Here is a 71,482-nt window from a genome sequence, read left to right on the forward strand (position 1 = left end):
GGAATTTCTGGATAAATTGGTCGTAAAATGTAGTCTCCATTTCTAGAAAATTTGTCTAACTGTGGACTGATGAACGTAAAGATTCTTAGAGATATTTTTATAACCTTTTCCAGCTTTATACAAGTAAAGAATTCTTAATCCAAGATCTTCTGAGAGCTCCTTTGACAAGAGGCAATTCTAAACTGGTGTGTGTTTTCTCGTAGCCAGAGCAGCTTTAAGCCACACCTCCAATCTTGTCTCATTGATTGGCATCCAGGTAGGCTCACACCTGACTGATTAACTGATCCATAGCCTAGAGGTTCACTTCCTTTTTCCCCCCTGTCCTTTGAATGTTTACATTTTATTTTCTTTAAAAATATGAAAACATAATGGTTTGTGAGGTATTCATTTAACCAGACTGTTTGTTTATGCTTGTGATTCAGATGAAGATCATACTACATTTTATGACCACTTTATGCAGAAACTTCATAAATTCCAAAGGGTTCAAATACTTTTTCCTGCCACTGTAATTATCTGACTGAATTATACTGTTTCTCTGTGTGAAAAGGGCTACTCTACTCAACTGAGAAGCATAGGAACAAGGTGCTAAAATTATAAAACATTACATTAAAAAATATTTTATAAATTACCGTACTCACATCCAAATGTTATGTTCTTTCTCCAAGACAGACGTTTGCCAAAAACTAGACTTTTGACACATTAGATTGAGTTTAGAAAGCTAGCGTCACAACGTCAAAAACATTTAGCACGAACCAGTCCACAGTCTCCTTGCTAATCCTCGTACCCTGACTGCCTAACCCAGCCCTGACCAAGAAGCTGTGGCGATCCAGTTTGGCTTAAGTGACCCGGAGCAGAAGTAAAAAAGTCTGAGCTGTCCCAAGACCCTTAGCAACTGGGCACACAAAACATCATTACAGTGATGTGGATAATTATGGTGCAAAAGGGTGGCCTCTTAAGCACGTAATACACTCTTTTATCTCCAGAAGTAAATCTTTCCGAGGCTGACAGCTTGCAGCGTATGATCCCCGTAAACAAATACTTTTGTGCGGCACAAAAGTGCCATTAAAGGCCAAAACTGTCAACACAAATTCCATTCTTACTTTGTGAGAGAAGGGGGCAGGGGGGACTCAACGTGATCACTTCTGGTTGCCTTAACATGCATGGAGGTTGTCATAGAAACATTGGTGGGAAGTTAAAAGGGATAAAAGCCGAAGATCTTTCATTTAATTGCCTTTCTGGATTAGCAACAGGGTTGAGTTAGCTTTATTTTTTGTCGATTTTTACAGCTAATGCGCACATGACAGACGTGTTAGGGCAGGGCTGAGCAACCTACGGAGCATGAACTCCAGAGCATATGATCCGGATAACTGTTATTCTAAAAACAAATACGACTGCAGAGGAATTGTTCTAAATAGGCCTAATTAGTATTTGTATATTAGTATGGGCATTGAAGGACTTTTATTTTTAAAAAGTGTCGGTTCCTTCCCCTTGAGTTAAAGGGATGGATAAGTAAATGCATAACTGACCATTTCATCAACTAAACTAGATGTAGCTGATTTTTGGCCATGTCTCTGCTTTTTTGTGTTGTATCTGGCCATTGTCCATCTAAGCTTCCGTGCGCAAAGTTTCCAGGAATGACAAATAAATTGCACGTCTACCTCAGCTCAGTTCGGAAGCAGTGATTCCGACCTTTGAAGATTTTTTTTTTTTTTTTTTTTTTAAACACACGCACACACTCACATCCGGCAGCATTCACAGAGCTTAAAACTGAGACTTGATTTTGATAAATGATTGAAACTTATGACAGGTTACACACATTAATCCAGTGGAGGACATTCATTTTCCTATTACCATAATGTAGAGCACGACCACCCGATGATGAATGCAGCAATCAAAAAATGGATGCCGAGCGGGGAGAGTGGCTTTAATAAGTGCTCCCAACAATGGTCAGGAGACTAATGGCAAATCTTTTTTTTTTTTTTTTTTTTTTTAATATAAAATGAAGTGACCTTTTTTTTTGTGGCACAACAGAGCATAATAAACAAGGGCTGTTTTAAAACTGCTTGAAGAAATGATTACAGGGCCACTCCAACAAAGGGGCTGATTGTGCACTGTCACCGACATATTTCACGAGGGCCGTTTATTGCCGCCTGCACCTTTGAAGCGCCAGAGCTGCTGAGTGAGGCGGGAACGCCGTGGTGCACACCTGCATAACTCGGGAGGGAACACCTGTGCACCCTGCGGCTCCCGCGAGGTGGGTCGCTGCGGCTAACCTCGGGGTGGCGTGGTCACCAAAGAGAAATATTGATTTGTGCCGTACTTGCTAAGGGCGGGACAGTATCGATACAATACAGATGCTACAGTATCGACACAAACGGATAATATGTCGATACTGCCTCATTTTACATGATGCATTTCTGTATTGTAAATTATTGGCCGTCGGAAGCTTTATTGTAAAATTATGAGAGAAAGATGTTTCCTTAACTTTTAGTATGTTTAATGTGAAAGGCATGTTAGTAAGTTCTCCCTTTCATAGTTCAATACCATAATACCATTGACATCACTGGAAAAAAATATTGATAATATCATAGTGTGAGTGATTGCAACCCATGAGAACAGTAACAGGATATCTTACTATCATTTATGACATTTTCATATTTAGTCCAGATTTTAAAAATGTGTCATAGGACTGAGCGGGAGGATCAAACATGGTATTGTTAATTGTGACAGTGATCATGCATACATTCGTGTTGATTCCACATAAAAGAGTGCACTTGTGAGTTTATGGCCAGAATCAATCTTTTCTTAGGAATCCTGTCAAACAAAATACTCTCAAATGTGGACCATTGATTGCAAATGAGATTTGCCATTGCGCACACACAAGTGTCATTTCTCTCACAAATGTAATGTTGCAAAAATGTGTACATAATGATGAATTATTACAATTGTGGCAATTGTTCATTGTGTTCACTGAGAAAATAATTTTTTTAAAAAGATTATTTTTCATTTTTGTTGAGCACTGTTTATGCAGCTTAAATGTAAGATAGACTGTACATAATTCCTACTTTTAATTATACTCTATTTATCGTGGCAAATTGGTAAAATAAATGAGAATACGAGTTGGTCTACAGGTAATAACTATCATTAAAAACAATTTTTGTTCTATTTTAAATATCATCTTGACTTACGTCATTAAACGAAGGTCAAATGTACATTAAGAGTAATAATCCTAATAAAGATTAGAGAAAAAAAAGTGTAAAAAAAATGACAGACACAAATACGAAGCAAACTCAATTTACCAGAGTTAGCTTAATTTAAACATTTTCACCTATGCTACAATAAGCAAAGTGAGGTATCTTTACGTAAACAAACTAAGTCGGACGCGAGTTAGGTCCACTTCCTAAGTTTAAAAACGAAATTAAACGTTTAGCAACTTACCAAAAACAAGTGTCAGGTATATTTTCCTCGCGGTGAAGTTAGCAAAACAAACAAACAAACAAAAGCAAAAAAAAGGGGGGCAGGTAGGTGAATGGGGGAAGTCCTCTGTTGTGGCCAAGCTCTTCACTTGTGACAGTCCGAGCTAGCTGACCATGGCGAGACGAAACGCAACAACAAGCTGCGGCTGAGTAAATAAAGTACAAATTAAAAAAGAAAGAAAAAAAAGAAAGAAAAGAGAGAGAGAAGAGAAAGAGAGAGAAGCACAAATATTCCTGTGTGGGCACCACTGTCTCATACACTCTCGCCAGCCAACGCCGCTGTTATTAGGCTTGCTAGTGCAACCCAGAAGGGGTAAGCGAGTACAACCGAGTCCCGTTTGAATGACGCGTAGTGCGGGCAGCAGGAGAGCGGAGAGAAGGAGAAGGGGAAAAAAAAAAAAAAAAAAAAAACAAGAGGCTGCGTGTGTGCATGTGTGTGTGCGTGTGTGTGTGTGTGTATTTTCTTCGCGTTTCCATTCAAACACACACATCAAGATGTATCCACGCCACGCAATTTGGGACTACACACTAACCTCCTCCTCCTCATCATCATCTTCCTCGTGGCTCCCTTCAGCGCGGAGGTGCGTGTTGTTATTTTTGGGCGTACTGCGACCCCGTGTGACGTCACAGGCCACCTGCTACATAAACCAACAAAATTTGTCAATTTAAAAAAAAAAAAGATTTCGAGTTAAACTGTTGCTCACTTCGCGTAATCAACCTAATAAAACAAAATGGTAACATAAATACAAATAACTAAAATGACAGTGAATATATAACTAAAGAGAGCACTCATTGTCTTTATTTTACAATATACCACGTGTATGTTTATTTTCATACACTGCAGATATAAAAACAACAATTATGCAAATGGATACATCGGGGGGGGGGGGGGGGCAGGAACCAATATTTCATATTGAACACAATTCAAGTCGACGTTATTTAGAATTACTTATTGCAATAGAATTGCAGTGACATATGCAGGTAAGTCACCTATTGCTGCAAAATGATGGCTATATAAAGGTGGGGGGGGGGGGAATTTGATGTCATGAGATACACCGTTTGATTTTTCATAAGATAATTCGGCTTGTTCAATAATTAATAGAAGGCATTTCTGCATAGAGCAGACATAACGGTTCACTTTTTTCCCCCTTGTTCAACCTGTGGAGATGACGAAAATATCACTATTATTCACTGAAATGGAGGAGGAATGACATGCTACCATTCTTTAAATTTAAATATTTCAATTTATACGTGTTACTTTTGCGTGGGTGAGTGTGAACAATTGAATTTGTGAAGCAATCCGCAACAATTTATACTAAACCTCAGTCTTTTAAAAATAATCACGGTACAAGATTTTTAGAGAAAAGGTGTGGTGGTCATGCACAGAACTGACCTGCAGCATCGCTATGCAAATATAGACACAAATATATTCATGATTGATTTGGATTTTTTTTTTTACCATAAACATGTTTGAAAATGTGCTGTAACTTTCTTACTCTGCTTTTAATGGTACAAAAAAATGTTAAAAATGTTAAGGGGAATATTTCAATTAAAAAGTGGAAAACTGCATCCACGAGGGCTGACTCGCTCGTCTTAAAATGTGGTATTTTGCTGCCACCAAGTGGCCATTTGTCAAATAACAGTCAGTAGTGGCCCAAACGTTTCTATTGGAAGTTTCCATTTTCTTGCAACAATCAGCTCAATGATTTCATACCACACCAATCGTTGGAGATTATTATGAAATCCATGCCCGGTGTCATGTTTTGTTTGATTCGACTATTTATATGACGTCAAAATAAAAAAATAACCTTCGTGATTTTGTATTGTAGCACCCCTGGAACAGACTGTATTGCATTGTGATCAAACAGCGCCATCTATGCATCGTGCAATGCAATTACAAGCCGTGTGGATTCAATGGGACAAGATGGAAAACGTCCTTTTCTTAATTAAAACGGCACATTCTCGACATAAGTAGTGATTTCAGACCACTTTCACTCGGGTAGTGAACATTGGTGGCTATATTAGTCCACTCAAGGGAAAAAGGAATGATGATGCCTAATAATAGCTGAAGTGCAAATAGGCCATTAAAAGTCATTAGAGGGAAACATTTGGCTCCAGAACAAAGTCTTCTTTTGTGGACAGAGGCCACCTGTGAGGGATTGTGTGACTCGCATTGAAGTCAACTGACAAGATTTACTGTAACCCTAAAGGTGGGGGGGATGACGGTCGCACTGCATATCGAGGATTAGTTGAATTAAACTTCACATGGTTGAACGCGTTCGGGACTTAATCTGGTGTACAAAGAACAAAACTAATCTCTCCTTTTTGGTCCAAAAAGGAGGTGATGCACTGTCACTCGAGAGAAGAACAGTAAAGTGTGTGCATTTGTAGTTTGAAGGCTACCCTGCCATACAAATAATGCATCATGGGAAATGTAGGATCTTGTGATTTGGGGTGACTCGAGGACAAAAATGTCTTACTAATAATAGGACGGAAAGTTGTCATTTTGTTTGGATTTTAATGGAATGCTCGCATCAGCCCCGCGGGCGTCAGCTTTGTCACGTCCAGAGCGGCGTTATATAAGATGTGTTCGGATTTATTTATTCTTGTCGCTAGCAAAACACATTGTGACGGGATAAAGGAGCGAATGGCCAATGGGGGCCCCGGGTCGGCTTGAGCTGCATGTGTCCTATTAATAGGCCTGGCCCGGACTCAGCTGCAACCCAACTCCATCTGTCCAGTCACGTCCCCTCTCCTTTGCTCGCCCCTTCTCCAGCGTCCCCTGCGCCACCCTCCAAGGCAGACGGACGGCGGGACAGGCCGACAACCGGCTCCCAGACACTCGCGCGCCATGGAGGCTCTGTCCATTCAACTCCTGGAGGAGGACAGGGTGTCTTTAGGAAGGCAGGAACGCAAAGAAGAGGCCAGGATGGAGGCCTTCTCTCCTTGGGGCTGCACAACGGATGAGGAAGAACCCGAATGGGAACCCCCGCCCGTTGTCCGGAGGAAGGTGTCGTTCGCGGACGCGTTCGGCCTTGACCTGGTGTCCGTCAAGGAGTACGACGAGGTCAACGCCGCCGAGGACGGGGAGGACACCGTGAGTGAGGCTCCACCGCTTGAGGAGTTCTACCTGTCGTGTCTCTTTGCGGCACCTTCGTCCGAGGAGGAGCTGGAGAGGCGGTTGGAGACGCAGATGGTGGAGCTGGAGAAAGTGGAGCTCCTCCCGGGAACCACCACACTCCGAGGCAGCGTCCGGGTCATCAACCTCTGCTTCAGCAAATCCGTCTATGCCAGGATCACCCTGGACCGCTGGAAAAGCTACTTTGACCTGCTGGCCGACTACGTACCTGGATCGAGTGATAGGAAAACAGATCGGTTTACGTTCCGGTACACCGTGGTTCCTCCATTGGAGAAAGAGGGGACCAGAGTGGAGCTTTGCCTGCGCTACGAGACGTCGGCGGGAACATTTTGGGCTAACAACCAGGAGATGAACTATGTCGTGTTCTGCCACCAGAAGAGTCCTGTGAAGCAACAAGTGCAGGAGGACAACGGCGGCCTGAAGGTGAAGAGGAGCTGCTTCAGAGCCAACAGGTAACACACAAAAGTTTGGGATCGTCCACTTTGGGTGGGCACATTTCAGGAGGAACACATTTTCGAGGTCATTACTGTCAAGTTCCGCTTCATCCCGAAATTTCACCTCAAAGCCGAATATCCCTCACTTTTGGCGTGTCATGTATACGTCTTTACTCGACTTACTGCTTGTGTTTAAAAACGCTTTTTGGGCTAAAAGCCGCAGCTTTTTTTCTGCCTGTCAACTCAAATGCAGTTATATAACTTTGCAGTGGGGGATTATTTTGCCCATATATGGCGTTGTTGTCAGACTCTCTTGACTGTGGATAGAGACAGACATGCACTTCCTGTGTCTACGTGTTAATCCGGACGTATGCAATAAATACAAGTAATAAAAATGGGATCATATGGGGCCATCTTTTTTTTTTTTTTTTTTTGTGCCTGTGACATAACCAGAGCCACTTTATTTAAGTCCTGAAATGTCATCATTGGTGGTTGTCTTCTGTGTTATACCGGAGGAGAAGATGAATACAGAAGGTCATAAACAGCAGACGAACATGTGTGCATGTTTGTGCTATTACAGGAGGGTGAGCGCACAGGAAAAGGAGAGTATGGGCACAGCGACACGTGCCGCAGGTGCGTTTGCATGTGTCACGTTTATAATGCATTTGTCAAAGGACAACCCCCCCCCCCCCCCCCCCCACCGCTAAACTTTGACCCTTGTCGCCCCGCAGAGGTCGAGGCCGCGAGTGAAGCGGAGGAGACGAGGGCAGAGAGTCAGTGGTTATTCTCCCCCGCCGAATGTAAACCTTTGGTAAGTTTAATTTCTGGATTTATGATGAGTTTATGTCTAAATAAACTGTGTTTAATAAAAAAAAAAAAAAAATGATGAACTGGTAAGTTTAGAACTAGTTATACAGAGAAAACAGGCTTAAACACTCACCAAAAGATTAGTTTGACGTTTGCAATATCGTGAGACCAGATAATGTTTTATTAAATTCATGATAAACATGATCTGTGTAAGAGTATTAATCTAACAATACGTTTAGAGGTTAATCAAAATAAGACATTTACAAACATCGGCATTTACTTTGGGAAATAACGATCAACATTTCTGTTATGGACAAAACAAGTAACTGATTCATAATCAAGTTGTATTTTTGCTTTTTCTCCACTGTGATAATAATGTCCTAGTTTTTAATAAAGGGATGGAAATTAAAATGTATTTCATCCGAAACATCAATTTATTGAAAAAAAAAAAAATAATAATAATCCAAAAATTGACCGACTATTAAAACAATGGTTTGTTGCAGCCCTAAATAGGTCCATTTTTGAGAGTGTAGTTTGCAGTGGTTAAAACAGTACTGCATTGTGTACTAACTGAAGAAACCGGATTGTTCATTTAATTTTATTTATGTTATTAAATATATTGTAAATAAATAAATAAATAACAAGCAGTACATCACTGCAAAGTACCACAGCGATGACAGACATATTGTTGTAATAAAAACACGACAACATTGTCAATCGATACAGCATTATTTTTTTGTATGTATTGTGTAGGTGTACCTACAATTGGAAGTATGTTAAGAATAATAAATGGGACATTCATTCCTATAGTAATGTCAAATTCCCCTTGACCCTCACGAGCAAAACAAATCACACGCTGTTGAACTCTTTTGCAGTGCTTGGAGCGTACATGTTTTGCTTAAACTCTGAACTTGTGGCCTCGCCGACAGGTGGCGAGCCTAAAAAGCCGGCAGAGAGCGGCGCGCTTGGCGCACGTGAAGGAAATCTTCTCCCAGAGTTGGGGGCAAGCTTCCTCGTGTGACCCCATGAGCACCCTCCAGCCCTCGGGGGAATTCTTGCTTAAACGGCAAAGGAAACAAGTACTCACCTATCACCAAATTCCACTGATTACACTGGACTGGGACAATGATAAGCAGCAGCAGTGGGTGAGCTCGAACATGGACAATATCTGGAGCGGAAGAGCCAAAGTGACCTTGTCAAAGGCATCAGAGGAAAATGTAAAAGGTGCGCTGTCTGTTAATGATATTTGGGGAACCTTTCTTAATGGGAAAGGTCCTAGCCCTGATAACGAAAGCTCTGTATGTGACGTATGGCAAGCGTTTATTCACGGGCCTCGCTACGAGGACAACTGTGGCGTTCCCGAGTCCGAATGGCTGCAGAACGCGGCCTCGGTCCCCCCGACGAGCGAGAAGCGGCAGGTACCCGCGAATGCACGGCCGGCCACCTCGGCGGCCTCAGCTGTCGGTCAGGCGCCGTCACACGCTTCGCCGGCTCACGTTTCCTCATACGCCGAGGATCGCCAGCCCTCGGAGACACGCGGTGGGAGATCGAGAGGTGAAAACCGAGTCGCTGCCACTCTCGGGGAATGCGGTTCTGCGGGGGCAGTGCTCGCGCCCTGTGGCTCTGTTGACAGTTTAAGTGAGTGTCACAAGCACGGAGAAGAACGGAAAAAAGGAGGAATACAAGGAGACGAAGCCGTAGCAACAAGCCCGAGGGAGTCGACGACAACGGGCATGACAGCAGAGGCTGAGAATGCCGGTCGCGACGGTGATAGGATCTCACGGGAAGACACGGGTGGCGCGCACAATGCGACGGATGACTCGGTGGCATTTTGGGACACGATCGGACACGGCGCAAAGGACGCTGCCAGACGAGGAGCCGAGGACGGAATCATAATGAACTGTATGCGTGCTGTCACATCTACGGAAGAGGAGGAAGTCAAGCCTCAGGAAAACGACGCGAGTGCAAATCAAACGGCGAAGAGCCCAGTTGAGTCAAACGAAAGCCGCGGAATAAAACCTGCAGATGAAATCAATCCAAACCAAATAGGAAGTGTGGAATCAAAGACTGAAGGCGTGGCGTCACGTATGCGCCACAAGGACATTAAACTGGAAGAAACTTTTTATCGCAGTCAAGAATTTGGCCACCTTCCCGAGGAAAAGGCCGCGCTTGGTGACCGTGTCGTCTTGTCCAACTGTTTAGGAGATGACACGAGCTCAATCATTAGAGAAAATCACGAAGGCCTCATAGATCCATCAGCAAAAAAGGTCGATGACAATCTTTTATTGACACATTCGCAAAAACAAGGCTTCAACCCCACAATGGAGAACATCTCAGTAGAGCTTTGGAACCAACCTGAGTCATCAGAGAGAGGCCAAAAGGAGCAAAGTAGCGTGGACATAGTGAACTTCCCTTTAGTGGTAGACCATAATGTGGCGGACACCTGTCTAAGGAGCACTGAATCAGAGCCTATTGTGGCGGAAGCCCTCGCCGTGATTGAGTCTAGATCGGATGGAGGACAAATTGGAGACGATTTGGTCAGGAGGGTTCACGGTCAAACTGGCCGTGATCCAGCAGGAAGCAATCAAATCTCCACAGAAGAAACCGGGCAGCCCACCCGCAGTCCCGCCAGGGGGTCCGGCGCGTTCCTGTGGTGGAGCGTGTTGTACATCCTGAGTCACATCACCAGAATCGTCACCTGCAGCCTGCTCGTCTCCGGGTTCTTCGTCGTCGTCGTCCTGTACGAGTTCCAGGCGTTCTTCGTGCTCTACATGTTTTCAATGGCCTGGTGGTTTTACAAGTGGAGGAGCCCTCGGGGGGCAACAAACAAGGCGATCGTCAGCTAGGTTGGAATAGCGACATAAGATACAGTGTGTGTGAGAATGTGTGTGTGTGAAATATAACACTACAATATATTAATGGTACTTGATCTTCATAGTGTATGATCACACAGCCACATAGTGAAGTAGGAGTAGGTGCAAAAACTCAAAATCTGACCAAGAATATTTGTCTTATTGCTAGGTAAAACTAATCTGATTACACTTAAAATAAGACTCAACACCTAAATAATAACTTTTTTTTTTAAGATGATTTTCACTTGTTTCAAGCTGTTTTACTTGAAATAAAGTAGAACAAAAATTGTCAGCGCGGTACGGTTTTTTTCTTGTTACAATGAAAAAATTTTCTACTTACAGTATTTCAAGTGAAATTTTGCTCAAGTGAAAGTTGTTTAAAAACAAGTTACTTTTTAGGTGTTGGGTCTTATTGAAACTAACTAGAAATAAGACAAAGATTCTCGGTAAGATTTTTGCAGTGGTAGGTGCAATAACACCAATGTTACTATTTGTAACATTTTCTGTGATTTTTATATCTGTATTTTGGTCTTTCCTACTTTTCAACTATTGTAGTGGTTGTCTGGCTTTCCTGAATAAAGTAAATTATTGGTCACACCAACTTTTTGAACCGTTTATAGCCACAACATCCAACACTAAAACCACACTGATGGCAATCAAAACAAATCAAGGATGGACTGAACACTTGAAACTCATTCACTGCCAGCCTTCCCAGTTAACATGGATATTTGACTTCTCAAGCTGTCAATGGCAGTGAATGTGTTTTAATGACACACTAACCGCCATTGACGGCTGTGTTCCGTCTTTGAATGCAGGTTTGCTGATTTACATTTAACCGGCAATTAAGTTTCCCTTGCAACAAAGAAAGGAACATCTTGTGTTCACAACATTGCTGCCCCCCCACCCTCCCGCATTTCACATGAAATAAACTCTATGAACCTCAGTGGCTCACAGAATGAGAAAGCCACTTTCCCTCCTCGCCTTCTGTCCCTGAGGAGCCATCCATCGCTTCGCTTTAAGTGCCTGTCGACGAGACTTGGAAGGAAGTAAAACTTCCCCAGCAAACAGCAGATCATTTTATCACGGCTTCTCGTGGGAGACTCTGCGGATGACACATCGCAGGGCTTAATGACAAAATTGCTTAGAGGTTGCACTTTCCGTTTAATGTCAAAGCACTCCTTTAGCACACCGCGCAAATATTTAGGTTGTCATATTTATAGGAAAACAATTTCTGTCAAACGGATTATAAATGGGCTTAAGCCTCTGTGTCATTTATATATAATAGTGGTAGTGATCAATCTATCTACCTATTTATCAACCTACCTGTCTATGTTTCGTTATGACATCACACACTCAAAATGGACTTGTGTTGCAACTAGTGCGCCATTCCACGACACCGTGGGTGGTAAAGCAGTTGAGCAGCAGTCACTTGATCCAATCTGGGGTATGGGGGCCTTTTGTAAAACGGGCGCCGATCCCACGCTTGGCAGCCTCAAAGCAGCAGATGGCCGCTCGCCAGCGTTGGCACGGATGGCAGAAGGCCACTCCTGAAAGCGCCCGCTCCTGTTTTTCCACAAATCACACGGTATGATGTGCTAGGAGCAGATGTGACAGAGTCCACCACCACATTGGGATTCGAAACTGAGTGATGTCATGATGAAAATCGAACTTATCACGAGCATGGCGAAGTGTGCCAGCGCATGCAAGTGCATTTATACTGGAGTGCTTTGGCATGACGTTTGGTGTTAAAATAGCGGAACAGTATATCAAGGATCACTTAGGTCTCAGAAGTGCAGCTAATGCTTTCAGTATATGCACTGCCCTGACTATAAAATCCAGAATAGAAAAAAACTTTTTTTTTTGGCATGGCTATCAAAATCTGCTAAACTCGATATAAAAAAAATACTTTACGAGCTGATGAAACCAGGGCTGAACTTTTTGGCGGTTTTTCCAAAAGTTATATTTGGTGCAAACACAACACTGCTCATCCCCAATACGGAAGAACAACATTCCTCAAGACCTCCGTTTCAATGGGTTTTTAATTTCTGGCAAAATAAAGGTTTTGATTGCTACTGAGAGTGAAGTATGGTGGTGGCAGCATCATGCTTTGGGGCTGTTTTATTTTAGTCACGATGAAGGGAATTATGAACAGTTCCAGAAACCAGTTAGTGTTAGAACGAGAACTTCAGGCTTCTGCTTCAAAAAAAAAATAAAATGAAATTCCAGACAAGCCTTCTAGAACATCTTTAATTCATTTTCAGTTGCAAAATGACATGTGCAAATAGAGACATTTGCAAATGCTGAACTGCAAATATGAGAGCGTCCACTGTATTATAACTAATAATGTTAAAAAAAGGGGGGTGTTACAACTTCTAGGATCCAGGATCCCTTTATATAGGAGACAATTTTACAAGGAACCCTTAAAATCCTCACGCCAATGCAAAAAGTTGCAATGAGAAGGAAGTCAAGTGGGAAAAAAAAAAAAAAGTTTCAATCTTAACAAAAACAAGGTGTATTTTGTCAGGATAAAAAAAAAAAATGTCATAATCTTACGAGAATTAACATTTTCCAAAATAAGGTAGTACTATTGTGATATCAAAGTCAAAGTTTAACAAGGGAAGTCATTTTTAAGTGAATTTGCAACTGAAATGCAACTTTGCTTTGGTAATATTACGCCTTTTATTCCTTTACTCGCACATCCCCGATAAAAAAAAAAAATATATATATAGGGTTTTTGTTCAAAAGGATTAAAAACGTTGCAACGCCACTATCTTCCTGCAGATGTCCCCGCAGCCTCACTTATCACCCGTCCCACTCAAAGCGAAATGATTTCGAGTGATACAAACAAAAAGCACCTCAAGCAAATATTTGACTCCATCTGCATAATCCTGGATTTGAGATGTCATTTTAAATAATAAACTGTCTTGTGACGCAAAGAGCGACACACGGATAAACAATCTAGTCGCCGCTCCCCCTCCCCTCCGACTCTCGCCCCCTGTGGCTCGGATGGATGGATGGATGGAATCTTCCCCTCACCTGACTGGACTATACTTGGCCGCTCAACGTTGCCCGGATGTCCTCTGGTTCTTTTGCCAGGCAAGCTTCCAGCTGCTGGTGCTCCTGACACTTGGCATTCGGAGGGTGGGACGTAGGTGGGACACCGACACCTCCCAACCAACACTAATTGCAGCCTGTTTGGGGATTTATCAGTGTGCTGCCATATGGCTGCAAATGGCACTACTATGACGTACACTCAGATGCCACAATATTAGTTAGGTACAACCAGTGGCGCTTTTATAAACCAAATAGCGACATAAAGTATCCAGGCTGCATACTAGGAAAATTACAGTAATCTCTCCTAGTGTCTAATATGCTAAATCTATTTTATTACCATGATAAAACATTACAATGGATTTTTTTTTGTCATCAACAGGATGTCACACAAATGGCCAGAATTTATGGGTGCACATTATAAAAATAAATAAATTGATGTACTGTGGTAAGTACCAACTGTCTAAGTTTAAAGGTATCACTGCCTGCCTAACACAAACAAAAAAAGGACAGCAAGGCTCAGCAAAAACAGGAAGGAACAAACACGGACACCTAAATAAATGTTTGAAAACAAACCGTTCTAAACGATTAATTTCAAATATATTGAACTAAAAAGTTCAATACAACTTAAGTGTACTTAACAGATGTACTGTAGACTACTGGATAAAAACCAAACAAAAACAAAAAGTTTAAGCTACTGTAACATTTTGCACAGTTTGAACACTTCATTCAGTGATTCTTTCACATACCACTAGAGGGAGTCTGCGTACCACACTTTGAGAATCACTGAACAAAGGAATTCACTCCGAGCAACTCGTGACAACTGATAGCACCCGCTAAAAACAAACATACAAAAACAAACTACCTAATTATTCATTCAAAAACTGCATACAAATTATGGTTTTTATTTTCTTATTATTTGTATTTGTTGCTTCCTTTGTCTTTTATTGACCTGTGAAAATCCAATTGTAACTACGTATCTAACTTATGGCAGAGGTTACCGCTGCCTCACACGGATTTTTATTTATTTATTGTTTTTTTTGTGTTTTTTTGGGGTGATTCATTGGGGGGGGAGTCTGCTGCCAAGTAAGTGTGTCATGTTCGGTGCGCCATATGCGCACGTGCGCTTGTGACGCCTCGATTCACATGTTGCGAAGTGTAACGAGGCCATGTGGGGGAGGAACACGGCGGTGGAGGGTTATATACAGTACAGTACGTACAGAGGCGTACTGCGTTCTGACACGGAACATATTAGATAAGGAGCAAGAAGTGGAACTGCCTTTCGCTCTCATCTATAAACAAATGCAGTGTGGCTCAGCCTCTGTTCCAGCGGACGTCATGGGTAGTGTGTTATGCTTTGGAACATCATCGACACGAAACATGAATGCAGATGCAGCAGTTGCACTTTCTTAAAAACAAAAGATGTCAGCCGTTTCATGTCATTTATTATTTCCTATTTTATTGGACACATTAGTTCATTTGAGATTCTTATTGGACAATTGCAGTTTAGGATTATTTTCAACATTAATATATCTGCTCCTGCTTTCACAAATGAGAAGCATTTTCCTAGAAAGAAAAACTCTAATCCTCTACAGAATATCTTGTTTTATTAGAATGTATTGCTAGAAACTGAGAAACCTTTTTAAAAATGTGATTTAAATGTTTTTTTTGGGGTTTTTTTTTCATCAGTGATACAATTATCCATTTTATGCCATTTTTATACCCACACACCTAAATTTGGGAGTCCCTGCTGTACACCAATAATGAAATCCGCCATATTGCTGGCAGCTCATAAAGCTTCCTCTCCCTTCCCGTCTGTTTTGCAGCAAAAAGGTCACGCATGGAGCAGATTGTGTCTATCTCATCCGATTCTACTTTCATCTTTTTTTCCCTCGCCTCAACTTGCCTTTTTTCCCCTCTTCCCCTCCTCTTCTCTGTCTCTTGAGTTTCCTCTTCCTTCCAACGTTATCCTCACTTTGCTGTGATGATCTGCATGCTTTTTAAATACGTGTCTTTTTAAAAAAAAATGTTGTTTTTTTTGAGGTGTCAAAACAAATCAAAATGCATTTTAAATCAGGCGCTGATGTTGCTCTCACGTCTGATGAAGAACACAGTCAGTCAGCATTTTAATTAGGAGACGGACCACCGTGGGTACTTATTATTGCATCTATTGGGAACTTAATTCAACTTGTAAAGAGTATGTGCCTCTTTCGTGGCCGTGTTTGCCCACCTTGCAACAGACAATGGATGAGCGGTTATAAAAGGAGGCAAATGGGTGAATGCAAAGCACAAAAGTGCTTGGGGAGCAGATGGACGTCTGCAAAAGACAATGTAAAGAAAAGAAGGAAGACACAGACGAGGTAGCTACACCGCGTGCCTGTGTACGAAGGTGACCTGAATTTAATCGATTTTTACAGCCGTGCCCCTGCAAATCAACAAGTTCATTTCTGCGTTTGTGTGTCTTTGTATGACAAGTATAAATACACACACACACACACACATGATTTTTGCTACTTGAATCAAAGCTTAATGCAACTCCAATGACCTGCATAGAAGCACTCTCCATCCCATCTATGAAAAAAACATGATTACCTTGAATTGAATAGCTTCTTCGTCAATGCTAGGGGGGAGCGGCATTATGCCTTAAGTCCACCTTAAAATATCATTTGGATGCGATGCAAGCTTGTAATAAGAGAAATTGGGTTCCTATTGTGGCAATGGATTACCTACTTTTGCAGTCTCTGAATAATAATAACAATAATAATACTAAGAGTGGATTTGGCCTGCGTGTTTGTTTAGTAAATTACACTCTATGACTGTAGGGGGCGCGCTAGGGCAGAAAAGACAGACATAGCGAGGGAGAGCCAGCAAGTAAGTCGATTGCGAGGTGGTCTCGCATGTACCGTGAGTGAAGTTTCATTGATGGAGGGCAGTTTGTCCGATGTCCTTGACATCAAGTTTGTGGTCTATGTACTGCTGTACCCTTTGTCCTCACTGTTAAGGCAAACTAGCACACTAGTAGAATGAATACGGTGCACTTGTGGCATTATACTTGATGGTGCTTAAGGATCTATCAAATGTGTTCCTTCAACACATCACATCAAAAAATATGCAAAATTACATGATAAAGAAAGTACAAACCTTTCCTAGAGAGTATCACGGGTCACAGTAATGTTCTCTGCGGGACTCCAAAATAGAGCGATACACAGACGGGGACAAACAGCATGGTGGCTGTCAACAGTGTAGCTGCCTCTGGAGCTAACAGGACGACTGGAGAGGACATATGTTACCTCATCAGTGAGCGCGAGAGAGGTTGCACAGCAAGTCATAATGTAGTGTTCTCGAAAGGAATCTTGTCTTTCACCCCCTCAAATGCAATTTCTCAGCTGCTGCATTCGACACTGTATGATACAAGAAAAGAAGAGCATTTGAGACAGAACAGTTGTAATGCGCCACTGGAATGATTTCCTCTCCTTCAGTGTGTCGGTGGCATATGCCGTGCAGAGGTTTGTCTTTCCATGACAGCCCATCTGGCTCCTTCACCATACCCCCATATATATCATATATATATATATATATATATATATATATGTGTGTGTGTATACACCATCCCTGCTAGCTTCTCTTTTTCTCTGCGCTAACAAGGAGAGTGTGAGGGGAGACAGGCCCGTTATGGTACACTGCCTACAAGGCTGGTGAAATGTGAAGACCAGCGTGCGATGTGCTGTAATTGTGTGTCAATGCGTGACAGTAAGTTAGGCTGCGTGTGTGTGTGTGTGTGTGTGTGTGTGATAGACAGAGCAAGTCTACAGTAAGTCCAGTGGCTTGACTTTGAGTGACAGGTGAGGGGAAACAGCACCTCGGCTTGCTGTTGTCAGCTTATGGGAATACTGTTAAGTGCTTCACTACTCTCGCTGACTCTTTATACTAATCTTTTTTTAAACACATCACACTCCAGCTGAACCCCAAACACCCTTTACACATGCTTCCTCTGGTTCATAAGGGAGATTAGAACGATTAAAAGGACAGAAGATAAAGAGGAGTGTCTATTAAAAAGCTCTGAAAGCAGGCAGGTAAAATTTGTGTGCGCTTGAGCGAATTTAGGAGCAATTTATGTGAAAAGTTGAGCACTATTTTATGACTTTTCCTGTTCCTCCAAGCTCAAATGTTGACTGCTGACATTCTCATGTATGTATAAAATTCCTCAATAATATATTTTTATGAATTTGTTTGAAGTCTTGCCAGAATATGCTCTGAAATAATAGTCATACAATTAATTAAAAAATGAAAATCATCTTCATGGCAAACCAACACGTTTGTTTACTTCTATTCCTTTTTTTTTTTATACGCGATTCAACAAAATTCTGTAGTGAATCAGCTCTGAGATTATGCCATAAAACTAATAAAAAAATAAAACTAAAAAAATATGTCCACGTTCTACTAATCACAGTCCAGGTTTTGTAGCAAAGCTAAATACATTCTGGTGACTGCCAACCACTCGGAGACGACAAATTATAATAACTGAGTCTCGGGGGTGGCTGCCTGTATACCTTGTTGGCAAGCAGAGCAGGCAAAGAGAAGGCGTAGAGGGAAAGGCACCTACAGTGGGACTGCTGTGTTGCCATGGCGACTGTCTTTGCATCTCAACCATAGAGAAGAGATGCTGGCATTTTTATATCCTCTTCCTTCCTTCTTTTGTCTGTTTTTCTTTCTACTTTCCACTTGATGTTTTTCTTCCCTGTTTTGGTGACCAAAAGCCCCCCCCCACCCCCCACCCCCGTCTGCGAAACATACACAAACACAACTGCAAGGGTGTGACGTAAATCAGGTGCACCGATCTAAGCAGAATGCTGATGAAGGCACGGCAAGGCGGTGATGATTATTCAACGCCTCGCATCGCAATCATCAAAGACCCCCAGTTCCCTCTCATTTACCGTTCCCGTGAGGAGATAACAAATGTCTCCAAAGATGTGTCAGTCAGTCCAGTTACGCTGTAATCAAATGTGCCTGGGAAACAGAACTAGAATGAATAGATCTCATGATGACTATCAGCTTCCATCGCCCGGGAATGTTTTGTGTGTGTGAACGGCACCCGGAGGCCGTCTCCCATCACTATCAACACAACTTGGCGAAGTCAAACCTTTCGCCATGGTAACGAATCATACCCACTACTTATAACTGTACGCCTATTTCCATGGCAACACTGCGTAACACTCAGTAATTCTGTCTTGCAGTCATTATACAGCATAGTGGTGCCTCTAGATACGAGTGACTAAACTTGCTAGCTTAATGCTAATTAGCATCAATGTTGCGGTGCTATAACCTTTTAAACAATGGCTTGAACACACAAAGTGCAGCAACACATGTAGAAAGACAATATAATAGTACTCACAGTCATATAGTCTTTATCCTCTGTGAAGAAGGACTAATATTAGAGCTGCACTGAAGAGCTGAAGGAGTTAAGATAATAAACAGTATAGCTGTCTGTGCCTTTTTTTTCGGAGTGGGGGCTGCAACGGATGAATGACATTTCAATGGGAAAAATCGATTTGTGATTTTCGTGATCTACAACTGAGCTTCAGTCTTGACATATTTGAGTGGGTTCAAATGAGTGCAGGCGGCAACTGTGTCAGTGGAAATAGAGGGCGAGTGATCACAAGCCTGCACGTTAACACGGGGGCGGGGGGCGGGGTATAAGATGAAACGCCCATTTATTTTCACCACACAGACAAAATTAAATATATTCATATCCCATATCTGTCCCTCCCTCATCTTTCTGTGTGCCCTCATTTAAGAAAAGCAGGGAGGGGGTGAGGGAGAGAGAAGGGGGAGTGTGAGGGGGGCGGGGGGGGGTGGGGGTGAGGGGGGATTCCATTTGAGCACAAGAACATGCGAGGTTTGCATGTCTTCCGCACAGCAAGATGATGAAATCCTTGGCAAGAACACGGTGAGCCAGATGCATTCCAGGGGTTTGCACGGCTACCCCCAACCTTCCTCCCTTCCTCGTCCTCAAACGTAAATGTCAAATGGTTAATGAGCACCAAGGTGGATCAATTTGTTAGCATTTGCCACACAGCGAGGAAAAGAAAATAGCCTATCACTGAAGTCGCGATAGCTGAATAACGATGAAAACCGATTGGCTTTTTTGGTACAAATGTAGAGCAGCGTGGATTACATATTGTGCTGAAAAGGTCCTTAAAATGTCATTCAAGTGCGTTTACGCTGTGTTATGTCAGACTGGCCCGCTGCACTGTTGGACTGAGGCCATCCCACTCCCCCACCATTTTGCTCTCCAGCTGCACCCGCCAAGTCAATGCTCCTGACTCAAAGGGATTGGATGCTCACTGTCTTCTGTCATTAGGCAGCATTTGCGGCCGCATAATGAATTCTGGAAATACCTCTCAGTAAACAATTCATCTAATTGAAATGAAAATCAATTGAGTCTTTTTTTTTTTTTTTTTTTTGCCAGCTCACTGTCTCTGTCCTTGGTGCTGAATTCCAGTTTATTCGAATGGCAACGAGCGAGCGTGAGAGCAATCAAAGCAAACGTTATGCGAACATATGTCAAACGTGACGGGCCCGAGGCAGCACATCCCTGCATGCGATGGCTCGATGGAGCTACCATTCGCACGTATTCCTTGTCCTCACTCGTAAGACAATTCAGCACCTAGTAGAATGACGAAGGTGCACTAGTAGAATGACTGTCTTCCACTACTGAATCACTTTTCAGCACACGAGTAGGACAACTTTGTCATACTAGTAGAACAAAGACATGTTATTAGTGAAGCAAAACCACAAGTGGGCATTTTTGTACTAGTAGTAGGATCCAGAAGGCTACCCAGTGTGACACTTATTTGTTAGGCCTGGTAGTGTTGCTAGTGCAGCGCAATAGTTTCATAATGAGGTTTAATTACATCCTGGTAGGCCAAAGGTGGCAGCGTAAAAAAAATCATTACGAGTAATGTGCAGTCATTCTCCTAGTGCGACCTAGTCATTCTACTCGACAAGAGCGTACTATGCCCCGAAAGCTGAATATGAAAGATATCTAATAAATGCTCAAACAGGTTTCCATATGCGTCATTTATCACCAAATTTCAGCACACTAACATTATTTCTTCTCCTTTTAATTTTTTCTTTTTTCAAAACATCATTTGCTGCATTGATTTCTTTCAGTCAGAGCCAAAATTGAGATTTTTACCTTGATGTTAGAGCAGGCAGGCGGGCCCACTCGGCTGCCACGAGAAGTGGTGCGCTCAGATCATTAATCAGGCTCGACGGCACAGCGGGTAACGGGCGAGCCACGGGAGAGCGCTAATGCATGCAAATGTATACTCGTTTTGGGGGCAGGTTGAGCCAAGGACAGGACCTAGCCGGCAACACGGAGAGTGAGAGCATATCACATCCCGCCACGGTCCAATACACCTGAAGCAGGAGTTGGCTCTACATCAACGTGGCAGTGGAGAAAAAGATTGCAGGATGTGCAACTATGCTATACCGTCCACTGGGGAGTGTTCCATTTTCTTGATCAGATGCCCTACTTAAAGCTAGGATTGTCAAACAAGCTTCTTAAGCGGCAGCAAATGTAGGAGTCGGAGCTGATTTGCTGCCAAATGAGGGTTCAGCTTAAGCCCGCCATCCCTTCTTATTCCGAGGCTCATTACGGCTGGGATTGTGGCTCGCCGGTGATAACCTCGCATGGCTTTCTGAGATGAACCCACCTGTAAAAGGAGCTTAGGAGGTTATGATGTCGATGCTGATGTGCATCGGCATCATCGAACTATCAGCGGTGCTGTTGGAGCCGTCTCGCGGTAGCCTCACTTAAGTTTATAAAACACGCTCGCATTTACGTCCCATATACATGTGTAAAATCCCAATAAAGCAGTTATTCACACCTGCTTGCTTTTATCAGTTGCGCTAAATAATGCAAGTCCTCTATATTGTGTTATGTTAAACACAAGCTATGGTTTAAATAGTTATTATATGACAGTAAACATCTTGAATAGGGTGTTCCTGTCCGCACCACAAACGGAAACAAGGCTGTTATTGGCATTTACTAGCTTGCTGTAACGCCAGTACCCTTTTGGTCATCCTATATATTCAAGCACAATTTGCTTGCAGTGGTAACAATGGGTTGATGTAAATAAATAAATAAATAAATAAATAAATGTAGCCAATTGTTCTATTTGCAGCCATCTTTTATCTATGTCCACGTGAGCATTGAAATCGCGCTCCAAGAGCCAGCTTCTGTAGCCGGGGATCAGATCGCCAAGGTCCCGGCCTTCGGCCACCGCCCAGCTCGCACTGCACCCGACCCCTATGGCCCCTCCCACAGGTGGTGAGCCAATGGGAAGTTATCTATGTCCATATTGGTTTATTCACAAGACTGCAGTTGTACCTAGGGCTGTGAAAGATAAATAAATAAATAACTCGGCTAAGTCGACTTCGAAAAATAGTTTGATGCAGAATGTCTGCCACGAAGCTGTGCTAGGACCAAAAAGAAAAAAAAATGGTTACGTCTGGAACCATGTTTGCACCACCAATGCTTCACACGGACATTTATTGCAGATGGACGCAGTGATGGGTCACTGATAAACTTAGCCAAAAACGACAGAGGAGCACCTGTAAGTGATTTTTAAGACACTTTTAGATGGGTCATGTACATATAACATGATTTATGAATGAGCTGAATGGTAGTTAGCGTTTTTTTTTTTTTAACAATAAAGTGGTAATCGCTGGCACGCTAATGCTAATCACGAATGCTAACCATTTAGTAATGGCTGATTTTGTTGCCTCAAATTCGGTATAGATTATACCATACATCATTATACCATCAGTACCAACATATGCAGTTTAAGGATAGAAGTCCCACCCTCAAAAATGAGAATAAAATGCATGTTAGTAGTTTAAAAAAAAAAAACTAAAATTCATGAATGAATATATATATATATATTATTATTTTATTTTTTTATTTTAATTTTTTTTTGGGTGGGGGTGGCGAATGCTCAACAAAATATCTATAGGATAATCGACTCGAAAAAGATTTGATCGTACTGGTTTGTCTTATCAGCAAAAATAGAGACCAATATTGGTTAGTCAGGAAATGGCTGGGGTTATCAATAATGATCACGAGGACTAAAAGGGAAACACAAAGCCTGACCTCACTCACTCTCTCACCATCACGAACGGCCAACATGGCAGACTAAATGGCTCGTGAACAAACGTTGCTTCCCCCCCCCCCCCCCCCCCTCTACGCAGAGAAAGCAATGAGTGAATGAACGGGCCATTTAGGGAAACCCCCCAAGGGGAACGTGGGGGGTTTTCAAGGTTGAGTCCTCCTCCATTGGCTACTGCTATGTGTGTGATAGAGAAAGAGAGAGAGAGATTGTGTGCGCATGTCGTCCTCCGGGTCTCAGTAACATTCAGGCAGGCCGATATCCCCCCTCACGCTGGGAATTAAAAAAAAGAAAAACATGCTTGAATGTGTGTGTGTGCTGACACTGCCCGAGCGCCGGCGGCTCTCACAAGTCTCTCAGGTCAGATGGGAAGGGGGGATGAGGGAAGGAAAAGAGTAGCGGTGGGGGGGGGGGGGGGGGGCTGTGGTCAACAGCTGTTGGTGAAGAACGTTCTCTGCATAGCTTGGCGTGCGAGCCGAAAGAAGGAAATACATATCATTATTGTTATTTGTGCTTTTATTGTGCAGAAATACAATCTGGTGATTTTGACGCAAACATCCCAAGGTTGTATGCATTCACGCTGTCTGATACCCAAACGAGCCAAGGCTGCTTTTCCGCGATAACTCACTGAAGCTCGGCCACGTTTAATAACTTTTCTTCCCTTTTCTATTCAATTTTCACCACAGCTTTTCCAATTACAAATCTGCAAAGTGCTCCAGTCTCAATTGAGCTTAAAGCAATTTTCCGCCGAGTAATAGCAATCATTTCCAGCGCTGCCATAAGTTAAAAAAAAAAAAAAAGAACAAAAAAACATACAATAAGAGCGACGCAGCAGCAGCTGTGTTAAGACAAATAATTTAGGCAGAGAGGTTAATGCCGAGGACTTGTTTCCAATCCACTCTTCCTCTGCGTGAACAAAACAAAAACAGCCCCTCCCTGACTTGTTTTTATTGCGCAGAACGCCACTCTAATTGAAAAACAAAAATGATTTAAAAGGTTAGTAAATTGCATGCCTAATCAATGCTCCGACTGCAAAGATCAGAATTGTCAAGGCAACAGACCACGCACACACAAAAAAGGTAAGAGCCGTGATTTGCTGATGTTGTTGTCGTTGGACATCTGAGGCGACCTTATGCAGCAGCGTCTTGAGCCAGACCATGTCCACACATCCCCAAGCGAGCGCATTAGCACGCACATGAATTAACACAAAACACACACACCCAGACGACTGCACAAGACCAGTGCGTCCGACGGAGGAACAATTATGTAATCTCTCAGTGAGACTCGTTAACGCAAGGCAGTGACCCTCAATCAATGTTTTTTTTTCATTTTCAGGAAAGAGCGCTACGGTTGCAGCAGTCGGCTTTGTCTACTGCCACGACTTGTTGGGAGCAAAGTCGACAACCATTACGTGCATTGAAAGCGCGCCTCAGAATGTTGTGTCAATTTATAGACTGTAAATGTAAACAAACTCATTTCAACTCAAGCTATGCTTCCATATGCACAATAAGGTCTGTAGAATGGATTTTTAGAATGATTAGGGTCATGATTAGTTGAATGTGTTGATTATTCTTTCTATTAATCGATGAATCAGATTTTAAAAAAACATTCTTTAATTCCCTTCCCTTTATTAAAAAACAGGACATTATTTGAAACTGACATAGTGCTTCTACTAATGATCAAATGGACAATAGATTTCAGTGGAGACCCTAAAACTCACCGTGACCCAAGATGAAAAATCTTACTGGTAGGAAACCAGATTAGCCCTTACGCCAGCTGGTTTTAGGTATCAGTTGCCAAAGCCACTTGACCTAGAAACCTCCAAAAGAAAAAACTTTCAGAGTTGGGGATTGGTTCACGGTTGGTCCAACCCTAAGGCCAATGCCCAAGGGTGACAGATCTTCCAAGGTAAAGACTGGAGTTACTATTCCCATGGATTTGAAGTAGGGGCTAAGTAGAAGGTTGTGGGTACAGCCAGTCGAACCAGAAATCTGAACGACTTCCCTGGTAACGACAACAATCCCTTTTCTGGATTTGAGGTTGGGATTGGTTGACATTTTGTCTCCGTTACCCCAACCCTAAGGCTATGCCTGATGACAATTTTTCCTGGGGGTATTGCTCCAGTGATCTACCGTGGATTTGGGGATTAGTTCAAGGTTGGGTTCGGTTTACTTAACCCTAAACCTCTCTCGGCCTTGAGTCAATACATATTTCCAGGTAATCACCGCAATTCTGCTACTTGAAATGGATTTGGGGATGGGGTTTTGTTGGAGGTTGGGGCTCAAATACCTCAAACCCAAATCTTCCCATCTAAGGACACTCTTCCTCATATCTGCCTTGTATTCCGGGACATAGAGAACCTAAACCTCCCTTTTCCCATCAACTGGGGCAATGGAGAGAGTCCCTAACCATAAACTCTTACACTTTCTCCCTCTAACTATAGTAAACCCTATTGCTAAAACAAATAATCATGCCTGTTGTCACTTCGAATGGGAGCTGACTGTCATGACAAAGTCAAGCGTTCTCCATTGGGCACTAAGTTTTTCGCATAAAGAAGATCAATTGTGTTTTTATGCATGCTAGGAGAACAGGGGACTTGGCTCTTTTCCCTACACTTTCCTCTAAATTGGATTGATGCCGGCTCATTGGTATGTGCGATCGGTCAGCTGGCGGGACGCGAGAGCCGACTTGGCTTCTGTCGTGATGGTTTTACACAACTTCTGGCACAATGTAGGACTAATTTGCAAGAGGTAACTCTTATCTGTATCCACTGTGTGGCCAGCAGAGAGAGCGTCCTCTGCTGAGAATTCCTTGACCTGGCTGAGGGGAAGAAAATATGGACGCAAGCTCGAAAATATCTCCAAGGCTTGACAGCGCACCTCCTGCTGCAATCTGTAATTACCAACAGTGCAATCAGCGGCCTCGTTAATTTCTCCTGACTGGCAGCAGCTGACGGCTCAATTGCAGAGAATGCACTGGTACAACTTCCTAGTTAAATGGAACTGACGTCGTGGAGCAGTCTTTGGCCTCAGACACTGCACAGAGAAAAGGGCATCATCTACTTATTATACGTGCTTTCGATGCACTGTCTGGCATTATCCAAATGTTCAGGACTTGTCCTTGATGGGTCTGTGGAAGCTCAAGAAAAGACAAAAGCCAATGGGCCATCCCCGACAAAAATGGCCCAGATAGTTACTTAATAGGTTGTTTACATCATATATAGAGTTACAGTACATGACACAAAGTTGCCCTTTGCCCTAAGAGTCCAAATCCACTGCGGGTTCTCCTTTCGAAAGATTTCACTTCCACCCAAAAGTTTCCTCATACTACACGATTCATACACGATTGACAGGCTAAATGAAAAGGACGACGAGCACACTCGTGGTAAAGCGCTTGAAATCACAGCGCAGGCGAAACGAGGGCTTTTAGTACCACCGGTGAGGTTAACATCTATCTTATCCTATTTACGGAAATAATACGGTCTAGGCAACGCTGAAAATATCAAGCAACTGTATGTATAGTGTGGCGCGATAGCCACCGCAGCACATACACAAAGCCCACATACGCAAAGAAGAAAAAAGGCATCTCGCATCCTATCTGTAAAAGTGAAATTGCTTTCCATTTATTTTTTATTTTTTTACCTGTGACCTTTGGATGGGTGTGTGTGTGTTGCGCAATTCCATAGAACTGTGCAGTGCAGATGATAAACCGACCACATGATTGTGTTCATCATAGCAAGGCACAGGGGTGACATTTACACTATGAAATGAAATGTGATGAGCTATCAATCTCCCGTTGCATATATTGTGCACACACACACACACACACACATGGGCGTAAGTCGCTGTGATGCACTTTGCTGTCAGCTAAACTTGATGCAGGGTACGCATCAGAGTGCATCTGAAGAAAACTTGATCACCTTGAGTAAACGCTCGTTTAGGTCGACTCCGCGGGCGCCCATCAGTTTTGGAAACGCTCCACCGTGAGAGCGGGGCGGCCTAAATGAAATGGAAAAAAAAAAAAAAAAAAAAAAATGGCTGAACCATCACACTTGGAATGCGATGCAAGGAGAGGTAAGTGTATTCTGTGATGAATGGAGGTATGTCCGCACACGCCATAATTACAAATATTACGACCTTGTTCGTGCAAGACAATTGACAATTTCTCGTGAAATGGACGGTAGACAACAGCTGCACAATATTGCCCTACGCAGGGTTACAGTCCCACCAGACGCCCTCATTAAATTTGAGGGATTTAATGACAACATAGTTGCTCTTGAAGTAAACACACCCAGATGGACGGTTACGACTCTGCTGTGCAACACAATGACTTCAAGCACTGATGAGTCACTGCGTGAAATTGTCTTCAAAGTCACATTTAAACAATGAACTGATTAGCATTGGAAGAATCAGACAGCATGCATGCTTGTCAAGCATCCACCTCCAAAACTAGCTCTCTCTGCCTCCGAAATGAACACATAATTACACTGCGAGCACTTTTAACATTGAAAAGCTTGACTATCGGGAATTAACAACGTCATTCTGAGCAGTTGTACATTACATTTTGAACAGTTGACATTTTCATTCAAGATATCCGCAACATAATTGTGACTGGTCAAAACGACAGATAGAAATATCTATAATTCAGTTTTGCCAAGTCAAATCTGGATCACAGATAATCTGCAACGTCAATTGTCCTTGTTGCCATTCACATGTGTAGGGTTTGTCATTACAGCGAGTACAATTCAGCTCTCCAATTCAGTTGCAAATGAATTACGGTTATCTGCAACTGAATTGTAGATATCTGCACTGAAAAAAAAAAAGTCCTATGAAATAATTTAATTCCAACATGTACATTGGTTGCACATGATTAAAATGCGTTGAACTAACATTATTTCATGATTATTTTTGAGAGAAAGAGGTGAAAATTATGTCAGTTTACCATATTTTATTCGCGTGCAACCGAAAACGAAGTGCTTTTTTTTTCAGTGTGCAATTCCAGTTGCAGACACCTGCAACGTCATTTCGCCTGGTTATAACTTTATTTAAAATGTCTGAAATGGGACATGTCGAGTTCTTGAATTGAGATGAATTAAAGTCAAACTGGAGGTACAGATATCAACAGTTCAGTTACACGTGTACTATATCGCACTGATTTACAGTTATATTACTATTTGCAGTCCAGGATTGTCTAAATATATAGTATTCATTTTAGGCATTCATTAAAGCGTGTTACAGAAATGCTACATTGCTATTGGCTGACTCCTACCGGAAGTCCCACCCCTTCTTTGACGCTGCACGCACGGCAGCTTTCCCGGAAGCAGACGTCGCAGCAACTCGAGAGCTCGAAACATGACTCCCAAGCAGCAACTTCCACGCGTTGCGGCGGTGCTTAGCAGCCTGACCTTCCTCCAGACGATCCCCCCCGCGGCCGCGTACGATGCGGGCGACGCGGTGGCTCTGCTGCTGGGAACTGTCGTCGCCATGGTGGGGTTCTGCGCCTGCCTGGGCTGGTACGCACGGAAGCGGAACAGACTGCTTTGAGGAAAGAGCGACCGCGTGCTCCTACGCTTGTCCTTTCTCTTTACCAGTCAACACATTGCTGGGAATACTTTATACATATATGCGACTATAACCTCCGTCCTTTGTGGATGTTTTGGGACAATGTTTGGCTGAAACTGACAGATAAACTCATGAACGGTAGTGAGCACGTGACCGGAAACACGTCGCGGAGAAGAAGCGTAAGTCCGGAAGTAGGACTTAATAACAAGCTGCGCTGCTGTTTAAAAAGGGGACAATCACTGTCGTTGCTTCTATATAAATACATGTATTCTGCTCAAGATGTTTATTTTATATTTTCCTCATCTCCGTTGCTAAATGCTTGGCCAATTGTGAGGACTATCACTAGTCCGGTCAAAATAAAAACATTCAAAAACATGGCGTTCTGACTAAACAACGTTGCGGTGATTGTTTCCAAAGTTACCTGATTTGGAGTTCATGTCAAATGAAAATGCAAACTTTTGAATGTAGCAATCAATATCATAGCATAAAATGGTAAGAAATATGGTGAGGAAGGTCATTGAAGATATTAGAGAGGAAGATATAAGGCAAGCACTCACATTCACAACCTATGGACAGTTTAGTCTTCAATTAACCCAACATAAATGTTTATTTTTTTTTGGGGGGGGGGGGGATGCAGGAGGAAGCTGGAAAAAGATGCAAACTCTACATAAGAAGGACGGGATTGAGATTCAGCGTGCCACCCTGAAGAACTTGCATGTCATAAAATGCGAATGAAGAAAGTCCATTGAAAAATGCCATCGCCCCGCCAACAGTAACACGTTTCACAGTCGAGGTACAAAGAAAAAGCACATTGTCCTACACGCTTGCGACATGACTGCCGCATGCTTGAGAAAACCCAATTCTATGAATTTGTCATGCTCCCAAGGACGACTGAACAACAGTGAGCAAAGTGCTTGTCAATTATGCATTTGCCGTACATGGGATGCCTTCTACCTCAAGTGAACTTGTCGGCCTCACTTAACCCACATAAGTGCCACAGCTACCAACACTATTGTACCATATTTAGTGTCGCTCTTAATAGCAGTAACGTCAATATAATTTTACCATTTTTCACCTTTTTTGTGGATAAATACTGTGTGTATATCTATACAGTGTTGGGGAGTAACATGTAATGAGATCATGTCATTTAATTATAAAATCTATGTAATTGTAGTCCGTTACATTACTTGGAGAAATTGTGTAAGTGTAGCTGCTTTTGGAAATTTCCATTACAAATTTTGTGACATTTGAAACATCGCTTGTGATTGGCTCTTTCTGGTCATGTGCCATTCTGCTGTCGTCTCAAACATGACTTACTTTTCCAAATATGGCCTTGAAGCGCCATCTTGTGGTGCAATGGATTAGTTTGAGATTTTGAAAGGCTCATCGTTACACTTTTGAACATATATATATATATTATATATATAAAAGAATATTGACTTTTGAACAGTTTTATATTTTTAATTTTGGACTTTTTTATGGAACATTCGCTGATCTGGTTTGTCATATGAAGTGATATTGTCTAAATTATGCACTTTTGCCATTAGGTTAACATGGTATCGTGTTCTCCACATGGTGTATATGTATAAATATATGTATAATGCAAACATTTTTGATTATGCATTTATGTTTTATCATGTTTTTATGTCAGTTCATTATTTGTGTAAAGAACAAATATGTGATTGATTCCAAAATAATGGGTAACTGCAAAGCATTCTTCCCAACACTGTTTGTATATACTGTATATATAATACTTTGATTTAAATACATGTTACCGTTTATATTTATCGATGAACTATGTGATGATATTTATGGGTAACATATTAATTAACTGTATGATGTGTGTGTATTTTTTTAAAGCACTTTGAATCCTCTCTGTGAAAAATGCTTTCTTAATAATATGTATTTACTATATTGAATACCAGTAGAATAGTAAATAAGAACATTTGCTCAATAATGACAGTATATTTGATCATTTTAGAGATGTAAATAAACTTTTGTTTTTTTTGCTATCAATTGACTGTAAAAAAAAAAAAAAAAGAAAGTGAATTGTCTGATTATTAACAGGTAGATATCTGTACCTTCATTACAAACACTAACCAAAGATAAACTGGATAATGCAGCTTTTTTAAAATTGAATATACTGCGGGTATGTGTTGTTTTGACGCCCGAATCAGTGTCCAGTATGCATGGCAATGTAATATTTAAGCAGTGGCATGTGCAATGGTTTGTACAGGGCAGCAGAGCCACAGTGTAGTGGATGAGAGCTGCTGCTGCTGCAACAAGAGACAGGACGCGTCTTGGATCACAAATAGGGATGCAGGGCGCATGCGCACTGCTCCCCGTTTACTGTATGATATTCGCCGTGGTGGAAAAAAGGGGAGCAGGCAACAATCGGGATTTTTTTTTTTTTTTTTTTTTTTAAACCAGCGTGGGGCAAAAAACACGACGAAATAATCTCCAGTGGATGTGAAAACGGACCCTTACCAACAGGTACGGTTTGGATCGATCGCCTGTGATCGCCCTCTTTTATTTATTTCTTTTTTCTGCATTTTTTTTTTTCCCTCCTTGGAAGATTTTGACATGATTCTGGTCTCGTCGACGCTGTTGTATTTGATCTAAGCAGTGACAAAACACTGGGATTGCTTCATCGTCCGCTACTGCTGCGTTGCTTCATTTGACAATCGAAGGAGGCTTTTTTTTTTTTGGGGGGGGGTTTTTTTGTTTTGTTTTGTTTGTTTTTTCAATATAAATAAACCGTAAGTACACCGCTCGACAAACGCAACATTGTTATTGAAAACACCGTACGTACATAGAAATACGCAATTATGAGACAACAGACGTGCTTGGTGTGTTTTTGTTGATGCCAGTGATGCTTTTCTCGAGCATTTTTGTGCAAATTGTGTGAAATATGCGCAGGTTGATTTGGGTAATTAAGCAAGATATATGCGTGTCAACACAAACGCAGGTAAAAAGGGAACAAAAACACGAATGCTTCGTGCGACTTTTTATTTTCTGTTTGATTTTTTGATTTTTTGAATCCAGCTTGTGTCTACTGTGCATGCTGTAGCTAGGGTGTGATCGAGAGCATCTTAGTTTATTTGGAGAGGAAGAGGGGGCTTTAAAACGCTCTTGCGTGAATAATATGAATAATAATAATAATAAGGTCGCTTTTGAAGCATTTCCTTCATTGTGCATTCACCTGAAGTGGAAAAAGGATGCATGTAATAGACAAAAGTGTGGCTGTTTAAACGAAATGAATGTGAGACAGTTAAATAGAATGGGACAGTGCTGTTGGAGACATTGCGGTGGATGAGTGGATGATAGGCGGATGATTTTTTTTTTCTTCCCCTCATTTTGCTTTCTTTAGGTGTGATGAGACAAAGGAACAAAGGATGCCTTAGAGGAGAGGTTGCCTACATGCCCGGAATCCTCCTCAAAGCCCACTGCCGCAGCCAAATGGATCTAATGCCTCCTCCCGCCGCCGCCGCCGCTGCCTCCTCCTCCAGATCATGATACTAGGCTGAAGCTATCCCCGCTTATCTTTATGATCCCTCCTCCATCTATGGCGAACTATAGCCATGCAGGGGACCACACCATCTTGCAGAATGTCTCTCCTCTCGCCACCTTCCTCAAATTGACCTCCCTGGGCTTCATCATCGGCGTCGGCGTGGTCGGGAACCTCCTGATCTCCATCCTGCTGGTCAAAGACAAGAGCCTGCACCGAGCGCCTTACTACTTCCTGCTGGACCTGTGCGCCTCCGACATCCTGCGCTCGGCCATCTGCTTCCCCTTCGTTTTCACCTCGGTCAAGAATGGCTCGGCGTGGAGCTACGGCACGCTGACGTGCAAGGTGATCGCCTTCCTGGGCGTGCTCTCCTGTTTCCACACGGCGTTCATGCTCTTCTGCGTGAGCGTCACGCGCTACCTGGCCATCGCTCACCACCGCTTCTACACCAAAAGGCTGACCTTCTGGACGTGCCTGGCCGTCATCTGCATGGTGTGGACGCTGTCGGTGGCCATGGCGTTCCCGCCCGTGCTCGACGTGGGCACGTACTCGTTCATCCAGGAGGAGGACCAGTGCACCTTCCAGCACCGCTCCTTCCGGGCCAATGACTCGCTGGGCTTCATGCTCCTCCTGGCACTCATCCTCCTGGCCACGCAGCTGGTTTACCTCAAGCTCATCTTCTTCGTCCACGACCGGCGAAAAATGAAGCCGGTCCAGTTCGTGCCCGCCGTCAGCCAGAACTGGACCTTCCACGGGCCCGGGGCCAGCGGGCAGGCGGCCGCCAACTGGCTGGCCGGATTCGGTCGGGGCCCGACTCCGCCCACTTTGCTGGGCATCCGGCAGAACAGCAACGCGGCGGGCCGCAGGCGTCTCCTGGTGTTGGACGAGTTCAAAACGGAGAAGAGGATTAGTAGGATGTTCTACATCATGACCTTTTTCTTCCTGGCGCTCTGGGGGCCTTATCTGGTGGCCTGCTACTGGCGGGTGTTCGCCAGGGGCACCGTGGTGCCCGCCGGCTACCTGACGGCCGCCGTATGGATGAGCTTTGCCCAGGCCGGGGTCAACCCGTTCATCTGCATCTTCTCCAACAGGGAGCTGCGGCGCTGCTTCAGCACGACGCTCCTCTACTGCCGAAAATCCAGGTTACCGAGGGAACCCTACTGCGTTATATGAAGGTTTTTACCGCCCCCCCCCCCTCACCTTCACTTTCCCCCCTCGATTGATCACATCAATCTGGGCTTTTTCCTCATGTACAGCTCTCTTTCTCTCTCTCTCTCTCTCTGCTAGCTTTCCTTCTTCTCATCCCTCCTTTCCAATCACTGTTGGCGATCGCATCCGAAAAAAAAGGAGGCCGCAGGAGTACAACAGGGCGGTGTTGATCGCCCCTTGTTGTTTCGTACCGCGTGGAAGGCCATGCCCGTGCAGAGAAGCAAAAATTAAATAAAAACGACAACGCTTTGGATTTTTTTCAAGATGCATTATTCTGTGAGGTGTGAAATACAAGAAAACGAGAAAAAAAGAATACAACAAAGAAATGATACCTCTCAAGGAATCACTGGAAATGTTTTGCATTTTTCAGAGTTGCACTACTAAAAAGAAGATGTAAAGATTTTGGTTGCAAAGACAACACTCTTTTCCCCTCCTTTTTCTCCAAACGAAACGATGAATGCTTTAATTGGCAACAGACTACACACACAAAAATCGCTGTAAGTAAGGCAAACGTGTTGGAATTACACCATCACCAGTGTAATGTAAGTGGTAACTTTTTTTTCATTTACCAAGGGGTGGGATGGGGGTCTTAAAATGGGGGCGGGAGGATTTTTCTGACGTGTGATTTTTTGACGTTTCAACTAGAATGGATTTCTCGTAGTTTTCTCGATACGTCCCTTAATAGTGTCTGCCATTGTTATTTTCTTATCACCTTTTACAGCGGGGAGGGGAAGAAAATGCTGATTTTTCTTTGAAAAGAAGCTTTTGGGAACAAACGTGTGCTTAAAAAAAAAAAAAGACATTTGAAGATAAATGTGTCATCATATCCATGTACCCTCAACACTACCATATTGTTACCGATGCCACTCCGGATGTTCTTGCCTTAATGGTTACAATGCTATTGTCATCTTGGTTCATTCAATGCACTCCGTGTCCTTCCTTGGATGCAAGGGTGAATTTATTTATTTTGAATCACATGAAGTGCATGTCGATTTTTTAAAAAGCTGGTCCACTTTTTTTTTTTTTTTTTTAATTTGTTTGATTTTTTTTACTCTGCAACAGTTTTCTGTGCTCAGAGCACAGGCAATGAGTGTGTGTGTTTGTGTTTGTGTGTGTGAGCACGTGCGTGCGTGTGAGAGTGCATCAAACAGTCACTTCAAGACCAGAGCCTTAGTATGATATCTTGCACAATTTGTAAAAAAGTCAAAACAAAACAACACAAAACAAAAAAAAGAAAAAGACAAAAAAAAAGGGGGACATTTAAGGCACACAGTCTTGTTTCTACTTTCCCTACATTTGCTCTCGAATGATTGTTTTCAATTATTTTTTCTCTCTCTTCTCTATCTCTTGTGGCCATTTTTTTTGAAAACAATTACTCTGTTCCTTTTTGTAAATTATAGATGGTGTGTAAGTATGTGAGTCTTTTATTTACTTTTTGGAGTCCCGAATGTGAGTACGGTTTCAGTTAGGATTGCATTTTGCTGAAAGTTAACTGTGTAACCTGTTGCTTTTTTTTTTTTTCCAAAAATAATAATAATAAAAAAAAAGAAAGTTTCCATTTTTTTCCCCCACTATGGTTCATTTGATACCCATGATATATATGGGGAAACATGCTCAATTTACTTATGTCTTTTGTCATAATGTGTTTCTGTAACTTGGATTTATTACTATCGGGCTGGTCGGTGGAATAGTGGTTAATATGTCTGCCTCAAAGTCAGGAGAACCAGGTTTGAATCTCCTTTGTGGAGTCAGCATGTGCAAAAAAAAGGGGCTTTAAAGGGAAGGAGAACATGAAAAACAAAGGTGTATTTTAAACATGGATTGATAAAAATGTATTTAAGTTAGGAGAAAATGTGAAATTTGTCAACACCCTAGACTAGAGAGAGTGATTTCAGACTGCATCTGCTTTTCAATAATTAAAAAAAAAACATTTTCATGATGGAATCCCTTGGGACAACATTTGCTTGTCATCGAATGTGAAGCGTGATTGATGTTTTAACGCCAACAGCTACTAGCAGCTAACAGTCAGTAGCTAGTAGCCGCGAGCTAACGAACTAGCAAGCTAACGAGCTAGCGAGACGCGCTGCAGGCATGTAATCCGTTACCACCTCGCTCGGTGTTGTCGTGTGTGTGTGTGTCTCCACATAACAGAGACATTTTAAGGAAAGTTAACTGTTTATTACGTTCGCTAGCCCTCGAGCTAACGAGTTAGCCAGCTCACGAGACCACAGTGGGATTGTCGGATACGTCAGAGGATCGTTCGGTGTTGTGTGTGGGTCCCCTCTGAAGAGAGAAAGAATCAATATTCAGCCACAATACTGCACAACCGAACATATGATTGACAGGTGAATGTCGAACGGGGTGTGTTTCCTGTGCCTTCAGTGGACGCGCCCACAGCTGGAAGGCAAGCTCTATTTTTCATGATTTTAGAGCCTTATTTTATACAGTATACTTTGCGATTCCCCCCCCCCCCCCCCCCCCCATTTTTTATTATTCCTTCAAATTTGGCGGGCTTGTTCACAACACTCTTCTCTGTGGTGTGTAAAATTAACAGGACCTTTTAAGGTTTTTGTTGTGTTCGTTTCTGTACATTTTATCCTAAAGTGAGTGTTATTTTTCTGGGGGTGCTAATTTGACTTGTATTTCCTCCCTGCCCCCCAAAAGCATTTCATTAAGTAAAGCTCTTTTGCCGGAATGCACGAGTCCACAAGAACATAATGGCAAAAGGGGTTGTAAACACTCCAGGTAATTGCACGGCAGGCTGCAGGTTCCACTGATGAGAAACGCCTATTAGGGATCCATTCTCATTATGAGTTTGGCAATTACTGTTTTGTTTAAGACATTGCTCATTCTATGGTTCCACGCAGATGATGTGCAAGCCTTTTATTGCCGTTTAAGTGAGCGCCAAGATGGGCTGGGTTGCTGATGGTGGGGTTTTGAATATCCTGTTTCTGGGCACCATGAGGAAGGGAGCTGTTCGAAGGACATTAGGGCGAGTCTGCTTTTAAAGTAGGACCGGGAACGTATCAAGGATTAGCATTTCACCCAACAGCATCACGCTTCCTTCGAGGAGATGACAGGCAGAAGAACGTTGTGGAGCATATTGTTCCTCATTGTAATGAGACGACGGCCGACTTCCTTTTCGTGCTAGACTGTAATGTTTAATTCAAGCCTGTCCGCGTCAAGTGAACATTTCTTATACCACGGTGCAGTTCTTATACCCCCCCCCCCCCACCATATCATTACATCTCCTGTACAATCACACCAAAATAACAAATCAAAATGCGATTAGATAATTGCTACAAATTCATTGGTGCAAATTCAGTGTCGCGGCACTGTGGACGACTGGTTAGAGTGTCTGCCTCACAGTTCTGAGGACTGGGGTTCAATCCCTGGCCCCGCCTGTGTGGAGTTTTCATGTTCTCCCCGTGCCTGTGTGGGTTTTCTCCAGGCACTCCGGTTTCCTCCCACATCCCCAAAAACATGCGTGGCTTTTTTATTCATCATGTATAATTTGAGTAAAATAGCATCTGTTGACTGGGTAACATCTAATGGCGTTCTGTACTCGCAAAGCATAATTAAAAGGGCAGTTGTCCTTTGTGTGGAAAGCCTGCCTGGAGTGGAATGGTGCTGACGAGATAAAGAATGGCTTTTTTTGTACGTGCTTGGCATATTTGTTTGGATTGCATAAGGGGGCCATGGAAGTACAACATGGTTTTCAATATCCGTAGGGCATTGCTTTGATTTTTTTTGTGACATCCTGTACATATATTCAGTGTTTGCTGTGCAGAACTGCTTGTGAGGTTGTGGTGACAGTCCATAACAGCTTGATGCTAACTAGTGGATTTTTAGCTAATGCTGCTACGGTTTATGATGCATTATTTCCAGTTTAAAGCAGCTTGCTAATTAGCAGTGAGTGGTGACAACAGTACAATCTAAAATACATACACTGAACAAAATTAAACAGTTGATAACTTGAAAAAAATGGAACCCATCACAGTTAATATTTTATCTTTCATTTAATAAAAATGATTCATTAAGTGTATCCTGAAAGTTTTAATTTTATGTAAACTGTTTTTGAATGCTGTAAAAAAACAAACATTACCTGTCTTAGCCAAAACGTTAGCTCTTGCTAATTTAGCTTAGTTTATTTTAGAAACACATAGCAGCGAGACTCAGTGCTCATTTATATGCAAGCACTCATACTAGCGTCACACGAGGCACGGAGATTACGCTATTTGATGTTTAGGCTTTGTTTCATGTTGACATACATCATATCATATTTGTATTATAAAGCATATGCCGTAATTTCTTGTGTATAATGTGCATTTTTGTCCCCCCAAAAATTGTCAAAAGTCAATAGTGCGCATTATACATAGGTATAGGGGAAAGTGGGGGGAAAAAACATTCACATTTTATAAATGTATGCCGCCATCTAGAGGTTATGAGAAAGGTGTACACTTTCATTCCAATATGCCACCGCCACCTAGAGATTTTTAAAGGTGTAGCCTAAACTTTCATTTCAATATGACAGGGGTATGTATGACTGCATATATGTACAGTTGTGCTCATAAGTTTACATAAAAAATGCTCGTTTCAATATGTTCACCCTCGCTCAGTGTGCAGAATGTGAACATGTGCCCAACACCTCACGCTTTGTCTGCTGATATGCAGCCACGATAATGAAGGACAACATCACATTAGGCAAAGATGCACAACGACAGAAGGGCCAATAAAAAGATTGTAATGACCATTTTGGGGGTTGATTGCATCTGGGAAGAATGAAGGAGAAGAGGAAGAAAAGGAAAAAAAAAAAAACGCTGCATCATTGATTGTCAGACAACCTTATACAAACCGAACAGGGTTTGGAATACCAATGATTCAGACCTCCCACTCCTTCTGCGAAAAGAAAAAGAATACCCGTGCTTTAAATGATTAAAGTACTGGTGTTTCTTCAAAATATAACAGTGGCTCCGAGTAAGATGAGGACTGGAGTAAGATGAGGACTGATCCAATTTTTGAGGCTATGATGAGTTTTGTTGACACAATCTAATGTAACATATTACACTCTTGGTTCTGCCTGGTCAAAAATAGTACATAAATAGTACAATTTGCGGTCCACTTAGAACAAAAGCAGGACCGGTGTTGCCGTGGTAACCAAAACAAATGTTACTCGGCGCTTAGATAATCAGGGATTATCGACTGGGGTAGACTTTTCATGTCAACATGCGTGAGGAGGCCTTTGGTCATCGGGAGTTGTGGTCGATTGTGTCTCTCTAAAACACTGTATGGACAAATGTTATTGATTTTGGATACGATTTTCATCCCGTCAGTTGAGAGAAAAAAAAAAAAAAAAAGAAAAAAAAATCCCTGGTTTAACTGTACAAAATTCCAGCTCATCCAAGTAGCTGTTTGCAAAATGTTGCAGGCTTGAGATGAAGTCTCATATGTTTGTTTATTTCTCTCAGCATGGAGGAACTCCGATGCTTTTTGTTTGGACAGTTGGTGCAAGTAGCTTTATACCAACCTTCCAGGAGTGCACTGTTTTTTTTTTTTTTTTTGGTTTTTGTTTATGTTTTTGTATTTTATGCCAACAGAATTACATAAATGCACACTGCGGGTTGTTTTTGATGAGTGGGTCGTAGCATTTGCTTACATTGGGTCTGGTAAATCCTCACAGTGCTGGCTGGGGAGTAAACATGTCCTTGATGCTGCTAAATCTCAGGATAAGTGATGGCGCTGGGGAAAAAATGTGATTGGTGGCCGGGCGAGTATTTACGACAAAGTTGTAATATGTGAAGAGATACAACCGGTGGGGCGTAATCCCACCCCACCACCGATGAGGATTACCCATGATAGATTAAAGCATCCCATGATACCCATGAGAGTCCTGATGCACAATGCTGTGGAGGATTTTATTTTTTATTTTTTGCGTGTCAAAATCTTTTGTCCTCTCTAATCTGGGATTTAGGAAGCAGCGCCAATGTTAAAATGCTGCAGACAAAATACACAGAAACATCCAGAGGTGAACAAAGTCCATCCCGTGACCCTGGTGTTGAATTTGTTTAATAATATTAGCATATGCTGACTAAAATCATATGTTTGTTTTCTATGGACAATCAGTGCTATCTGTGATGGTATCACAAATAACACACACAAATCTAATTTAAAAAAATAATAAAATTACTCAACCTTTGACGACACATGACAGAGACTTCATGGAAATTAATTTCGACAAGCATTTTTTTTTTCTTTCCACCTAATCCCTTTTAGACATAAATTGAACACAAGTTGGACAGTGTTTACATATTTGGTTGTTACTATTTTCCATAACTTCTGATTTCAAATACAATTTGTTGTTAAAATATATGGAACAATAATCAAATGCTGAATGAATTTTCTTTTGTCTTTACCGTTAACACCCTTGGAGAGAGCCACAATTATGTTGTTGCGATACACCACAGGGACCTGTGAGCTGAAGTGCCAGGATGAGACAGCCATTTTGCATTCACACAATAGCAGAAATGGTGCGGTTTCTGAGATACGAATGAATATGGATGAATTTGTGAAAGTGTCGCAACCACTGCATGTCTTCACGGTTATTGCAAGAGTGTAACCAGTTTAATGAGCAGTTCGGATCATTTAGACCCTTTTATCTGCAGGGTTTGTTGATCAAATGACATGAAAATGACCATTACATGCTTTTCACAGTCATAACTACTCTGTGGCCCTCAATGAAAATGACTTTGACATCTCTGCTTTAGAAGTCTCATGTCATGTCATGCAAGAAAATAGATTTGTGTCACCCGAGGAGTTACGCCCTAAAAGATTTCGGCTGCAGATGGTCGCTGCTCCCTTTAACGTCTCAAACTGGCACGTGGAATCACTTGCCCAACATGCTAAAATATTCAAAAGATGCTATTTGGCTTATACGGGGGCCGGAGGGGGGTGGGGGGAGTGCTTTAAAAGCATGATACTGCAGCGAGGAGACGGAAGCCAGCACGCTCTCCATCGCACATGCTGCATTTGCGGAGGACAATCTGTCATGGACGGAAAAGCTAAGCGTGTACACGACAGAGCCTATTTACAACACAGAGCCGGGGGCTTGCATCTGCTCACAGTATGGCGCAAGAAATACCCTCGTATTCGCCGCCTGGTCTCTTATTGACTTATTATTGCGGCATTACTTGATTATTTATCCCATATTCGCATCATTACAGCCAGGGGAGGGTAGGCGGGGGTCGTTTATACGGCTGATTTGTTCGCGCGAATTTGGCTTGTTTTGATGAATGGACTTTTGGAGGAAGGGGAAGGAGTTAATCCACTTGTTTCTTGTGTTCCAGCCTATTCAGCACTCGCGTACCCTACCCCACCCCCATCTCCTCCTCGCTTTATTTTTGGAAACATCTCTTTCTTGTGAGTCAGGCCTCATATCCTGCAGCTCCTCGCTGCTGTTTGCGCTTCGAGAACAGAAGAAACCGTGCTCTCTTTCCGAGTGCAATAGTTAATGTTTCGTGACCAGTCATGTTATGGATAGATGTTCCGCTCCCAAAAGGTGACAAGTAGCAATTCCTCATATGAATTGTGCAAAAACTTGTGCCGGTTGAACGAGTAGCTACGTGACACAAACACATTTTTTGCATTTTTCAATCAATCGATCCATCACAAGCCTTCAGCCAGCAATGGAGATTGATAACTTCTATATTCATTTTCTTATCAAAAAGGGAAAAATGTGTTTGTTTGAATTACAATGGCATTTTTAGCAAATGTTTTCTGATGACTACTGGTTCGCTACAATAAACACTGGTTTCAATTGCTGTGATTTATTTATATTTAATAAGATTCTTGTCTAAACCAGTTAGAAGGAGAAAACCCTTTTTTTGGTATGAATTACCTTTTAATGTTACCTTACAATGCTTCATTCTGTCGTTTTCCCCAATTGTGTTTCTTTGGGTGTCGTTCTGCAAAAAAAAAATAGCTTTTCACTGCAGTGGGAAAATCAAGAAGCATTTTTAAAAAAATTTTTGCATTTTGCATAAACAATCCAGAACTATTTTTTGTGTGTGTGCTTCTGCATAATCTTTAGTCTCTTTTTTTTTCATTTTTAATCTAAATCCCCCCGCCCCCCAAACACACAAATTGAATGGAACCATACACTTGTGTGAGTGTTGCAAAAACAATTGTTGTTGTTCGTCACGATTAGTCTTGCGCCACATTAAACCAAACAACGAGACGGACTAAAAAGGGTTGTCGTGCATCCTTCAGAACGGAGCGTAGCAGCATGGAGGGAATGCATCTTTAAAACAATCACATCGCTGCTCCGCAATTAAGCATTTATGGCACTGCAAGTGCTTCCGGAAATGTGCACCCATAGCCAATTATCCGCTTGGTATTCCATCCACTATGGGCCGCAGCCTCCCAACCTAAAAATTGTACATAGAAGAGACATTTTCATAAGTCATTTGTTATTTTAATAAAGAGAAGCAGGCTATTTCTGATGGATTATGTCAGGAGATACAAAGAGTTCAGTTTCTTTTAGTTTTATTCCTGCCATTGTCTTTCGCCTTTTCTCCAAATAGCCGTTTGTAAGCGCGGCCCCGTTGCGGGAATGTTCCGGGAACGGGAAGCGAATTGTCCTGTTGTTGTTTTTTTTCTCACACGAGATCTCATTTTTAAAATCCAAATGTATTCCTTGTTTTGAATTGATAGCTGGGCTTTGTCTATGGTGTGCACGGAGGACTTAAATATGCGCAAGAGCTGTTAAATCTCGACACTCGTGAATTCTTTCTCGTTGGATTCTGCCGACAAATTCCCGTAATGTCGGTCAATGAGCTGGCGCCTACGCATGAAATCGGTGTGGGAACAGGTCGTAAAATCCTCGAAAGAACAAAGGTGTTTTTTTTACGACGACCTCCATTGCTCGGCTGCTAAAGGCTGCGGCGTGTCACGGATATGATTACGAGCTCATAGAGGTGGCTGGCCTCCTCATGGGAAAATTGAGTTCCTGATTGATTTCAATAAGCAATATTTCCACACTTTTCACTTGAGGAACATTTTCTTCCTTATGGGGTTATTGTTTTAACGTTAACTGTTCCAAATAGGGGCAATGCCGCTCTCCGCTCATGCGGTTGCCTAGCAACAACCAGCAAGGCAGTTTGATGAAGCCTGACATTTTTATTTATTTTTTTTATTTTTTTTCCCCTCAGAAATGTGAAATATTTTTATCTTCAAAGCTTGCCACTGGTCCGCGGGGAAATGCACGACGGCACCTCTTTTATATGTGGAAAACAAAAGAGGTCAGGGCGGCGCATTCATCGGTTGAAGTGGAAAACTTGATTGCGTCGCATGGTGAGCGCTTGTCGACTGCATTTACATAAACTTTCACCAATACTGCACGCGTGCCAACAAGCTAGGAATATTATAGCCTTTTAAAGGCCTGAATGAATTTAATTTACAGTTGATTTCCAGGCAAGGAAATTCGGTACAAACTATTTATTGGATACGAAGTTGAGGGCGGTTGAGTGTGCTAAGCTTACAAAATTTGAGTGTATTTTTGGTTTTATGAAAAAAAAAAAAAGTGAATTTTTCAAGGTTCTGCAGCAGGGTCGCATCATTAGCAGTACAGTAGCTATTAATAAATGCTTTCATTAAGTCATCTCATTCTCGCAGACTAAAGATCTTTAAGGTCTTTTTTTCAGTCAATAGGGAAACTTTTGTCTTATTCACACAACTGAGCAGTAGGGCGGCGCCCTAGCGCCCTCTATTGACCGGCCACCATTCTTAGGCAAAAAAAACCCAAAAACAAGTATTTATACTGGTCCCAATTAGGACCCAAAAAGGACCCGATGTGTGAAGAGCTGCCCAGGGATATGCCTGTCCCTTCACCAATCCACTTTAAAATATATCACCCTTCTCAAGGCAAATATAGTCAGTTGTTTTTCATGCTAGGTTGTTTTTTTTGTTTTCGTATGCTGTTGCGGGTCCGTTGCATGACGTCATCAGGAGAAGTGAATAAGAATGACATTTTCAGCCCATCAGTAAGTCATTGTTGTTTAATTAGAATGGCAAGTGCACCGCCTCTGCTAGTTGGATTAGTCAATTTGGGATTTCACTTTTCATTTTATCCAAATAATGTGCAATAACATAATTGGATCAATTTGGCTTTAGTTTCTGCATACAGAGCCAGTGCTGGACAACTGTACTTTTCCCTGTATACTGGAATACAAAGAAACTTTAAATGACAAGGAAATTCTTCCCTTGGGCATCACTTGTTTCTGAGGTGTCAGCATTGTCACTGCCTTGGATCGTTTTTAGATTTACATACTTCAATATTTAGTTGTGTTTTGACGATCAAATAGACTGGTTAATAAACGCAACATTATTTATCATCTGCAATATTTGGATAATGGGTAAACATTTACAATAAAGCACGTCCTGGTGACTTGCACATAAATGTCATATTGATAAGAAATAATTAGATTTGTGCTCAATATTACATGAAAACACCACATTTTGCCAAATTTGTGATAGTCAAAGTGTTGACTTACTGATTGACGACACTTGTGATGTTCTTTGTATTGTGTATCCTTCACATAACAATACCATTTTATTTCTTCAAAAAAACAAACAAACAAAAAAATTCAGAAATCCAATCCATTGCAATCCAATTTTGTTTACAGAGCTTTTAAACAACAACGCAGATTACCAAATTGCTTAACACAGCATAACCTAAACAAATAAAAACAGAAAAACTGCAAGGAACAGTAAATACATGTAAATAGATAAAATACGAGGGATATAAGACCGTTGTAAAACCAACATAAACACGGTAAAAACACCAATTTAAAAATATATTTTTTAAAAAGACAATGAGAAAAATCAAAACTAAAATCAACATCTCAAACTGAGACAAAAGCAGTGAAAATAAGCACGATTTAAGCAAGGACTTTAACATCGGACTATGTGTTTGTTTGTTTGTGCAGTGCAGAAATCAACATATAGCACAAATGTGATGTTAGGTTGACACGGTTGAACTAAATTGATTCAGTACAGCTGCAAGACAGGTAGTCCCTGATTTCAAGGCCCTAGGTCTGTGATTGTATTGAACCCTTCGCCCCCGCGTGGCTCAGAACTCAAGTAGATGCTACCTGCGGGCCCTGCAAGGAAACAAACAGCCTGCGATCTTATTGACATTTCAAAGCCTGTCTCCCACGGCGCACCATCCTCATCACATCCATCGAGCGCACAGAGGAAGCCGTTTGATAGCCAAGCGCAGCCCCCCCCCCCTCCCCCATCTGTTCCCACCCTGACCGCAGACACGCAGGTTACAGCGTCCGTGTCCGCCTTATCTCCCGCAGCACCGGCTCGGCTTCGAGACCCGCAGCTCGGGCCCCGGCTTGCGTTGGAGATAAAGCCCAAAATAGAGCGCGCTCGCTGACAGCGAGGCGGCGCTAGATAAGAAGAAGATAAGAAGACTGTTGTGTTCACGGCTTGGAGCTAGAAATGGGAGAGAGGAGGGGATGCTGCTCATGAAAGGGAGATGAAATGATTCTGATTCGGATTCGGATTCCGATTTGATCAATAACGGTCAAGACACTCATTTAGCTTTTTTTTTTTTTTTTATGCCACCTTGGAGTTATATGGTTAAATGTCTCCCATGCTGAAACAACCACACTTAAAGTCCTATTTTCAAAAAGTTACCGATAAATTTGAATTTTAGCCATTCATAGTAAAGGCAATCGTTATTGACAGGGCAAATGGTGGTGCTCCATTGAAATATACTTGTTTTTAGCACAATAAAGATATGGAAAGTAGGACACTGCCAATAATTCAAATACTCATATCAGTAAAATTGAATTGATTTTAAAAAGGAAATTCAGTTGGCCATGTTTTTGATCAAATGATATGAAAATGCTCCATAAAGGGATGGAAAAATTGTCCCCCCCCCCCCCCCCCACGCAGCCTTGTTTCTCAGAGTGGTCCATTGATTGCGTTCATTGACCCGTGTCATTGATGCCCCAGCCAATTTGCGGGCCGTGGCCCACAGCGATAAGAAAACGCCGGCGCACCTGCGTGCGTCCGTGCCTCTGAATGTCAATGAACAGCCTTCCCCGCATCACATTATTCAGCCCGTGTCGCCGGGGCACGCCACAAAAGTGCATGTGAAAAGGTTTTTCCAACGCTGGCATGCGGAAGGCGATCAATAAGTGTGCGTCTTTGTAAATAAGATCATGTAGACAAGAGGCGGTCGTCAGCACCGGCGTCCCGACGTAAGCCCTCGCCTGCTTAGTTCATTCTCCATTAGACGACGCCCTGCGGTAATTGAATTGGCCTGTACATGCTCAGGGCTCGCCCTTCTCGTTTTTGCCTCTGACTGCATACATCAAGCTCTGGTAACTTAATAGCCCAGAGCCGGTGAATGAGACATAACGTTGAGGGTTAAGCCGTTTTTACTCCTCATCGGAGACGGGGACGGATGCCAGAGCGTAACCCAAATAAGCAACTCTGGGGGCGATCGGATTTAACATGCGGCGCCAATCCCGACGTGTTATTTGGCGGCAGATAAGCGAGTCGCGCCGATAAGATCCGAGCTAATTAGCCCTTCCGAACCAATCGACGATTGGGACACGCAGCTGCGCGCAGGCAAAACATGAGCGAAACACACGGGAAGTAGCTTGTGCGGAACATTACGGACTTTTCTCACGGACTTACAGAAAAGCAGCACGGTGGTGGATTTGTTTTGTGGTACTGGGTTCACATTTTGGCTGTGGCCTTCATATGTGAAGTTTAAAATAATCTGGCAAAACATGGATGTTAATGTTCATTGTGGACTCTAAAGTCAGGGTGTATCCTGCCTCAAAACAAGTACTTTACTGTAGTTTGAGGGTTACACTGGCTTTTCCCCTCAAAGGTTCTACAGTACCTACATTGGCAGAGACGGGGACTTGAGTCATTGTGACTTGGACTCGAGTCGACCTGAGTCACTGGTTTGACTTCTTGTGACTTAATTAACAGAAAAACTAAAAGGCTTGAGACTTGATTTGGGAGTTAATTTGTATCGACAGTTAGATACATGGGCCAATATATCATTATCTGACCTTCCTTCTAAGCCTTCTTTCTTTTTGAAGACCAGATACTGCATCTAAGACTGCATTCATAAGGTGACTAGACTTGGGACTTGACCTCTCTTATGACTTGACTTGACTTGACACTTGCATGATACTTGAAGGTTGGGACTTTCACATGTGTAAATTGAACCCACTTCTGCCTTTTGCGTTGTTGGAGTGCAATAATTTAACCGATGGGGTACACTATGTTATTGGAGATGACAATCGTTTGTCAACGGGTACCAATGGTACCATTTGCCTTTATACCCTTGACAGTTGACAGTTTTACATCTTGGTGTGTCCATTTGGCAAGAAAGACTCCAAACTTAGCTTTGAATTCGTATACATTGTAACATTCTTTCTAGTATGCGTTTGAAGCATACAGTGGCTATTTGGGAGCAGTTGTTTATATGTTGTTATTGTCCGATACTCCATGCAAGCTTGTTTGAGATTCAACCTATAGTCCACATGCGATGTTTGTTTTCCCCACACGTACAACTTGCCGTGCACTTGTAGTTAGCTATGTCCGATGCCAGCTGAGATGGAAAACCTGGGATTGTGTTGTGGGGAGAAAGCCTGATGAAGTATTCAGAACCAGTTCCCCACCTAACCCCCACCTCATTCCCTCGCAGTGCAAGGCAACGGCTCCAGTCGTAGTGCACCGATGTTATTTTTGCAAATGCACAGCACCTCTTGCTTCACTTTGAGAGGTTTTTAAATTATGTAAAAGGAATGTCTGCGGCTAATGAGCGCGTCAAAGTCCTGCAAATGTGCGACCCGGCGGTCGAGTGAGAACAACATACACCGCTGCCTCAACATGCAAAGCAGGCAGAGTCATTTTCGAGTGTCTTCCCGCGACAAAAACATCAACGGGTGAATGCGGCCATAATTCCATGTGACGCGGGCAGTCAAGGGGAATTGAATCGGAGGACTTGGAAGAAAAAAGGGAGAATGGCTACACTGAAAGACACTGAAAGAAGTGGACGCTCATGTCCGATCCAGCTTCCTTGAAAAGACCCATGAAAGGACGAACAAGGGGACCCCATTCACCACACAGGCAAGGAAATTTGGACTCCCTGCGTTTCTGGTGCTTGGAAACATTCATTGGATTCATTCCCCTCATTTGAGCAAATGCTACCTGAGCTTGTAGAGACAGCCAGCCAAAGGCAGATTAAAGCGAAGCGCCACAAGGGAACGCGGCTAATGCCGCAAAATCTCTTGGTCTGCTTCAGTGTGTTCAGGCAGCAACAAGATGAAGACGCAATTGAAGAAAAACAATCAAGTTAGTTATGTATAGTGGAATTTCTGCAATGGAGAAATAATTTGTCTGTCATCCTTAATCTCTAAGCAAAGCAAAAAGAATAATAAAAAAACCTGTGATAAGGTTTCACACCTAAGTAAGATCGAGCTTTGGTTCACAGGCAACGATTCATACAGTCCCAAATGAAGTCATGACAATTACATTCCTGGGGCTCTATTTTTGGAGAGGACTCAGCTGCGCTTCAGTGTAAAAATGAGCGTGTCTTGACTTTCGTGCCACTTTGGCACACCATCTGCTTGACAGTGCAGTGAGGGTTTGACCTTGGAGATGCGCTTGGCGTAGTGAGATTTTTGTCCGTCTCAATCTCCGCCTACTGAGACCACGTCTAAGTTTTGGCGTCGGTGATCTAATGCGATTTTGGTGAATTTGGTCGGGGCACATACTCGGACATGTGTGGGTGATGACTCACTCATTCCAACAGCCAACTTCTAACCCTCTTAATCATTGTGGAAATCAATTCATTGAACATATTATTATCATCATTATGATATTTTTTTAAATCATCCCACATACTGGCCGGCATGCACCTACTGGGGTCAGGGGGGGTGGAAACGAACGATCATTGGAGGTGATGTGGATACACGAAGTCCTGACTTGTATTTAAGTCGCCGGATGTTTTCACCAGCTCGTTCTGTATTTAATAAGGGTACCCGCTAACGTCCAATGCGCTGTCGCCATTCAAGACTATTGCGCTGCATTTAAAGGGGATGAGAGGAGCCGCTTTGATGTGAACACGCCCACACCAGTGCAGATGTCCCACGTTTAAACGCACCCGTGACCTCTAAACCGTGAGGTGGATGTGCTAACCAGTCAGCCACCGTGTGTTTTGTTATGTTTGCCTTATTTAAGCAACATACTTTATCGTGCTAAACCTTCTATGTAATTTTCATAGGCCTTTATTATACTGCATTGCAAGATGCATTACAGTACCTATTTTTTTCTTCCATTCCACGCCTTCGATCCATCTATCTTCGGTTTCTGTCATTCCTCATTCCCAAGCTGCCCTTTTGTTTACCCCATCCACCCTCCTCCATTTTTTCTCTTATCATGGCCGCTATCCATTCCAGGTAACGGAATGAGTGCTGGATTGAATCAGGCTACGGATGAGCCAGCCCCGTAGGTGTCTTGAGTAGGCGTCGTTTAAATGGATTCGGAGAAGACGGCCCAGAATAACACACTTTGTCACCGCTGGCTTTGTCTTCGTCTTTCATGTTGGCTGTCAGTCAACAGCCCAAAGCATAAAGACTATTTAAAAAGAAAACTGCATGATAAATCCAAAGTGGTGCTTTACAGCACTCCATCATACCTGCAGTGGTGCTCAATATTGAAACTCGAAAGGCTCAACCATCTTAAATCAATCAGTCAGGCGAACCTGTTGCACTCCAGCCTTGGAGATGCACAAATAGGGTTGCCAATTGCCACACACAGCAACCTTCCTTCACCGCAGCGACATCTGCTGGATCTAGTGGGTCATTGCGTAACCTGACCCCAAATGCAAGTGGACCGTAACAGTGGGGAAAAAACGAGAATAAATGTATGTTTAAACTGCAATCTTCCTTGGACCCAGGCATACATGCACATTTAAATGTACACCATACAAGGCATATTTGGTTTGCAATTGTCTTACCAAATGTCACAAACTCTCCATGTTTTTTTTCCCCCCCACCTACAAGTTCACACTTGCACATAACAATCTGTTGTGTACCACGGATAAGATATCAGCTCAACAGTGTGTGTTTGAGTGGAGGTAGTAAAGTGAGAAATTTAAAAAAGCAGTGCACATGCTGTGTTCACACATGCTGCCACAAAACACACCTTGAAAAGGAACTGCGGAAAAAAATGCTACCGCTAAACCGTTTCCTAAAATAGCATACAATAGAGAAATCCCGTGAAGATTAGTGAAATACTCTTGAAAAAAGAATAGCTTGTAAACTCCCGTTTTAACAATAATACAGTTCCATTCCAGTTATGGAGGGGGCAGAATACAATCAATCTTATGACCAAATGCCAAACCAATTAGACAAAAATACGTTCACCATCTTTGTATTTTCCACATTAATACGAGAGTCAGTCAAAGGGTAATGAGCCCAATTTTCCTCTAGCTTTATTTATTGCAATAGATGCATAGAAATGAAGCACAAACCATTTTGACTTCATCGCTACTTTCCCTTTCTCTCAGCACCGACTGTCCATCGATGAACAAGGGCATGAATGCCAGCCTCGTAGAATTCAGTAGGCTGCACTTTTAACCTTTTTTTTTTTTTACAGTTTTGATTAACTTTTTTGTCATCAGAGACATGCGGATCCCCCTAATTCCTTTTTTTAAAGTTCCAAAAAGGTGATAATCTGATGGTGCCAGATTAGGTAAATATGGGTGATGGGTTATGGTTGGCCAAAAGACAAAAGAACTGATGACTTCTCCTTCTGCTCCTATGCTTGTCACAAAGGTCACTCAACGCAGGCTCTTGTTCTTTGCCTTTGATCCTGGACACCCACTTTTTGACTCCGCTGTAGCCTATTGCAGCTTTCCCATACACATTTTGCAACCTTTTGAAAATGTTCAGTGGTGGTTCCCCTTCCAAAGCAAGAATTCCAATCACAGGTCTCTGCTTCTGATGGGCATCCAACAATGACATCATTTCCAAAATGGCTGACTGTACGAGGACAGGCTTCAACAAAACGTCTTTAAAAATAAACCTTCAAACAGGAACATTTCCGAAAACATTTTCAATTATTAGCAGTTTAAATGAAATTGGGCTCATCACTTTTTCACAGCCCCTTGTAGATTAAAAACTCACATTTTCACCCAGGTCTACACTAGACTGCTCCCCCTCCCCCCTTCTGTTGTTTAGTTGTACCATATTTAAAATCCAAGGTGTCTACCGAGCTACATAAATTTCAGTTATACTGTAGATTTAAAAGCTCCAGCTCCTTGCATTAAAAAAAAAAAAAAAAAAAGTATTTGAATTTGAATGTTAGGTTTCAGTAAATTGCATCACCCACCGTTTTCACCCCCATATGCCCTAATTGCACTCCCCTTAGACTTGGCACCCCATCGCCGTCTGATTGAGGATTAAAAAAAAAATAAATAAAAAAGATACCTGGGAAGAAAATGCATATGCACCACGTCTGGCTGCTGCTGAATTATGGATGGGAATAAAAATGCATGTAAACAGCTGCTTCGCTCTACAGGGGCTGGTACTTACACACGTTTCCCATCAGGAACCTTGAGATGTGACGCGTTACACACCAGGGGTGGAACACATCAAAGACAACAATTAAAAAAAAAAAGCAGAAATATGTAAAAAAAATAAACCAATACATGTTGAACCAAAGTCACTAATGGTATAGTGGTGCATTCGCCTGATGTCAGTGGAGGCATCATGGTTACAGTCCCATCTTTGTAACTGCATGAATGTGAAAGTGATTGGTTGTCTGTCGAAATAATTGCCCTGCGATTGGATGTTGGAACAAAACACTCCAGTCCAACCGAGCTGTTTATTTATGTTTTTTAATTGAAGCTGTTAGAATAACCCGCTAGTAATTTATGGGCCCCCCCAAAAAGCTTATGACAACAAATTTGCATAAAATGTCGCTGCCCCAGTTTCAGTGGCATATGGGAGTTTGTAGGTCTTCGATGACTGTCTGGACGCAGTGTTGGGAAGAAAACACCGGCTGCGAGGCCAGACACCTGCTTTACCTCCCCAAAATTAATTATGAAATGCTGCCAAGCACGCGTAGTACACCGCACAGCTGAATGCGGAAGCCGAGGCCAAAGAGCTGCGGAACAAACAAGAAGATATCCGGCATAAGAAAGCATGAAGGTTATGAGTCCTTATTAATTTTAATGGACTTCCTTCAATAGAGAATGGAATCCTAATAGGCTTTTGTGCTTTGCGGGTGAAAAACTCAATTAAAATAGCGGCAAGACCCACTTAAGCGCGATGAAATATTCAGCGTTTATCGGCCCGTCACTGTATGTTGAGGCAACATTAAATCTAAAAAGGAAGCTTGTCCTTATAATATATATCATGAGTCATGTGTGCTAAACACACCCCCATTTGCTTTCCTCATCAGCCTCTACCCACACGTCAATGTGATCGCACTTACACAAAGCATTATGGGGGGGGGGGGAAGCAGACAAGCAGATAGATGTGAAGCTTTAAATTAGTCTAGATTGTCCTTTGTGTGACAAGAATAGACTCCAAACATGCCCTTATTTATCTATAATTTTTTTATAGGACACAAAACGGAGATCTCACGTGGCTGTGGCATCATACGTGTGTTAAAACAGTATTTTTGTCATAAATGAATGCCAGATAGATGCAGTCAATGCCTTGTATACTGTAATTTCTCATGTATAATATGCATTTTCTTCCAAAAAACATAAACAATCGATTGTGCATATTATTCATAGGTAGAAGGATGTGTCAAACAATTTTGACACATTGTAATGACAGTGGTACCTAGGGTCTGTGAAATATGTGTACTTTCATTCCAATATGATATGTAATGTCTAATGTTACCTATTTATATATAATACGGTACATTTTCTCTGCTCAGCCGAGAATCATGACGTCCTCACTGGCGGTGCCATATCATATCATATCTTATCTTTCTACCGCGTCCGTTCCACGGCATTGGATTTAACATCTTAGTTTACTTGACAGTAGATTTATTTCTTGTACCGTCACTTCACAGAGCACGTCTCCCAAGTTAAAAAATGTTAAATGAAAGAATACGTTGTTAGCAAGAAAACACGGAAGACAACTGGAAGTCCAGCACTCCAGAAACTAATGTCTAGAACACATTAACCAGACCTTAGTTCCACATAGGAATTACGTCAACTCACCACCACAGTACTTTCATTCCAATATGATATGTAATGTCTAACTTTACAAATGTATATCGAATACGGTAAATCATGACGGCTTAACGGGCGCTGCCATATCATGCTACTCATTGCCCTACTGCAGTAGTAGGGTGACTCCAGTAAAGGGTTGCTAATTTCAAAACATTTAGGACATTTTTGTGCTCATCAGTAATCTACCAAAGTGTTTCCCTGACTTTTTAAACCACGCACCCCCCTGCCCACAAAGCTTTGAAAAATATCTGAATTTCTGGAGAGAAAAAAAAAAATAAATCACAAAAGTAAATGTGTAAATTGGACCACATTTTGGGTGTGCGCGCCACAGTTTGGCAATCCCCCTTGCAGCAGATCTGCAGTGAGTTCAGCGGAATGTCTGATGAATGATGATACATTGGCTCCATGCTTGGGGGTCAGGAACAATCACAATGTGACAGCCGCCTGCGAGAAAAGTGGATTACATGAGAGGTTTTATCTCCAAGTCTCTAGTCCCCCCCTTTTGTCAGTCCTCTGACAAGCCCCCCCGTCAGTGAGTTTCTCCTCCATCTTGTAACATTTGCTCCAGCCCGGGGTAGGAACGAGGAGAGACTCGTCCCTGTAAATATCATCATTCACACCTGAAGGTCACCGCTTTGGCACTGTCTCCTCGGAGCACGTCAGGAGGCGAGACACCGGCTCAAAATACCATTAGCATTTCATCATTAAGTCTATTATATGCGCTCCAAATGTCAATTTGCATAGCGTGTCATGCCCGGCCGAAGGGCGGTGGCCTGTCTTGCGTGTCTCCCCTAGTTTTTGTCCAAAGACAAGAAAGGCTTGACAGGAGGTGTGAATTTTCCACCCATGATTAATTTAGCTCTTCCTGTGGCAGCGGCACGTCACGAGCATTTGCCATCCCGATGATGCTGCAACGGAAAACCAGACTGGCAGCAATGCCAAAACCCATTTCGCAGTCTCCCTACGGCGCTCGGAGTTTGTGTTTGGAGTCACACGGCTGAAATTCGATCAGCTTCACAGCATCTCACCTGAAGGTTCTCTATCATGCCAGTCAGGCTGGATTGGAGCTGTGGCCAAGCAAAGCCCCCTCGAGTCTATTTTCGCTCTTCGTGATTCTGCCTTTGTCAGGCGACACCCAACCTCCAACCCCTCAAGCCATCAACTCCCATCCTTTGCGTGATATTGTTTTCTTTCGATATTGTTTAATCAACTGGTGAGGATTTGCTTTCCAGGCATGAAAAAATGTTCTTCTACGAACCACAAAACCTCATTGAAGATAATCTGTCACTCGGAAATCATCTTCTTGGTAACAAATAACTTCAGGGAGAATATGTTTTGCTGTAGTAATGAAAAACTAGACTGTCTCTCTAAGGTTTGGCCATGCATGGCAGACTCCACCGCCTTGCATGCACGGGCTAAAACCTATGTTTAATTTCCACTCTTGTGCTGCACTGGGTACCCCATGAATTATTAATGTCCATCAGAAGCGAAGGCGGCAGTTCATTTTGGAAGCTTTGTATTTGTGTCGGATGGGAATAAGGAGTGAATTGAGATAAGATTCCGAGGAGGGAGGGTCTCAAACCACGGGTAGCTTAGTGGGGTCACAGACGTTTTCAAAGAACCAACCACTTGGGGAAGCGTTAGACAGGGAGTACTATAGTCTCTTGTCTGATGAGCTCTTTATCCAGAAGATTCAGCTATGTTGATCGACAGAATATCATGGTGCGTCAAACGCTGAAAGTGGATTTCCAAAGCAAACAAACGCAACTAAGCAGTTTATTTAAACCAAAAAGAGCACGCAAGCGTGAGAAAATCACAAGTAACAAAAGACGACATTGACAAAAGGTTGACATGGAAAAGTGAAATAGAGTAAGGAGAACAAACAAAAACAGGAGGATGAGGACAACCGCTACCAAACAAAACACAAAATCAAAAACATACCCGAGGCTGAAAACTAGAAACAGAAAATCACCGTAGTACTTACGAACAAAGACTGGATGGAGGTTGACACACCCTAAAAACAATTTGGGAATTCATTTATGTACACTGCGAAATGTAGTGAACCTAAAATGGATCCCTGTGGTACCCCAAGGACGGAGATTGGAGCTCACCCCGTTAAACTTCAGACATTGTTGTCTTCCTTCTCGGTAAGATTTAAACCATAACATTTTAAAATGTCATCTGCAGGAAATATTTTCTTTCTTTCATATTCTTTAATTGTCTGCACCCCTTCCCCTTCTCACCAAGACGCAACGGAGACATGGTATGTCAAGGCAACAATTCACCTGTTCTAATCTGTCTCTGATTCATCGCAGGCGCAACAAAGCGCTTGTGACAGGTGACAGGGAGTTGCTCATTTGGCACAAATGCACCACGTTATAAAAGAGAGCAAATGTGTTAGTGACCTATATTCTCCGCCTGCATATAGAAAGCAATCCGGCAAAGCAGATCCCTCCTGTATCGGCCGACCCATCTGCTGCGACTCTCCTTCCCGGGAGGCCAGTGGGAGGTAACGCTGCTTCTCTGCTGTGACAGGCGCAGCCAGACTGGGAAGGTTGATTCATGGATAAATTGTCACAAAGCGATCCTTTTTGTGCCTACCCACACTTCCCACAGGTACTGTGTCACACAGGTGCAGTCGACGTGCTAAGGGCTTTGTTTGACACATATATCATCGGTGTAATTACTGTACATTTGGTTCTGAACAATGCCAGACCCAATTAGAGCACTGAGTGAGGTTTAAAATGAGATGGAGGTCAAATATGACTCATTCACACAAACAGGTGCAATAACTTCAAAGTGGGTCAGAAGTCTTGTTTATTCTTTAGCCCACGTCTCAACTCCTTTGGGAAATTTAATGGGAATTGTTGTTTTTGTGTAAGCCTTCTAACAAACATGCAAAACACACAAACTTTTACCTGCTTGGATTGTGACAGCAAAGTCTTCTCTGTTGCTCTTAACACTATCAGAAGCACTGACATGCATTTAAAACCTAGATTCTAATATTTGCTTCCAATACATTACTTTGGTCAATCAGATTGCAACCGCTATGTGCTGCCATGTCACTCTTCTCTGACCAGGGCCGTCAGGATCAGTAGTGTTGCCAGATCTACTTTCAACTACATTAACAATGGGACTGTTTCTATAACCAATCCGATTTCAAATTCGTCCGTTCCGGTTCAGAGTGCTAGCCCTCGATGACATCGCATTTTTCTGTCCTCTGACTGATTGGTCAAAGAAAGCCAAGTTGGACTAGCAAATCACATCTGGAGCAATCTAATCAGCATTTCTGGTGAGTATGACGTATTTCATTTTAACGTTACATCTTTTTAGATAAATATTGATTATGAACTGCTCTAGATGACGTACATGGCAGGGTTGCATGCTGTTATAGTGTATTTAATTTTAGTATAATGGTTTCTGTAATTGCAATGTGATAGTGGTACGTGTAAGTCCACACTGAAGGCCAAGGGACCAGCTTCACCGGTCACCGCTGGATTGATGTGATAGGAATTAATTAATGATGATATGATTGATGATCATATGTGTAATGGTATGTCACTTCAAATACAACTAAATGATCACAAAATGAGTGCGGGGCACTACTTCTGCAATCATTTGATGCCAAACTGCTCTAAAAATCTATTGGGTTTTTGCTCTGACACAGAATAATCCCTCACAGTTAGAAGCAGATCAGTTCCAAATTATTATTGGCGGTACGGATTTGACCTGTCTCGGCACATCTTTGTTCCGATTTTCAACATTGATAGGGTTCTTGTTATGATATGGAGAAAGTTAGCTGTTGAAAGTACACGTATTGGAGTCAAATATATATATTTTTAAAAGCATGATTTTGCACCAATGGGGTCCTTGGTGATGTGACTTAATAAGGGCGAATGATCTGGACATCACAACCAATGGAAAACAAGAAAGGTGCTTATTTTCACACATTATTTTAATGTTAACCACAGAACCAGTCAGAAAGCGGTATTCCAACATATTACAATGAATATTGAGTTGTTCAGGCTAAGTATTTGGACCTTAGCCCAGCGGGCATGTACCAGAAAAACATCAAACGCGCGATGTTAATGAATAAACTCCTCAAATGTTTCCCTTTCTTTGTCTTCATTTGCATTCCAGCAAAACGCTACCACCGCTGGTCCCTAATGACACTGAAGGGAAATAAATGTTTACAACAAGAGACTGATTGCTTACTGCTCACAAAGTGCACGGAACATGCATTACACAGATGCCGAGGCAGCCATCCGTGCACACAGCAGCAACAACAACAACAACATTCAAGTGAGTTCCAAAAGCCATCAGACGAATGCAGAGGATGAATTGGTTACAGCAGCCCATCTAACAGAAAACAAACAGAAACACTTTCCTGAATTATTAAGTTGGCTTTTATTTGATTTTAGTTTAAAAATCTCCTGTGAGCATTCTTTTTTTTTAAACGACATTTTCAGCATCTTTATTTTCATTATTGATGGAGACAACAATTATAGTTCAATCCATGCATCCATTGTGTTCCAGGCTCCTTTCAACCGGCTCAAAAGGTCTCCGCCTAAACATGCTTATCGGAGTCAACAGGCTGTGACACATTGCTTTTGTCTCAAAGGATATCTTACGCTCCTTTTGCTTCCATTACCACGCGTGTTCCCGTAACAAAACGACCGTTGCGCGCTATCCAGCTACGACGTCTGTTTGCTACAAGATATATGCACTTTGTCCAAGTGACAAGAAAGGATTGCCCGACAGCATATGTAGAGCATTACCACCATCGCACTGCAGCCCACACTGCTCCGACATTGGCAAGTCTGAGACTCAATTGTACAAATCTGAGGGCATCCATACGGTTTTGGGTGGACATCTAACCCCTTCACCCACGTCAACGAATGAATTTGGTTCTGGGGGAAAATGACATTCGAAACATCAACACTATTTGCGTTTTAAATCTAACTGCTAATTGCATTGCATCATATTATTTTTCATATTGTGAAATGGAACACTCAATATACACAGCTAATCGTGGCTGGGACTTTATAATAACCTCTACTCCATATTGATTGATGAGCACTTGCCAACCTGACGCTGCTTCTGCATTGTAGCTGACTTGCCATTGCATTTGCCATTCACGCTGCACACAGGCCGGGGTTGTTAATGATGAACGGCTGGTACAGCACCACACGGTATATTGTCATAAAAGCAGATCCACATTGCTGTTGTTTCAATTAAAAAAATGTCCAGTTCTCAAAAACTGTCTGCCATATACATGCGATTCAATCAAACACGCAAATGCTTCTACGTATATCATTTTAAAACTCTTCAAGGCTTGTCTGCCGCATTTAATCACCACATATGGAAACTACCGTGTCGTAAATTATGAGTGAGACTTGCCAGCGCCCGCCCTGCTCCACAGCATCTAAATTATCTGATTTCAATATTATACCACAAGAAAGAGCATAGTTTAACAGCCTCTTTACTGGGAAGTGGGGCACTGCAGGGGAAGAAAAAGTGCATTTAGCCAATCTATCTGTGGGTGAGTCATGACCAGAGTGCATTACAGATGAAAATGTCATTATCAAACAGCGGCCTTGCGGCAGAGGAGGAGAAATGAGGGGTGGAAGCCAGGGAAGGAGGGAAGGGGAGAACAACCTGTATGGTAAGGACAGAAGTAAAATGTTTTTAAGGAGTGATGCAGGTGTTCTGACATTTATGATCAATGAGCCATACAGTGTATGAGTTTTTATGCTAATACCAAAATGATTTGACTCTACTTGCTTGAAAGGTTAGTTGAAAAAGTGTAATTTAACAGAGTAGACAAATTTACTTGTAAAACACCTTCGTTTTTGGCAGAGAAAAAAAATACCCCAGCAACCCCAGAGGGAATCAACCTCATCACTAAAGCTCCAAACAAAAGAGGTGAAAAAACCCAATTAAAATCTATGGTGACAGGTTGATTTATCTTGTTGCAAGTGCTGTCTTCTAGTTAATTGCTCTTTGACTGAGACATTCTTCACAAGAACTTGAGTATAACGTCGTTTGCAACTAATTTGTGTAATGCCTTCATTTGAGAGTAGCAGAGGGCTAACAATTGAGCCTTGGGGAACTCCGCATGTCGGAAAAGAAGTAAATACTGATGAAGTGTTGTCCTTCATAAAACAGTTGTAAGGGCAGAATTTTAACAAAGCAACGGTGGAACTCACACTGTTATCTATCGAACGTAAAATGTATACAGTACAATAATAAATAGGTAATGGGGTAGGATATATACGTAGGAGTGTGTGTGTAGGCAAGTGTATGTGTTCAACTCATAACCTTCACTTAACTGGCACTAGAAAATGGGGGAATAAACGATAAAATAATACATAAATAAATGTCCTTAGGTGTGAATGTGAGTGGGAATGGTTGCTTGTCCGTAAGTGCCCTGTAATTGGCTGGCAACCTGTCTAGGGTGCACCCTTTCACCCCAAGTAAACGGGGACCCCGATTGAGGATAGCTGGTATTGAAAATGGATGGCTGGAAGTACACGTGTTGGGAGTTTAAGCTTGTCCGGAGTCGCCACAGCGAATTCCTCGTATGATTTGTTTGGCACAGTTTTTACACCAGATGCCCTTCCTGATGCAACCCACCCATTTTTCAGCCAGGCTACAGTAGGACTACATGTCATGTACCCATGTTTACAGTATCTAAAAAGGGTTAACCAAGGCTAATGTATCCCATCGGGATCTTTTGTCAATTTAAGGTGGCTTTTGTACCTTTTCTAAGAAGTAGGAGCTAAGTATTTTGATAGACAAAAGACAAGGTAACATAATCCTTGCATTTAAATATACAGTATACTGTATAGTACATGGTCCTAAAACCAGAATACTTGTCTTAATTACCTATTCTAAATGGTGGCTTTTAGATTAAATTAATTGAAAATGTTGTTCACGTTGCAGTATCTTATTGCTTTAATGGGGTTCACATAAACATATCGAGTGGCTTCAACAATTCAGCCAAGTGGTATCATCGACCAACATAATGAGCACATATTTACGCCAAAGAGCTTCAATTCCTCCCAAGAATTGTCTTGGATGAGAGACAGACTTTTTCTCTGGGGAAGAAAACACTTGAGCGTTTTTATTCTTATCATTTGCTTTGTGTCTCACAAATGCTGTCTTGATATTACTCCTCTCCCAGTGTGATGTTATTGCCTACCTGCAATGTAACACTGAGCAAATGGGTTAAAGATTTGGGCTGGTCAGTGAGGGTGGAAGGAATGCAAAATATGCAAAATATAGAATAGCGTCACTCTATCAGATTTTTGTACAGGTTAACATCTAGATACAAAAACAACCTTACATTAAGTGTGGGTGGCCTTGACATTAATGGAGAATAAGGTTTGTTTCCACTCTTGACTATATTCCTGTGGCATTAGTTATGATGATTTGACTGGTTAAAGACTCAATAATAAATCCGTTGTACATATAATCCAGTGCAAACAAAAGCCAACCAAAATGGCTTGGTTCATAGTTTAGAACACGCCAATGAAAGTTTGTCAGTATTAGAGTAGATTTATATTTCCCTGCCAAATTAGTCATTCACCTCTCATCTAAAAAACAACATGGTTACATGCATGAAATATGCACAGAAAATGAGCTGGTAAAATGCATATGTTTTCATTAGGTCTACACATTATTATGGACAGCAAAATTCACAGTTTCTCAAGTCATGTACTGCAGCATACTCACAAATAGAACCATTCCCCCAGTAAAACTATATTGAAGCAAATGTATTGTAAAAGACACTGTGTGCTCAATCGGGTGTTTCTCCTTTTATGTCTGTGCTTTTATCTGTGCTCTAATGATCCGTGAAAGTGCTGACTGAACTTGCCTAGCTTGACTTTGCATGAGTATACTGCATGTGCCGCACCAAGGATGAAGAGTTAAGAGATTGAGAGAGCGAGACAGACAGAGGACAGAAGTATGCACAAACGATTTGCGGGTGCAAGTTGGAGAAGAAGTGACAACGAAAAAGGGGAGTGATTGGCACATTGGAAGAGAGTGACGGTGATAGCGAGAGGCAGTGAGATGAAGAACTCAAACGCTGCACAGAAGGTGCGCTCGCGTTAAATCTGCCCAAGTTGTGGACGGCACAGTCACAGCTACATTGTAGTCACATTCAGAACGACAGTCCGTGTCTCTATCGTTTGGATCTTGTTATTAGTCATTTGTTCTCCGAATATACTATGTTCCACTGGCTTACTTTCGCCTTGGCACCACATTCTTCACACCAATACCGATCCTGCCTGTGTGCCCACACATAGTCAGCTCTCGGCTCCTGTTTATGAGTCACCGCCTTCTTCTTGCTCACACATTGGACCATCAGACAAACAGTGTTTCCTGTTGAGGTTTGTGTAACTACAAATCCAAGGGCTCATGGGTTTTGCATTAAAACGGCTGCCTTTGACCCTGGGAAGGTAAAGTACTCCACATATCTGGCCGAGGGGCTTCACGAAAAAGCTATACACTGCAAGCATGGTAGCGATGTCATACTGAGGGCTCTATGATGTAAATCTGGTGCAGCGGGTGGCGTAAATCTGCCCGAAAGCGGGTTAGATTCGGTTTTTGGTAATTTCGCAGATGAGCGCAAGCCCACGTATTTAAAAGAGGGAGGTCTGCGCCTCTGTGGGAGTGAACGCAGCTGTTTTCAATCATGTCCAATCAAAGTGGCTCCTCTCATTCCCTTTAAATGTCCCGTATTTTACCAAACCAAATTTTTCTATAATTTGGGTTGTTATATTGGGTCTATGGTGCCTCTGTAAACATGTGAAATATGAATTATAATCGTCCACGCGTCACGCACAAACTCCAGACGTTTTTCTGCCAAGAAGCCTGAAATCAGGTCATTTGACTTTCTCGAGCTTATCTACGTCACTAGCGAAGATCTCCACCTCCCTTTCCGCTCCCAAGCCAGCGCTGTCAACATTACAAAAACGTGTGCTCTCACAAGTGGGTCTTCTACACAGAGGCAACCAATCAGAGGAAAGGGAGCGGTCTTAGCCAAATATGGACAAAGCGGGTAGGAAACTGGGTCAAACAGAAGTAGCTGTCAGAGGGGCCTTTTCTGGACACCTATGACAAAACCAATATGTTTTTTAAAATGATATTGACACTTTTATACTAAGTCCATGTTAGGGAGTTACTCTATGGAGGTCTAAATAGTAATGAATAAGTAACACACCTCTCAGACATGTATGCATGGATGTATGGACATGCTAAGCTATAGGCACGATACCCTCCACAAACATGACTTACATGCTTTGCTAGAAAAAAGCAACACACTCCACAAAGATTGGGCGATATGCTTTCTTTAAAAGGCAGCCTGCTCCACAAACATGGCTACTCTGAAAATGAATGCACTTCACAAAAATGGCCATCATCCAGAGAAACTGACTGCACAAAAACTCATTGCTAGAGACTGCTGATGAAGACCGAGTCAAAGAAAACTAATGAGGGCTGCTATTTCCGAAGCCAAAGATAGTTTTTCATTTTGAGTGACTGTCAGACTCATTTCCCTCTCACCCATTTTAATTCTGCACCTGAGAACTCCCAATTAAAAAACATCTCAGCACTTCCATGTGTCCTCTCTCTATTATCGATGTTGGACTCGGTTGGGGTTTTTGGCTTGCAGACAGGCCAACAGATGCTGATTTGTCAAACCTGAGAAAGCACAGCGAGAATCCATATTTTCCCTCCACGAGGCAACGCATGTATAGCGCAGCAAAACAGAGCGCAGGGAAATCAAGTGGCCAAATCTTTATCTCCTATCCATCTGGCGAGGGGAGCCTGAACGCAACCAGGCGGCGTTCACACTTTGACAAAACGCTGACTAATCCGGGCCAATTACGAGATGAGCGCATTGAAGGTCCGATGGTGGCGCATATCAAATTGCTCGTTTGTGAAACGGTGTGTTTAATGAACAGTGCTGTCATCATCGGCGCAGTTGATCACAGGACGAAGCTCCATTAGGTGGCGTCGCACCGTTGGCTTTAAGCGCGTGTACGGCACTTCACGCGGGGGGCGCAAACAAATTAACTATTTGGATGAGAATTTCCCTCCTGTCAGCACTATTGAAGTTCATCAAGAAGTTTGTCTCGTTCATAAATTTAAGGTCACGGAAAAGCAGTCTAACGGAAAGCACTTTTTGCACAATCAATCAATATTATGGTTACCTTAGCACAGTGAAAAACACCATCAATCTACCAAAATAACATACTGATTCTATACCGCTTTTCTTCATTCGGGTTGTGGGTAACTGGAACCTATCCCAGCTGATTTCTGCCAAGACATCTTTTCTCCATTTGAATACATTTGTCAAGGGGGGTGGGCGGGCTGCTGATAGAAATCTTTCCTGATCTAAATACATTTGTCAATACAACCCGCCAAAGTGATTTGTGGGAATGGAGGTGTTACCCGCAAGAGCTGAAATTCCCCCACTTTTGTTGGCTTGGCGGGTGTTAATATCAAGCCTTGGTCGCCAGTCAACAATTTAGAAAAATGGACAATTTAGAGTCTTCAGTTTGCCTAACATGGATGTTTTTAGAACGTGGAGCACCTGAAGAAAACTCATTCAAGCACGAAGAGTAGGGGGTTGTACATACTAGTCGCCTCGCTGATTTTAGTACTCCGCAATCCACAATGATGCTTTTTTTTTTTTTTTTTTTTTTAAATTATCATAGACGTCCACTCGATTTTCATCACATTAGTGTTGAATTTAAAAATCTGAAGTATTTCAAACCTGAACAGGGAGTACATGGGAACTACACACAGGAAGGTCTGAGCCGAGGTTGAACTGAACCTCAGAACTGTAAGGTAGATACAGGATATTCTTCAGTTTTCATACAAATTTTCCATCAAAATGTAATGTTATCATTTATCCCCATTAGAAACTTGTGATTTCATTGACTTGCATGTTGGAAATTATAAGTAAATCCCACAAATGATGTGTGATATAGTTTGTTCGTCCAAAACAATTTATTTCAATGAAGCTTGTACCTAAGTTGCACCTAACAAATAATAGTTTCAATTTCATACAGAGCTTTCCAGTAATAAAAGATGGCACCATCTCCAAATCAAAGGTGATTGCAGACATTTCTTATCTTGTTTATTGTTTCTTTCATTCCCATTCTCTTGCTTCCAGCATCTCTTTCATTTTCTTCCTAAGAGACAAATAAAAGTCAAGACTCTTACCCTGTTTTTTTTCTCCATTCAAACCAAACGCATTTTCTCTTTTGATTCTGACTTCATCATCTTCTCATTGTAACATCCTCTCAGACTGGCGTCTGTGAAGATGAGACCAATGATTGGACAGACCTCTCCAGGCAGGCTGATGGCCGCCGCGTTGACGGCGGCATGTGAAGAAGGCCACCGAGGCCAGCCAATCACCTGCCAGATTTTTGCCGCTCGTCAGTGAACCGGCACTTTCTCTATCAACTGCCTACAAATGACTCTTTCATGTATAATTAGTTCTATCTCACTTCCCCTGAACCAAACTGCGTGGCCATGACAAGCGCATAATAGCTTTATGTCTCGCGCATTTACACAGTGCGATGGATCAAGTCACCCAAAATAGAATGTATTTGGTCATTTGTTTAATTGTGTTTTTTGATTGCATACAGCGTGGATGCTTTGACCCCTAAAAAAAAAAAAAAAAAAAAAAAAACACATTTCGGACAATGGTGATTGGTGAAAATAATCAAAACAGGCAAAATGGGAAGTATGGCAAGTGATAATGACCATGTGAGTACAATGGCCACTGATTGGACTGATTTATTTCTTCACTAAACTCATCCAACCCTCTTTTTTTTTTTTTTTTAACAATGTTGGATACTGGCAGGACCAAGCACAGCCATCTGCGGCAGTCCCAATACTTTTGTCTATACAACGTTTCACCTCCAGTGTCCTTGATGCCCAAGTTCTGAATTTACTCCTCATTTAAACCTGACATCCCTAAATCACAATCCCACTTGGCAAAGTACTGACTTGACAATAAAGTGTGAGGCAGTGTCGGGTGAGCCTCAGTCCGTGTTTGTGTCTATGCCAATGGTTTGTGTAGTGAAGCACATGCAAGGAGTGCTGGAGGTATGTCTGACATTAGAATGAAGGTACCTTCTGCATAATTCAGGTGGACCTGTCTCCTTTTTTTCCACCACATCCCTATCCTTCCTTCTCTCTTTCTCTTGCTCTGTCACGCTCTCTCTCTCTCTCTCTCTCGCACTTTCAGTCCTATATCCTCGCGCAACCTTTAAAATCTCTCAAATCTCTCTCACCAACATTTTTCAGTGCTTTAACCTTGAGAGGAAAAACCAACATATCATTTTTACAAGCTCTGATAAGGAGCCACGATGATTCCCTTCACTTTGGAAGGTGTATGTCTGTACTGACATTGCACACACACAGACTACAAAATGATTTCATCACCACATGGGTTAATTATTCAGAGATGTCACATTAAGGGTCTAAGTGGATAAATTTAATGACTCCTTCATTGTGTTCGCGATCTTGTTACTCACCCAGATGTGAATGGAGATGATGAATTAGGATGAATAGGAGTCTTAATGATATATATATATTTTTTAGCAGGAGTGCCTTATCTTTATGAAAAAGAAATCTGGATTTTTGTCTAGTCAAATTGAGTAAGTCACGGAGAAGGTTGCTTAGTTCATTTTACAATTGGAAATATATTTTTTTAAATCATGCAAATAAACTATCTCTTATACAGTAGTGGAATAGTGTGGTTTATTTATTGAATGTATAGTACCACTGACTTTGGCCTTCAGTAGGGACTTACCTGACTCAATTTCCCTTTTAGTACCACAATTCACCACCACTACGTCACAATTATAGAAACCATCAATACTATGCCAATGACCTATGGGGTCCCTCAAGGGTCAGTTCTTGGACCCCTCCTGTTCATTCTGTATATCCTACCCTTGGGTCAAATTGTTCAGAAATTTAATTTTGACTATCATAGCTATCCAGATGACACACAGTTATATGTAGCAATGTCTCCAGATGACTACAGTCCAATTGAGGTGCTGTGTCACTGATAAATAACTGGATGAGCCAAAATTTTCTTCAATTGAACAACAACAACATGGAGATGATTGTTTTTGGCAAGAAAGAAAAGAGGATTGCTGTTAGTAAATACCTGGAGTCACTCTCTTTAAAAACCAAAGACCATGTCCGAAACCTTGGTGTTCTGATAGATTCCGACCTGACTTTAAACAGTCATATCGAATCAATTACAAAAACTGCCTTCTACCATCTGAAGAACATATCCAGAGTGAAGCTTTGCATGTGCCAAGCAGACCAGGAGAAGCTCATGCATGCTTTTATCTCAAGTAGACCTGACTATTGTAATGGTCTTCTGACTGGACTCCCCCAAAACAGCATTAAACAGCTGCAGCTCATTCAGAATGCTGCAGCTCGGGTTCTGACCAGAACAAAGAAGTAAGAGCATATTACTCCAATTCTAAAGTCTTTACACTGGCTCCCAGTCAGCTTTAGAATAGATTTTAAAGTTCTGCTACTGGTCTATAAATCACTAAATGTTTTAGGTCTTGAATATATGAAAGAAACGCTAAAGGAATATAAACCCAGGGCTCTAAGATGAACAGACTCAGGTCAAATAGTGGAGCACAAGAGTCCAAAGCAAACATGGTGAAGCAGCATTTAGCTATCATGCTGCACACAAATGGAATACGTTGCCAACAGAAGTGACGCCAGTTTTTAAGTCCAGGTAAAAACTTATTTTTTCTCATGTTTTTTAGCGCATTTCCACTTTTAAATGATATTTCTTGCTTTGTACGCTGTTTTAATTGTACTCTCTTTTTTTCCCCTCTTTGTTTTCATTGTTTATAAGCTGTTTTTTTCTTTCTTTTTAAATGCTTTTAATCATATAAAGCACATTGCGTTACCTTGTGTATGAAATGCGCTCTATAAATACATTTGCTATGCAAAAACGCAATGGAGAGCAACAGCAAGCATCTGTGCCACCTTCATCATCGGGAGCAGTGCAGAATCATTCATTAGCTAACAACATGCCAATAACATAACAAATCTAAATAAAATACAACATACCTACCAGAGGCCCTGATTATAACGTGTGCCGATTGCAAGAGACATCTTTTGCTTGTCAAACTTGGCTTGCTCTGAACAACCGATTAAATGACTGAAAAAGTATTGGGCTACTAAATGGAGAGAATAGACTGTCAGGAGTAAATATATACAATTTCATGGAGCAACTATAAGAATGTAGGTTGTAAACGTAGGTCAGTGCGAGTATTTAGGCCAGCGGAGAAGTCCTTGTGTGGCCCTGACAGCTCACCACTGAATAATACAATATACCAGAAAACAAAATGTTTGAGGCACAACGTCATGGTATGATTATGTCAAATATCAATGACTGTATTTATATAAATTGTCATGAATTATCAGAAAGTATACTATTTTTCATAAACTATAAGGAAATTGCACCCTTTTAAGCTGGCTATTACTGTGTGTTCTTACTGAGACGTTTGAAATAAAACCAACTGTTGTATAAAAGATGTTAAAATAGTTTTTGATGTATATGGTAGTCCCGCCTGCAAAAAAAACCCCCAAAACAAACGAACAAAAAAGGCGATTACCGAAGCTTGGGCTATTTTACCCTCGCGACTTGCTGTAGTTTGGAATCCGGAAGTACAATTGCTTTCATTTATTCAACAAAATGTAAGTTTGATTTTATCGATAAATATTCTACAAAACTAAGCTCTAATACTTGAAGGGGTTTACACGTTCATGTTTCCGAACGCGTCTTATCCTGTAAAAAGAAAAAAAGAAACGAGTTAGCTCACTGTGGAAGGAATGGCATCGGTTAAGCTAACGTTAGTTAGCATTGAGCTTCCCTGCTGAACTGCCACATCGCCAGAAAACTGTCAGCAGCACCGCAGCCGCTTGCCAACAAAACGTGGAACTTTTCCAGAACTATAGTTCTTCAACACGGGTATACGGTGTTATCTGCTTGTTGTCACATTGTTTTAGTGTCAGCACTCGTAGCAAATCATGTCGCAGCACTTTCTCTGATATGAGGGTTTGTAATGTAAACAAAGTCGAGATTTCAGGGCAGGGGTGATGCAACCACTTAAAATGAGCATGGATTTAAAAAAACAACATTTTATTTGTTCTCAGGGGCTGATGTCTTCATTTATAATTACGCAAGAAGTTTGCTAGTCTTTTCTGCATTTGGATCAAGTGCTGTCAGCCATGGCTCACGACGAAGAGGAAGAGGAGCTGACCGTCGAGGGGCCCAAGGAGGTGGACATGATCACATCAATACGTTGCCTTGGTTACCTGTCAAGCCTGAACCTCATGGTGGCGGTGTGCGTCGGTATGTACTTGCGCTGGGAGGTGACGAGCGAGCCGATGATCCTCGTCATCTTCATCCTGGGTCTTTTCGTCCTCGGGATTGCGAGCATCCTCCACTATTACTTTGGCATGGAGCAAGCCAGCCTGAGCCTGTTCCATCTGTGGTTTGGCTTCCTGCTCGGTCTCCTGTGCTTCCTCAGCAGTCCTGCCTTAGATTCCAACGTCAAGGAAGTCGTTGCCAACTATCTCCTCCTGGCCAGCGTGGTCATGAAGGCAATATGGGCCGCGACGGAGAGAATATGCCGCTCCATCCGCTACAAAGCCGTCTTGCTGAAGTCCACCGAATTCCTAGAGCTGCTCGGTTTTGCCATCGCCAGCACCACCATGCTTCTCAACAAGTCAGTCGCCATCGTCGGCCTTGTGGTGGCTCTGGGCGCGCTCATCGTGGACTTGAGGATGAAGTCCCTCCTGGCTTTACCCAACTTGGTCAGCTTCGCCCTGGTCACCTCACTGGTGTTTTTCCAAGCCTTGGGCATTGCGGCCAACCCCTTCGCCTTAGGGTGCTACCTGGGTCGGCTGCTGTGCGAGCCCGTGTTGGACGTGTACTTCAGCCCGCTGGGCGCCACCGAGCGCTGGATGCCTGTGCTCACCTTGGGGAACATGTGGAGGCGGCTGTCGCTCCTGCCCTTGAGCCTGCTGGAGTTGACCTTCATCATCCTGGCTGCCTTTAAGGTACAACCAAGGGGGGCAGGAATTTTTATGATTGTTTTTTATGTGGGTGAATCTACGGCCCAAATACAGCCCACCATGCAATTCATAAAACCAATAATACACCACCCCAATACATGATTTAACCTTCAAATGCTAAAAGGATATATAGTTTGATGAACATTTGTTCCATTGTAGCATTTATTTTTCATAAACATATGGAATGGCCGCTGAATGGACAAGCCTATGTCTAACCAAAAAAAAGTACAAATATGCAAGCATATTGAGCATACTGTCAGGCATGTGCGCAGATATTCACAGATACTCAAATAAATGCCCATCAGATATGAAAACACTGGATGGAATTAATGACTGAGGGTAATTTGTAGTTGTATTTATTTTTTTATATTGACAAATTGCCCATCCAGGGCAAAAGTGCAGGTGCTTGAGCACAGATTCTGTAATGTGATGAGTTTGGAAACCTGATTGAAATTTGTAAAGCCTGCAAAATGCACATGGACTGGTGTTTTTAAAAAAATAGCCCTGTACATTTAATGACCTTTCTCTTACGCAGCTCAGCCACTTGGAGCTGTGGTACTTGGTGATCCCAGGCTTCTGCCTCTTTGGCGTCTTCTGGTGCATCTGCCACGTCGTCCTCCTCATCACGATCTGGGGCTTCCATACCAAGCTGAGCGAGTGCCAGAAAGCCTGGCGGGCGCAGCGTTCCAGCAGCCGTGGCCTGGACCAGGTCATGGCCTCCAGGGGCATCCGGCACTTTTGCCTCATTTCGGAGCGGCTGATGTTCTTCAGCCTGCTGTCCACGGTCATTCTGGGTGCCGTGTCCTGGCAGGTAGGAGACTACCAGCAAGTTTTATTGTCAACATCAGCTAGTCAAGTGTCAAGTGTCTTCCGTCTATTTGTGGAATCTTCTATTAAAAAAAAAACAACAGGGAATGATTACTTCAAACGCCTTTAAAATCCTCCATAAGAAATAGTAACGAAAAGACGATTACTAAAGTAGACGACCGACGTTTCATTTGTGCTATTTAATTCAGGTTTTTAGGGCAGGTGACGCCATTTGAAATTTTGACGTGTTGACTTGGAGAACCCCTCCAAATTTCGGCCCGTACATATATATATATATATATATATATATATATATATATATATATATAAAAATCTGGTTGTATTCTAATTTTAAGGCGATTTTTGAACAGATTTTCTGTTGGCGATATCACACACAAAAAAAAAAAAAAAAAAAATCCCCAAAAAGGCCTTTTTTTTTCTAAAACAAAAACCCAAAACCCATAACCAGATTTCTTGGTGTGTTGTCTTCAGGTTGAAGTGGAGATTCCAGCCAGACATTTAGACAGACTGTAATTTTGGGGGAAATCTCGTCACGTTCCTATGTTCAGTGTTTTTGCCACTTCCACTTTTAGAAATTGATGAGCATTCTCAGAAAGAGCAGCAGGCATGCGGTGAAATCAACACATCTGCAGGAGAATGCTAAATGAGACTTCGTGCCAGTGACTCATGAAATTGATTTTACTTACATCGTAGTCCAAAGTTTTCTGTGTCTTTACTTTATCATTTTCATTCTGAAAGTGTTTGGTTTTGGATGTTTACTAATGTTGAGACAGTCTTAACAGCGCATTGTGTCTCTTCGAGCATGATCCTGCAGTCGGTCCCGTGTTGCGTAACTATCTTGCAAACTGTCGGCACCAATTAAGCGCCTGTGGTTGCTTCTGCGCAAAATGCAAGTGACAAATGGAAGGAAGTGACTTTTTGCGGTGCTCTGTCTTGTCCGTGTAGCCTGCCAACGGTCTCTTCCTCAGCGCGCTGCTGGTGGTGCTACCGTTGGAGTCGCTGGCCCACGGGCTATTCCACGAGCTGGGCAGCTGTCTGGGGGGCACCTGCGTTGGCTACGCCCTGGTCATCCCTACGACATACTGCAGGTAGGACTTTGTGTTAACAAAATTAAGTTTACACACTGCTGGAGCATTTCACATGCTTTTGTAAATATGATATCCCATCTCAACTCCCCTCCCTTAATACAAAACCAACTGGATAAATAAGCCAATAACGATGCATAAACATGCCGCTAATGTTCGGCCCCTAAAGGGATCATTCTGTTGCTCCCCGTGCAGCATACTAAGTCGTGCAGCGTTTAGCCATTAGCCACTGCCCCTCCCATCACCTCCCCCAGTTTCCTCTCAGATGGCTTGGCATCTTTTTTTAATAGGCCAGTTACTTTTGATGATCTCCTCCCTCAATGTAAGCGTGGAAGCTAGCCGTCATTTATAAATGACTATCTCCATCACCAAACAAGTCAGTGATGCTCACTCATGTGCCGTGCCTCCTTTATGTGGAACCTTTCCGTGTTGAACTCCCGTCCCGTCGCCACCGCCTCTCTGTATTCGACGCTGCACGTGGCCAGGCCCACAGGGACGATTGAGGGCATGATGAGAATGCAGTGGTGTGTAATAGGCTGTTTGATGGCTGCAGATCATGTTGCCACTGACAAAAGCTCCACAGGGAGATTACAGCGATCGGGGTGAGAAGGGGAGGCCAAAAAAAAAAAAAAACACAGGTGGGTGTGACTGCAGGGAGGAAAAAACAAGGAGAGGCTGTAAAGGAAGTGAGGGAGAAGTGAGAAGGGACAGCATTTTGACAGAAGGGAGGGGTTCAGAGCGAGGATGAAAGAGAGAGACGGAAGATGCAGCGTGAATCTCAAACTACGAGCCTTTCTTCCCCTGGGTGCCATGAGATCTGAAAAGATTAGATGAGCTTGCCAAGCCACACCGAGGATGAAGCATGTCATTTTTCTTATTAAAATCATTGTGTGTGTGTGTGTGTGTGTGTGTGAATGTGTGGCTG

At 42.4% G+C, this 71,482-nt stretch overlaps 5 protein-coding genes and 1 long non-coding RNA gene across 19 annotated transcripts in view; 5 read left to right on the plus strand and 1 right to left on the minus strand.

Annotated features, from left to right (window-relative positions):
* The window catches only part of foxp2 (forkhead box P2), a 102,259-nt gene extending 98,174 nt beyond the window's left edge, over positions 1 to 4,085 (minus strand). For 3 of the 7 annotated variants that reach the window (XM_061762410.1, XM_061762404.1, XM_061762409.1), the window contains exon 1: positions 3,439 to 3,883. The gene's annotated coding sequence lies outside the window, so the exon portion shown is untranslated. Of the gene's footprint in view, positions 1 to 3,438; positions 3,886 to 4,009 lie in introns of those variants that run through there. The other 4 variants (XM_061762407.1, XM_061762403.1, XM_061762405.1 and 1 more) reach the window with 3 other exon arrangements.
* A 2,021-nt stretch (positions 4,086 to 6,106) lies between these two features.
* On the plus strand, positions 6,107 to 11,303 carry ppp1r3aa (protein phosphatase 1, regulatory subunit 3Aa). Its single transcript, XM_061762459.1, has 4 exons — positions 6,107 to 7,067; positions 7,630 to 7,682; positions 7,781 to 7,860; positions 8,786 to 11,303. The coding sequence occupies exons 1-4, from the start codon at positions 6,328 to 6,330 to the stop codon at positions 10,700 to 10,702; spliced, it is 2,790 nt and encodes a 929-aa protein (XP_061618443.1). The 5' UTR covers positions 6,107 to 6,327; the 3' UTR covers positions 10,703 to 11,303.
* A 16,898-nt stretch (positions 11,304 to 28,201) lies between these two features.
* On the plus strand, positions 28,202 to 28,868 carry LOC133472103 (small integral membrane protein 30-like). The gene has a single exon (XM_061762460.1). It carries the CDS (start codon positions 28,284 to 28,286, stop codon positions 28,473 to 28,475), a length of 192 nt encoding a protein of 63 aa, XP_061618444.1. The 5' UTR covers positions 28,202 to 28,283; the 3' UTR covers positions 28,476 to 28,868.
* A 1,904-nt stretch (positions 28,869 to 30,772) lies between these two features.
* Positions 30,773 to 34,766, plus strand: gpr85 (G protein-coupled receptor 85). 3 transcript variants are annotated; one of them, XM_061762601.1, is made up of 3 exons: positions 30,773 to 30,986; positions 31,864 to 33,176; positions 33,289 to 34,766. In XM_061762601.1, the coding sequence occupies exon 2, from the start codon at positions 32,041 to 32,043 to the stop codon at positions 33,172 to 33,174; it is 1,134 nt and encodes a 377-aa protein (XP_061618585.1). In that variant the 5' UTR covers positions 30,773 to 30,986; positions 31,864 to 32,040; the 3' UTR covers positions 33,175 to 33,176; positions 33,289 to 34,766. The 3 variants fall into 3 exon arrangements, with proteins under 3 accessions (XP_061618585.1, XP_061618584.1, XP_061618583.1); XM_061762600.1 differs by having other exon boundaries at positions 30,777 to 31,252; positions 31,864 to 34,766; XM_061762599.1 differs by having other exon boundaries at positions 30,777 to 30,986; positions 31,864 to 34,766.
* A 16,839-nt stretch (positions 34,767 to 51,605) lies between these two features.
* Positions 51,606 to 64,108, plus strand: LOC133472229 (uncharacterized). 5 transcript variants are annotated; one of them, XR_009786650.1, is made up of 6 exons: positions 51,606 to 54,648; positions 54,749 to 54,839; positions 54,930 to 55,793; positions 56,642 to 56,803; positions 63,586 to 63,627; positions 63,824 to 64,108. It is a non-coding gene; the product is annotated as an uncharacterized LOC133472229 (long non-coding RNA). The 5 variants fall into 5 exon arrangements; XR_009786646.1 differs by having other exon boundaries at positions 51,606 to 55,117; positions 55,582 to 55,793; XR_009786648.1 differs by having other exon boundaries at positions 51,606 to 54,839.
* A 3,049-nt stretch (positions 64,109 to 67,157) lies between these two features.
* The window catches only part of tmem168a (transmembrane protein 168a), a 12,911-nt gene continuing 8,586 nt past the window's right edge, over positions 67,158 to 71,482 (plus strand). Inside the window, exons 1-4 of one of the 2 annotated variants that reach the window (XM_061762394.1) lie at positions 67,158 to 67,261; positions 67,721 to 68,629; positions 69,180 to 69,455; positions 70,418 to 70,560. In XM_061762394.1, the coding sequence (XP_061618378.1) occupies positions 67,796 to 68,629; positions 69,180 to 69,455; positions 70,418 to 70,560 (1,253 nt within the window). In that variant the 5' untranslated portion in view covers positions 67,158 to 67,261; positions 67,721 to 67,795. Of the gene's footprint in view, positions 67,262 to 67,300; positions 67,536 to 67,720; positions 68,630 to 69,179; positions 69,456 to 70,417; positions 70,561 to 71,482 lie in introns of those variants that run through there. The other variant, XM_061762393.1, reaches the window with a different exon arrangement.

Source organism: Phyllopteryx taeniolatus, chromosome 22 (genome assembly GCF_024500385.1).
Source record: "Phyllopteryx taeniolatus isolate TA_2022b chromosome 22, UOR_Ptae_1.2, whole genome shotgun sequence".
In the NCBI taxonomy this organism is placed as follows: Eukaryota; Metazoa; Chordata; class Actinopteri; order Syngnathiformes; family Syngnathidae; genus Phyllopteryx; species Phyllopteryx taeniolatus.

Coding starts and splice junctions, on each gene's coding strand:
- ppp1r3aa (XM_061762459.1), top strand. CDS start 6,328: ATGGAGGCTCTGTCCATTCAACTCCTGGAGGAGGACAGGGTGTCTTTA. Junction 7,068..7,629: donor AGCTGCTTCAGAGCCAACAG/GTAACACACAAA, acceptor GTGCTATTACAG/GAGGGTGAGCGCACAGGAAA. Junction 7,683..7,780: donor CACAGCGACACGTGCCGCAG/GTGCGTTTGCAT, acceptor GTCGCCCCGCAG/AGGTCGAGGCCGCGAGTGAA.
- LOC133472103 (XM_061762460.1), top strand. CDS start 28,284: ATGACTCCCAAGCAGCAACTTCCACGCGTTGCGGCGGTGCTTAGCAGC.
- gpr85 (XM_061762601.1), top strand. CDS start 32,041: ATGATCCCTCCTCCATCTATGGCGAACTATAGCCATGCAGGGGACCAC.